Source organism: Micromesistius poutassou, assembly GCF_964030765.1.
Source record: "Micromesistius poutassou genome assembly, chromosome: 6".
In the NCBI taxonomy this organism is placed as follows: Eukaryota; Metazoa; Chordata; class Actinopteri; order Gadiformes; family Gadidae; genus Micromesistius; species Micromesistius poutassou.
The window spans coordinates 18,781,750-18,836,683 of record NC_140276.1 but is presented as its reverse complement, the minus strand read 5'-3'; the positions used below and the strand labels follow the sequence as shown (position 1 = coordinate 18,836,683).

The window sequence follows — 54,934 nt, the reverse complement described above, 5'->3', positions numbered from 1 at the left end:
GAGGGAAAATGAGTGAAAGAGGGAGCGAGAGAGAGTAAATGAGAGAGGGAGAGAGAATGAGAGAGAGAGAGAGAGAAAGAATGAGTGAGAGAGAGACAGAGAAAGAGAGAGAGAGAGAGAGAGAGAGAGAGAGAGAGAGAGAGAGAGAGAGAGAGAGAGAGAGAGAGAGATGAAGGCCACTGCCAATCCTATAGCAGGAAAGCCAGGAAGTCCGCTGGAACAGGATTGAAAAGACGAGGGTTGGGGGGGGGGGGGGGACAAGAGGAGGAAAGGGCCCACAAAGCTTTTGACGGCAGGCATTTTTTGACCGCAGGGGGGGAGGGCAAGGAGAAGTCACTCTGTTGTAAAAAAAACTGACACTGGCTTCGAGTAGGGAGACAAGAGGGTGAAGGGGTGCGTTTGTGAGTGTGTGTTTGTGTGTGTGTGTGTGTGTGTGTGTGTGTGTGTGTGTGTGTCTGTGTGTGTGTCTGTGAGGAAGGAGTGGGTGGGTGGGTTCACTGTAAAGAGCGTCACTCACCTCACACAAAGAGTCTAAAGTGGGTTTACAAATTGAGAACAATGTTGAGGAATTTACAATGGGATCAATGCAAGTGTGCTGCGGAGGACTGGGGCACTTATTAATCAGAGCATTGTCTTGTTGGAGAGCGCTCTCTCTCTCAGTCTCTCTTATATATCTCTGCCAGAGTTGTAAACCAATCAGAAAGTACAGAAAGCTTCTCTCTGTACTTCTCTAATACCCTCAGTGTGAGGTATTAGATACTTGGATATTTTGTGTTGCTGGCCTTGATGAAACTTAGTGAAACGTCATGAAAAACGTTTCCTAAATTAAAATGACAGTAAGGTCACAATCAATTTATCGATCTTTTTATCTGCTCATGGTCCTGCCCCATTTACAGCCACATTCACAGGAAGATTGGTGCACCAGGAGACATGCAGAGGGTTTGAGGCTGTCCACGGCTAAACACTCCGACAGTCTCTTTCCTTCCCCCTGTATATCCCCACAACCGTGCATCTCATTGTGGCCTTCAGAACTATTAGGAGAAACATAGTTGGAGAATGGCAATTTAAACACACTCTAAATGCATGTTTTTTGCAACAAGTATAACCTATTTAACAGTCATTGTTTATCTCACTGAGTGCCAACACAGCAGAATTGAGTTGGCAAATTTGGTAAGCTGGGTTACGATTGATTTGTAGCTATGGCAATTGTTTTATTGCTTTTGAATTACTACAGTAATATTGATAAGGCACATTCCTCGTAAACCCAATGGCAATGGATGGCAAAGAAGAGAGTAGAAAACCAAGTGTAATCAAGAGATTAAATCACCAGATGTCCTTATTTACCAAATGACTGAACCCTCACACCAGAACTTCATTAAGGGCCAGTAAAGTGAGGAACCATTCACAATCTCCTTCATCCTTGTTTGGGGCCACAAGCACTAACAGCAAGTCCCAATAATATCACAGGTGGTAACGAGTTGTTATTGGACATATGTTCTGCCTTTATCTCAACAACTGCGCTGTATTTATTTACGTTTACCAGTTTACCTGTGGGCCTCATCCACCCCCCCCCCCACCCCTCGTCCCCTCATCACCCACTCAGTCTGTCAAGGAGGCGCCGGCCAGTTTGCGGTACTTAGAGGAGCAATTAGAGAGAATTTAAGCTCTTATTTTATCAACAAGTCATTATCCCTCTCTAATCACTGCAGTTCTGCGGGCGACACACCTCTGCCACGGCTCGCACTCAAGCTGTGAGGCTGTCACACCTGAGGCGCGCTCCTTTTATCACCTCCTCCAAGGAGTTCCAGGGAGAACTTTACTGGCTCCAAATCCGGCTACGAAGGAGATTCAGCGGATCGTCAAAGTCGTGTGCCGAGTCCCATATTGAATCTGCGGATTCAAGACCGGAGGGAGATGGTGGCGTCCTTTGCCCATCCCGCTCGCCGGAGTCGGACGGATCAAACGTACCCAGGGAGGTGGTGAGCAGATTGCCGTGCCTTGGAGCTGCAGGTCCAGATGCTGGCTGAAGGGGATTAAGTGACCTTGAGGTGGTTGGAGAGTCTGCTGGGGGATCTGTGGTAATGGGTAAGTGTGCTTGCTGTCCCCCCGGGGTGAAGACCATCCAGCCCTCCTCCTCCGCCCCTCCACCCGGCCACAGGCCCCATGTCCTATCAGAGGACTGCTCCACCACAATCCGGAACTGTGGGGAAATTCATCATTTACAATATTCTTTGTTGACAGAGTAATTTATAGGAACACATCTGAAGTGCTGCTTTGCTGAAGAAAGGCTGACACCCAAATGTCCGGTCAGGGATTAAGAATATGGTATAAAGAAGCTATAAAAAATGTAAAAGTGTGATTAGGTTATGGTTAAGGTTATGTTTAGGTTGCAGTCTGACTCTGGATGGCCAGCTTCTGGGTTCAAACCCTGTTGTATGCAGTAGTTATCCTTGAGCAAGATACACTTAACCTCTACCTGCTCCTCGATAACTTGTTTTTTACAAATATTTATTGTAAAATTTTAGAAAAAAAAAAAATAATAATTTAAATAAATGTATACATTGATGGCATGTCAGGTAAAATCATGAAATAAATACAAGGGAGTTCCAGAGAATGTGTTGCAGAAGTTACATAAAGTTCCAGCCTTCATGCCGTCATGGGTTATCCATGACCGAACTATTCATAAACAGAAAGATGCTATGGTCAACAGTGGAAGAGTGTGGGAGGGGATGTAGAAATTCCTAAAGAACAATGAACATATAAATGCAATGTCATCTGCCAGGGAACTAAATGACAAAATTACTAATTTTCTTTACTTGAGAAGAACTATAAAAAGCTAAATAGCTTGTACTCTGGTATTTAAAAATAATCCAACGGTAGGCTATATACAATTGACCTGGGGACAGTGTGGAGGTTGGCTGAGTTTTTGCCTGTTACAGTTTTTGCCTGTTGCGTCAACACGTTTTGCAAAACTTGGCTCATTGTGTCAAAACTCAACACACAAGCAAATAAGACAAGACAACACTGGGAAATATACAATTCGCATCTATGTCAAATTGAAACTCTACTATCGAAACCTATCAAAACAATCCTTTGTCAAAATGTCACTCTGATGACACTAGTCTACCTTATATAAAACACTGCAGTCTTTCATATTCACTGTTTTTATTCAGTTCCACAGAAGGCACGTTTTCACAACAACCAAAAAATCTAATACTCAATACTGTACATTGCATTATGGTACTTGCCCACATGCCTGCAGAAGAGGCATGTGGGCATGTGGTTGGCGATTATATGCGCGCCATCTCCAAGCCGAAAAAAAACAAGAAGAGTAAGGGGGCAAGTATATGACTTCAAATAGTTTATGGTTGGTGAACCAAAACAACCCGATGGAAACTAGCATTATCCCAGACAACAACAAACCTGGGCTGCTCTGGTCTGTCCTGTTCAGCTGCATCATGAAGTGCATCTATAAATGTGATGATATGTTGGGTATTGTAGGGACCTATTTTTGCATGATGGTGCAGTTACCCTCGAAGGCTTATGGCGTCACACAGTGAGATATTTCCCCCGTTTCAGGTGTGTATCTAAGTATCAATTACCAAATGTGTTTTGTTTTTTTGAATATATGTGTTTTCCCAATGGTACGCTGAGATTTCATTTGAACTAAGTGTCTTATGTATGAAATAGTGTGTAGTGTGCAGGAGCAAGTGTGTTGCAGAAAGGAACAAGTGTATTTCACAATTGCAACTAAAGTGCAAAGCAGCGCTTTTGTTTAAGGTATGGTTACATGTGTTTCAGGTACAGTAACAAAAACTTGAAGTTGTGTTACTTTGGTCTAAGCATGTGTCTATAGTGTTCAAGCAATTTGCAAAAACTGTAATCTGTTTTTGAAGAAGACTTAACCTAATAGTCACACACAGACACCGGGACAACCCAAAACAAGCCATGTGGAAGTGACAAAATATATGTTTTTTCATGGTTTATCTTGGAGTGGTTGGCTAAATGGGGCTAAAGTATTGAAAGATTCAATAATATTAATAATAGTTTTTTTTTTTTTAAGCGATACTGAAAGCAACAGAATTTCTTTGGGATTTCATTCAATTTCTTGAGAATGAATGTCAATCTCAATACCATGGATTTGTTCATTCTAAAATAGGAGAATGTTAAGTTGTACGGTTCCCCCATTTGTTTTACTGGACATTTGTTCAATGCTGTAACATAAAACTTTGGTCACGTGGTAATATAATGTATTATTATGGTTTCTCCTTCCCTCTCTCGCCACGTCTTTCTCGCTCCCCATCACCATCTTCCTGCTTCCCCTCCAACCATCTGCTCTCCATTAGCATGTAGTTATTGTTTAATTAGGCTCTTCTCCGGCTATAAGCGCTACAGAGTTACAATAAGCACCTGCTGAGTCTCTGCTCAGAGCTACCTACCTAGCTAGTCAGGGGGTCATCCTCCACACACAGCTAGACACAGCTGAGTCCCCCAAGCTCGCTCGCTCTCTCGCTCTCTCTCTCGCTCTCTCTCTCTCTCGCTCTCTCTCTCTCTTAATCTATCTATCTTTCTCTAGTTTTCCTATCTGTCTGTATCTCTTGCTTCCATAATCTCTCGCTATCTCTGCACCCTGCTCTCACTCAGCTCTATTACCCTCTTGTTGTCTGTCTTTTGCTCTTTGTCTCTCTCTCTCTTACACACACGCACACACACACACACACACACACACACACACACACACACACACACACACACACACACACACACACACATAAACACACACAGACATGCATACACACATACACACACACACACACACACACACACACACACACACACACACACACACACACACACACACACACACACAGAAACATAAAAAACACAAATTGACATAAAAAGACAAACACACTCTCAATCCTCTCTCTGACAAACACACACACACACACACACACACACACACACACACACACACACACACACACACACACACACACACACACACACAACAGGGGATCAAGTGGGTGGGCAGCAGGCTGCCCTCACCATCTTGTCCTGATCAATAATTAATGGTGGTTATAAAGAGGGGGTCCTGCACCTAATGGCAGAGATCAGATCTACCCATGGATGCAGGCTAGTCTCACTCAGCAACTAAATCAATACAGTCATTTAAATGCACATATATGTCCACATTTTAAAACATACCGTTTTGGTTTAGAAGTCTTTGAATGGAGTTTTACGTAGCCTTTTGGCTGTAATCTACCTCTCTTACTCTTTCTCTTTGATACATATATATTTTGTATACAGTATATATTTTGTTGGTTTTGTGTTGTTTGCCTTGTTAATATGTTTTCTTTGCAATTTTACACAAAGAGCACTCTATTAATAAGGATCATTGCTGTTTGCTGGGAGAGAAATGTGGTTAACATTATTTGATTGTTGTGTTGTGTTTGTAGAAACTTCTAAGAGCGTCTTCTAGAAGCAACAACACAAAGATAAAATGTAACTTGAAGAGAACTATTTCAGGGTTAGTCCAGGTGTGTGTGCCTGTGTGTATGCGTGTGTGCATGCTGTGTGTGTGTGTGTGTGTGTGTGTTTGTGTGTGTGTTTACATGTGTGTGTTTATATGTGTGTGTTTAATACGTACGTTTTTTTCTTTTTAAAGTTGTATAGTTTCCTTTTATATATATATATATATATATATATATATGACAACTAATATATATATATATATAAATGTTGTGTGTGTATATATAATGGGTTTAATGCGGTTTATGTTGTGTTTTTTTAGCTCTGGTTTATATACGCACGTTATGTTTTTATTGAATGTGTGTGTGGGTGGATTTGTGTGTGTGTGTGTGTGTGTGTGTGTGTGTGTGTGTGTGTGTGTGTGTGTGTGTGTGTGTGTGTGTGCGCGCGTGCCTGCAGTTGTGTGTGTGTGTGTGTGTGTGTGTGTGTGTGTGTGTGTGTGTGTGTGTTTTTGCACTGCAAAGAGAATATAAAAATGTCGACAAAAGACACAATAAGAAAAAAATTAACGGTCGACTCTTGGTTTGATGAATATTGAAGCAGGTGCTGCGCAGAGGAGAATTTCTAATCAGCACTGTGTTGGACTTTGTTTTTAACGACAACAATGGAAAACTAATTAAGACTTTTTAGGACGGGGTGGCATGCTGTATGCCAGTAATTAGTCTGCAGGTGCACAGGGAAGCTCCTGGCCTCAGCGTCAGTTAATCCTGGCCGCGTGATTGTGTTATGGCCCCGCGCGTATGAACAATGCACCACATAGATGTAGCGTGTCTGCGATGACGCGTCACCCGCGCACGCCAATTATCTTTATGGAATGACGTGGAAACAGGTGGCAGGACGGGGGCCGTTGCCTCCACCAAATGAACTTTACTATGAAGTAAATTATTTTGCGACTAAAATGCATTTTTTTGATTTTCTTATTTTGAAGATTTGTTAAGGACGATTTCAGTTCCTAGATCAGTGTAGAATCAACCAACTGCCACAACCATTGAAAAGCTTGATGCTGATCCTGATCTTTATTCTTTCTGCCAGAATCTCCTTCGCTTCGTGTCTTTCTCGTTTTTTTGCGTGTAAATTGGCGTGCGTGTGTCTCGTAGCGGATCCTTTATGTGCCCAGATCCCCAACACGTGCACATACAAAGCTCTTGGCCGGACCGCCCGTCTGACTGGAGGAATGGAGGGACAAATAAAGGACTTAACCTAAACCTCTTTGGAGATAAAAAAAAAAAAAAAAAAGACCCACAGAGCATCACAGATTGGTTGTCTGGTCGGTAGAGTCCCCACCAACCCTGCACGTGGCCCGGGAGGAGCCTCGAAATGAACAGAAATGTATTTAACAACAGATGCAGAAAATAAAAGCTTTGACATGTAGTTCGTTAAATGTATAAAATAAAAAAAGTATAAACGGACTTACGCCTATAATATAAAGGATAAACACGTTACAAATAAATCGTATACTTATTTAAATAGAAAATACAATGTTTTGGGTGTGCTATATTATAATTGCCTTTGCATCGTTGTTTTTATGTGCCACGAGAAGGAACGAGAAAGACGTATACGCACGCGCGCACACACGCACACGCACACGCACACACACACACACACACACACACACACACACACACACACACACACACACACACACACACACACAAAGAGAGAGGTCGGAAAGAGAGAGGGAGAGCGAATGAGAGAGAAAGAGCCCGAGAGAAAGAGAGCGAGAGAGAGAGCGAGAGAGAGAAAATGAGAGAGAAAATGAGTGAGAGAGAGGGAGAGAGAGAGAGAGAGAGAGAGAGAGAGAGAGAGAGAGAGAGAGAGAGAGAGAGAGAGAGAAGACCCGATTCAAATGTAAGCATCAAATGTGAGATCCGCCTGCTGTCGCGCGCCCTCAGTCTAAAACCGTTATCTTATTAATGCGTTGCGAGTCCATTGTCCTCTGATGCATGCACGCATGCGCGGAGCATCCTGAGCCTATAAACCCATTAGGCCCCAATTATGACAATAGTTGCGCGTGGACCTGCGCATCCTTTTGTTCTAGCTTTGTTTTGTTGGGGTGTTTGCGTTTTTCTTTGGTTTATATTTCCTGAATGACTGTGGTGAATACACTTTCAGATAAATATCAAGTCAACTAACTATTATATGTTCTATTATTTCTTCAGAATCATATATAGGCCTGAAAGATTAAAGATAAAAGAGCAAAGGAAACAGATGTTTTTTTTTTAGAAACGTTATATTTTTATTTCGTAGAAAAATGGCTGTCAGCACCAAAGTTCCGTTGTAAATAGAATAATAATCTCTCTATATACAAAATACAATTTCATATGTCAAGTGAGCAAAACAAGTCGAATAAATAAAAGAACAACCCTAGCAAAGTATACTGACGATCCACCCACGCCTCTTGACGATGGTATTGAGTCTTTGAATTGAGTGAGTGTGTGTGTGTGTGTGTGTGTGTGTGTGTGTGTGTGTGTGTGTGTGTGTGTGTGTGTGTGTGTGTGTGTGTGTGTGTGTGTGTGTGTCTGTGTGTGTGTGTGTGTGTGTGTGTGTGTGTGTGTGTGTGTGTGTGTGTGTGTGTGTGTGTGTGTGTGTGTGTGTGTGTGTGTGTGTGTGTGTGAGTGTGAATACATAATGCATGAGGGGAGCTCCTTGTTTTCTGATGGCCTTTCAGTTCGTTGTCAAAGCGTTGAAACCGAATTTCCACGCTCGTTTTTCTGCATTATCACTCATTATCACTCTACAAATTGTAAGATTGACTTTTCACCTCGCTCTGCAAAAACAAATCTGTCTCCTTCTCTGTCTTTGATTCATAATACTCATCTAATAGAGGACCGAGGTCACATATTTTGTGGACTAGTTTGCGCTGGGGGAAAAGTGCAAAAGGTTTTGGAGAAAATACAAAACACACAATACAAACTATATATATAAAAAAACAGAAATTAAGTTATTCTCATTAACAATTATTGTGTATAGATACAAGTAAATAGCAAAACAAATAAAATGAAAAAAATGTGGTGTAAAAAAAAAAGCCATCGAGTGGCCTTCCGTAAGGCAAACAGTGATTTGTTTTTTCTGTCCATTATTTTCCCTTCTCTCCCTGGAGTCTTGCCGGCTGCGTTCTGACTCTCTTATCATGATACCTATACGCACACGAAGCGGTCTGCAGACTGTTGATCCAGTCCAGCAGTCTGCAGCCTTCCTTCTAGTAGACAACGGGCACGAAGTGGCTGTGGTAGCCGTAGATCGAGTCGCTCTGCATGAAGCCGTAGTCCTGCGCGCCCTCGGGGCTGCTCGGGTTCGAAGTGCAATACGCCGGGGATGAGGAGGAGGATGCCGGGGATGAGGAAGAAGAGGCTGGGGAGGAGGAGGAGGAGGAGGCGGAGGCGGAGACGGCGGAGCTCCAGGAGCAGGCTTCGCTCGCTGGATTCTTCTCGTCGGTGATGCAGCTGAGGTTGGGCAGCATCAGAAGTGACATGTCCCCGTTGACAGGCGGAGCCCTGCCGGCCGCCTTGTTGCTCGCCTGGAGGTCGGCGATGCGGATAGTCTCGGACAGCGCCCATATGTAGTTATGCGCGAAGCGGAGTGTCTCGATCTTGGTCAGCTTGGTCTCGTCCGGGAAGGCGGGCAGCACACCGCGCAGCGTGTCCAGCGCGTCGTTCAGGTTGTGCATGCGATTGCGTTCGCGGTCGTTCGCTTTTACGCGCCGGTTCTTCTTCACCACAATCACTGTGCCATCGCCGCGTGCGCGACCCCGGCGCCTCTTCTTCTTCTGCTGCTGCTCAACGTCTCCTTGGCCTCCGAGGTGGAGGAGGCCGCCGACGTCGCAGTCGGACAGGGAGCCGGGCTTCCCGGTGCAGGAGGACGCGGGGGACTCGGAGCGCATGCTGCTGGAGCCCGAGTTCTCGTCGTCGCTCTGCGCGCCGTACGAGAAGTCACAACTGTTGCTGTCGATGTCGGAGTACACGCTGTCCATCGTTAGGTTGTGCGTTCTGAAATAAGTTAAAAGAATAAGACATTGTTAAAAAAAACAGGTCTAAGTTAAAAAAAGAAACACTCGCATTTAAATGACAGCAGGGAGATGTGTAGCGGATAAACGCGCAGTGTTTGGTATTCGAACCTACCTCTGGATGATAGTGGTTGAAGTAGGAAGTTTTCTCGCCAGCAGAGACAGAGTTCCCTAAAAGGAAGGTTTTTTTTTCCTTGGTGCGTAAAGAGTAAAGTATAAGGCACGCGTCTTTGCGTCTTTTTTTCCTTTGCTCTTGATTGAGCTCGTGCTATCCAGTGAGCCTGGCACACGACTGGCCTCACTCGTCTTATATACCCTGGACGTACAATAACCCTCCCCCCCCCCCTCCCTCCCTCCCCCGCTGTGTGTGTTTGCGTGTGTGTGTGTGTGTGTGTGTGTGTGTGTGTGTGTGTGTGTGTGTGTGTGTGTGTGTGTGTGTGTGTGTGTGTGTGTGTGTGAGAGGGATGGATGAATGGGGCGCGTCACGTCTGCCCCGTGCCGCCCGCACCGCCTCATTAGCATAATGAAGCGTGCCTGTAATCACCGGCAACCAATCAGAGCGTCGGGCCCGCTGCCCGGCCACGCGATCAGAACTGTTGCTGTAGTGTAGACAGACCACGCCCACTTTTCCAAGTTAGAAAAAACCTGTATACTTAAATGAAAGAAGAGCAAAAGAGGGGGGAGAAAACCCCGGGGTCGCATGTCCGGGGACACGCTCCAAACACTGGGGGGGGGGGGGGTTCTGCAATCTCCTCCATCTCTAAGTTTGCCTCAAATATTTTTTTTTTCTTCTCAACTCTTCTTTGTCAAACAGAACGATCTCCGTGTACTTTTTTTTCATTGTTTTTACACTGGAATATATTTATCTTGTTTTATTATTACACAAACACTAACACGAACATAGAACAAGACAAACGTTCATAATTGCGGATGCAAAGTACGAGAAGAAGACATCAGCCGATTGTTCCCCTAAAAACTCCGACTGCATTTTGCAGTAGAATGCAGTAGAAACTCGATAAATACAAAAATATTTCATACTTTTCGGCTTCTATCTGGTCTTTCTCACGGCCGTGTGTGTGTGTGTGTGTGTGTGTGTGTGTGTGTGTGTGTGTGTGTGTGTGTGTGTGTGTGTGTGTGTGTGTGTGTGTGTGTGTGTGTGTGTGTGTGTGTGCTTGCAGGGCAACAGTTTAACTGCCACACTGGTCTACTGTTTAATTTTGATATGTCTGGATATTTTTAAAGAATGATCTATACTTTTTCTCCACACAGTTTCTCCACCCATCCTTCTTTAATATTCACGCCATTGTCGGATGCGGCCATTAAAATGTCCGACCAATGCATTGACCAATTTTCTCTAAGTGTTTTTAAAGACATCTTTATGAGACAGCCATACCATTTTCTATTAATTATTCAATTTATTCCATTTACAGCATCTCGTCCCTCTTTAGAGAAGGTGACCGGGGCCACTATTTAGAAATAGTTTGTCCAGGGACCTGTGGAGCTTTTCTCCGCGTCCCATTATGGCGAGTCGGGGGAACAGTCATTTATAAATAATTACACAATGTTTAGAGTCTTCAGCCATGTATAATATATCAAAGCGATTATAAGGTGAATTGTTCCATTGTGCGCGTCTACCCCTCACTTCTTTTCACTTCTATACACGTTGTCCCTCGTCCAAATTCGGCTCCTCTGGGCCTTTGTGCTTGGTTTGTTTCTGCCTGAGCCACTCTATTGGCATTATTCTTATTCAAATAGTCTCGGGCTGAACAAAACACGGCCCGTCTCCCTCTCCTCCGCGGAGTCACACACAAATCAGCCCGCACCATCTACCTGCCCATATGCCCACTTATTTTTAACGCGCTTGCGTTCTCTATACAGCAGTTTACTGAAATATATTTTTGTTGTATCGTTCGCGCATGCCGGGGCTATAAATTGCAAACCGAGGCGCTGATTAAACAAATAATGGTTTCTTTAGAGGGAGGAGAGAACAGGACTTAAAGACACTTCACACCCCACGGGACCACCGTCCCGAGTCTGCCCCGCCACGCGGAGGGGGAGGAGATCCATTTTTATTATTACAACCACCAACTTCTCTTGGTTAAATAAAAATCACTTCAAAGACGCGCAACAGCTTGACGGGCTTTTAATTATTTTTCCCCTGCATGTCACGGCCCAGGCCGACGGATTCCGCTCGTTGCTCTATAAAGCGATAAAGGTGTAACTGTTTTACAACTTTGGTTGGCTGGATTTCGACGTGTTTTTTTCCAGCTCGTGTGTGTGTGTGTGTGTGTGTGTGTGTGTGTGTGTTTGAGCCGCTCAGCAGCGACGCAGGCACGTCCTTGTTCTGGGGTGTAGAAGGGAGAGAAAAGGGCCTTTTTTCTGGGGGAGCAGAGGGGGGAGAAAGGCCGTCTTCTGTCCACACTTGAGAGGGGTTACCAGGGCGATGCTCTGACAGGATTAGGCACAAGTGCACGAGATGTGATTGCATTTCAATAGCACGAACACGTGAGAAAATGAAACAGAGGAATTACACCCCCCCCCCCCCCCCCCCACAACCACCACACATCCCCTTACAAAAAAGTCCCTCTCCCAAGAAAGTAAGCATAAAATATATAAATCATCATGGATTCCCATGACGCCTATAGGCCGAAAAAGTAGGACAACAAATCGTATTAGAGCGATTTTATTTAAACAATCTATTGATAGGCCTACCTAATCGAATTTAATCACACATACAACCTGATTTCATGCTTGCTGTTGGAATACGGGAGAAGGGGTTGTCTGCTTTATGAATTTGCATGGCAGGTGCTGAAACGGCTCCTATTTTGCAACATATACAGCAAATGCAAGGTGCAGCCATCGGCTGGTATAGGCCCATACACACTATCCTAATGCCTCCATTCAACTACACTGGACGTGTGGGGAATGGAGTCCGTCCATTCTTCTGCGGCCCATTCTCAATTTATTTCATATCTATTTATGCAAGCTGAATTAAAATTCAATTTTGCATTTTGCCAAAGCATTAATCCCCGGGTATTAACGCGATTACTGTCCGAGAAAGATCTTTGAGTCAGAAAGTCTCGTAGGAGTTTTCAGATGGTAATCCGCGCTCTAATCCTTTCCCTTGGCGTTGAGGCAGGCCCAATGCCAGCCACCCCCACATCCCTCCACCCCCCGATAGAAACTCAAGCAGCGAGGAATAGGCCCATTACTTTTGAATGGTAATTAATTCCTTACTCCAGTGCCTCGGTTGTAAAGGAGATACCACTCTCACGTCTCAAAGCGCTCCTTCATCTTTGTGAAGGCATTAGCGGGAGAAAAAGAAAACAAAATCCGCGCTTACAACTCACCCTGACACAAAAAATATATATCTTCCAGAAGTTGTGTTTCAGCAATCTTGCTGTGTTGCGTTTCTGTCGCAAAAGACCTCAAAAATGTGACGCACGCAGCAAAAGGCCTCCCAAAAAACAGTAGCATAGGCTACCTTATATACTCTAAATGATATGAGAAGTTGTTGATTTTATTCTCTAATTTTATTATTAATGATAATAATAATTCAAAGATAATATTTTAATACGAATTATTTTATTATCTTGTACTAATATAATTAATTAAATAATAATAATGATTATTATTATTAGTAGTATTATTACCTGTTTTTCATGATTCACAAAACCACACATATTTTCTCATATATTGACTATTATGTTCAGTCAGGAAACAAATCATTGTCTTGCATTCATTTTCCCCACCAGCACGTCTTCCCGTGATTCAAATAAAAAGTGGATGTAACTATACAAAATATATAATCACAACCCGTATGGACAACCACAGAGCGTATGTACGCATATCGCCAGTGATACAGGGCTGGCATGAAGCGGACAGTACACAGCAGAGTGCTCCTCCTCCCCCTGGCCTTTGGGTCCACCCCTAAGCCTCTCCAAACAAGGTACAGAAAGCCTGACGGAATACAGTGCTTTGTGATGGCTGTCTGTGGATATGGATATCTTCCCCTGGCCTGGCAGGACCTGTTGTGCGGGGACATATTCATGTGATGGAATCTGAATGCAGATGGCACGGTGGCATTGTGGCCCCGGGGCCCAAACCCCTAGCGAGGGGACGCTGGGTGAACCTGGGGGCCCCATCAATCAGGTGTCTTGTCCCCCCCCCCGCCCTCCCTTCCTCTCCTCTCCCCATTCACTTTGTCTGCACTTATTTGCACAGGGGGCATAATTTACCTCTAGTTTACCCTGCGTTAGCACCCACGATGTGAATGGCCGTGCCAGCGGGGCCTTCGGGTGTCCCCTGTTGTCATGACGACCTTTCAGGAGGATGGGGAGATGGGTTGGAAGGGGGAGGGGGGGGCTGTGTGCAAACGATGGCCCCCGTACAGGTTAAACTGTTGCGGTGCAGACAGCTGATATGTATAGTCATACTTTAACTGGGTCATTAATCCACCGCCACAATTGGACTCATCCGGCGTCTACGACTGAATACACACCACCGTATGGCCCATATGCCCCGGGGAGGGGGGGGGGGGGGCACTACATCACACCGCTGTGTACACAAGTGTGTGTGCAAGTGTGTGTGTGTGAGTGTGTTTTAACGTGAGTTTGGATGTTTATGTCTGTGTGGGCATGCGTTTGTGTGTGTGTGTGTGTGTGTGTGTGTGTGTGTGTTTGAATGTGAATTTGAATGTCTGAGTGTGCACATAAGTGTGTTTGTGTGTGTGCATCTATGTGTGTGATTGTTTGTGTGTATGGGTGTGCGGGCGTGCGTGCATGCGTGTGTATGCGTGTTTGAATATCTGGATGGATGTAAATGCATCCATTCTGAACAGGCTGCAGGTTTTGATGTTACATGTGCTGAAGGCGCTCATGTGATAGGCATTGATAAACTGAATGGGTGAGGACTTCTAGGTGTGTCGCCATGCAGTTTTCTATTCAGAAAAATCTGCATTACCTTGATGACATCATCATTCATAATCAAATTTGAAGTGTGAAAGAGAGTCAGTATTAAATTAAACACTTGTCAGAATGTTGTGTGTGTATTCGTGTGAGTGTGTTTGCTGATGTGTGTTTTTGTGTGTGTGTGTGTGTGTGTGTGTGTGTGTGTGTGTGTGTTAAATGTCTATGCATGTATATTTGAATGTGTATTAGTGTAGTGTGTGCATTTGGGGATTGTTTAGCTTACACTGGTGCGACTGCTTTTTCTCTGACAGGGGCGGTCTAAGCCCCCTGGTTATGTTCTGGGTCCCTGCATGACTGAACCCATCCAGGACAAAGCTCTAATGTAGGCCTGCGCCAGAACTTCCCACTTACCAGAACGTCCCACCTACCAGAGCTCCTCCGCCTGGGTTGTCTCCTGTGCTTCCTTGTTGTGATCTACACCCCACAACAAAGTCCCCCATGCAGCAGTGTATGTATAGAGCGAGGTATAGACGTGTTGACAACAGCCCTGTCTGCGTTCCCCCTGCTCGGGGCTTTGCAGTCCCCTTCCTCCCTTCCTCCTCCATGGGTCTGGGCTGTAGGTGAGAAGGGCACTGCTAGTGCAGCCCAGGACTGGCCATATGGTTTGGAGTGCAATAACTTGAAGCCCATGGCAACAATGGAGTGATTGAGGAAAGGGGAGGATGAAGAACGGGGTGGGGGGTGGGGGGGGAGCTTGACTCGACAAAGCTGCGAAAACTCCCTTCTTTCAGCCTAATGAAGCTGTTGTCTGGGTGGGTTGGGTGGACGAGGGGGGGTAGGAGGGTGGGTCGGCCCTGCACGTGATTTGTCATACAATCTGAATCTTTAGGAGGTCCCAGAGAAAGACCTCCCCTCCATATGTCTGCTTCGTTTGCATCTGAAAGCTGCACACTCGTAGAGTAGGGAGAGAGACAGAGAGAGAGAGAGATAGAGAGAGAGAGAGAGAGAGAGAGAGAGAGAGAGAGAGAGAGAGAGAGAGAGAGAGAGAGAGTGAAAAAGAGGGTGGCAAAAAGAGACACAGAGATAAGTAGAGAGAGAGAGCGAGAGAGAGAGAGAGAAGCAGACAGAGAAAGAGAAAATGACAGGAGTTGGTGATAGTGGAGGAGATGGAGGTGGTCTTGGTGATGGTGTTGTTTAGGTGGAGGTGGTCTCTCTCGTTTAGGTGGAAGAGAGGAGGAGGTGGAGGAGGTGGTGGTGGGTCGTCTGTGTATGTGGTGGAGGGGGAAGCAAGGTAGTGGTGGAGTTGAGTAAGAGGAGGAGATAGAGGGAGGGGTGGAAGTGGAAGAAGTAGTGGGAATGGTGGTGGAAGAGACGTGGCGGTGGGAGGGGTGGTGGTGGAAGAGAGGAGGTGGCGGGGGTGGTGTTGGTGGTGATGGAAGAGAGGAGGTGGTGGACGAGATGGCATAAGCTCCCCTTGCTCGGAGTGGATTACTTGTGTGTTTTGGGGGCATCTGTTCTCCTGTCCGCCGCAGCGGGGCCATCATAGACAGTGTTGAGAGTAGAAACGCTGCACAAATAGCTCCATAGTAGGACACATCAGTCAGCTAATGTTAATGTGGACACTTCCACAATGACAAAAAGGTTTCTCATTTCTTATTTAAGATTCATACAATAATGACTTTACAAATTGAAATCAGGCAAATACTTAAATACTTAAATAAATAAGCAGAATAATACAAATATTCACAATTAAATCCATGGTCTGCTAGCAAGAATTGACAGAACCACCAACCCTTTATCAAAACAGTATAAATAAAGAATATATTTAGATTTGTAGTATGTTATTCTTATTATATAGTTCTCCTGTTTAGTGTATTTTAAAGGGCATTAAGTAAGCCTTCCACTAGCAGATTTAACGACAGAAATGTTGGATTTTAGCTTGTGTATTTCATTGTATAAATTAGCACCTGCATGTGGCTAATGGGCTTTGTGTATTAGCCTTTAGTTAATGTTTTTCTTTTAGATTCATATATATAGATGCTGATTTCCAGCGGCCAAACCAATCATTTCTTCTAAACCTTCTAGCCGCAAATCACAGAAAATGATTTTAACAATGAATGATCATGTTTTTTTGTTTTACGAATAATGCATATTTCTGCATGTCTCCAATCCAAGCCAGCCTGGTGTGCATGAGAATGCGTTGGGTGTAGGGAACAATGTGTTGTTATTCCAGAGGGTCGGAGATGGGGGTGGGGGGTTAACCAGCCTACTCCCTGCATCTGATGCTCCCAGTGATGGAGATGATGAGGAGGATGATGATGATGATGGTGATGATATACAGGCCCACGTCCGACACACACAAGGGGTCGCGAACTTGTGGCATTTCAGGAGACATCTGTAGTGCCCCATCAAGGTTAATGACATCTCTCTCTCTCTCTCTCTCTCTCTCTCTCTCTCTCTCTCTCTCTCTCTCTCTCTAAGAATGTACAGCCCTTTCGTCCAGCCCACCACAGAGCAAGGGGGCTCTAGCTCACTCCCTGAGGACTCTCTGTCTTATAGGGATTGGGACCGTCCCACTTGTTTTGTCTTGTTGTCGTCGAAACAAGGCATCGGGCAGCGCCACGCAGCGACCCCTGGAGAATATGAGCGGACATCTGCCCCATGCGCTCATCAACATGCATGGCCTGCGCGTCTGGGGGGAAGCTGACCAGCACAGCCACAATGGAGACGCGGGCTGATCTATGGTCGCCGCAGCCCTGTGCTGCACTCCTCTTTATTCCCCTGCTCTAAAGGGGAGGGCTGGCACTGACACACCAGCCCCCGCTGAAGAGTGGAAGTTATGGCGTGTGAGGGGGGACCTCCTCTGGTAGATGACATGGGCCCGAACCCCCCTACTACTGCAATCTCTCTCTCTCTCTCTCTCTCTCTCTCTCTCTCTCTCTCTCTCTCTCTCTCTCTCTCGCCCAGTCCAGTTGCACACACACAAGAACACACACTTGCACACCTAAACAAATGCACAAAAAGACACAAACACACACACACACGCAACAACATTCAGCATGCACTCAGTCAAACACACCCACACACACAATACAGCTTGCACACACACACACACAAAACACATGCATGCTAGACACACAACAAAGTTGTTTTTCAAAAGGGAACTTGGAGGGGAGATGGAAGATAGGGATAGAAGTATGTTAGGTTGAACGACGGTGGACAAATATTCTGTAAGGGCATGGTGGGGTCATGCTGATGTTACAAGTTACCAAGATGAGGAGATGCTAGACTAACAAACGATGCTTTATAAAGAGAGAGACAGACTGGAGGTTAAAAACAATTAAATGGAGCATGAGCTCCTCTGCACTAGGAGCAGTCTTCACTGTCCCGTTCTAATATCGCCATCTAGTGGTACACACTGGTCATGTCTAGTGACCCGACCGTGTCTGATGAAATAAACACTGCGCTACTACATCCAGTCGCCTGAATGTCCAGTCTCTTGCGACACTTTTGTTGGACAATACATCCACAGCAACGTATCCTGTCTCAATATTATTTAAATAACATAAGAATACAATGGGACAATCAACTACTTAGTCTAGGCTATAGTAAAGTATGTGACACCTGTTAGGTTGCGTTGTAAGATAGTGAACATGTAGGATGTAGTTTTTTGTGTTATTGTTTTACATTTTCTACTTTACATTATTATCCTTATAGCATGCCGTGTATTACAAACGGTATAACGCTGCCATCTGCTGATCAGGAAACCATACTGATCATGCCGTTAGAATAAATTCCCGTTTTGGCGACGCCGTAAGGTTATTTCAGGTACTTCACACAAAGGTATGTCCTGTGTCACTGATCAACCACTGACTGGTCAGGTAAACCAGACAGAACCAAAGAAAATCGTTTTTTTTGCACATTTGAGTCAGTCAGCTCAGTGAGTGTTATATTATGAAGTAGGTTTTATCATTTGTTCATGCTATGTATAAATTAGTCTAAGCATACAATGTTTAATATCATTTGCATAACTGGTATTACCCATCATACGTATTATTTATTAGGTGTGCAGTGTTTGCTGCATAACTCCTATGATCTGTCACAAATATAAATTGTTTATATTAATATTATTATTCCAAAATGTCCATACTTAACTCCTCCTTTGTACTTGCTTGAACATTTTTTATTTTATGGAATAACTCAAACCTTCATACTATCTATGTACACTTTTTAAGTATTTCAACTTTTAAACTTCATCATACAAACAGATGGGATTTTCTCTGTTCTAGAATTGTGTACAAAATATAATATCGGAATCACAATATTTAGACCCCATAAACAGTCAAAATGTGGCACTCCTTGCGGTGATTACTCATCGAACTTGTCTAGCGAAAGAAAAACTATAAATGTTCTCCACATACACACGAAATCAAGGTGTTTTTTAGAACTTAAAGAAAAAAATATAAAATAAAATATAAAATAAATAAAATAAGACAGTTTTCTTCCTAATATTCTTCCTAAACTCAACTCCTTCATAGTTTATACTACAACAATGATTCAAACTTTACTAACCTCACTATCCAAGCATATATATATGTATATAATGTCTAAAAGCATGCTATTTATAGGCCTACTTTTTATTCAACAATATTTTATTGTTTTTTTTCTTTATTTTGAGACAATACAAGGAACCACAAAAGCGATACACAACATACACAAGAAATAAACAGACAGTCACAAAAAATAAAAAATAAATAAAAGAGTAAAGTAAAATAACACTAGCAGTTGCAGTACAAAATGAAATATTTCCTGTGCTTATTCAGTCACTTTTCAAATTCATACCCCTATACATATTACTCTAGACCATTCTTCTTTCAGGCATATTTCTAATGGGGACCATTCCCTTACAAAAACATCAAGCGTATCTCTTAGAACATGTTATAATCTCTCCAATGGCAAGATGGACATACATTTTTCATACTACATTGTAATATCAGGAGGATCTTTGTCTAACCATTTCTGTAGTATTGGGAAGAAGACTGTCTCCATCCCTCCACTTTGCAATCTATACCCCCTAATGGGTGGAAATTGATTGTATCCCAGGCAGGGCATCCTGCAATAAGCCAGTATGGAAGGCTGGTTAGCCAACGACGGGTAAGATCCCACCTTGAAACCCGGGACAACCTAAGGCAGGCACAGTCACAATTACTTGGCAGAGTCACTGTGAGCATTGACTCACTTGATTGTGAAGTGACGAGCTGCAAACATCATAGGAAGAGCCGGGTGGGGTGAAAGATGGAGGAGGAACAGGAGTCAGATATGTTGGCTCAGGCAGCGGGAGTGGTGAACTTAGAACGAGACATGTTGCGTTTTCGTTTATAAAACAGTATATACTAACTCAAGTTACGTTTTCGGTTTAGTGCATAACTTTGTTAATATCGGGAACAGTGTGGTTTCAAGGCGGCTGATGGTAACCCACCAATATCGATGTAAATGTCTGTGTTGATAGAATAATATTAGAAATAAAACTGTCCTTGTATCGCAATGATCACATTACATTTTGGGGGACTACTTTCTCAGCAGTGGCGGAATTTCACTTTGCTCCGGTGTAGCAACCAATTCACTACAGCAGAAGGTAAACAGAGAAGCACACTCCAGGTAATATCAGTCCGCCGCTTCCAACTACAGGGATTATAAACTAAATGCAATGCAAGTTTATTTCTAACACTATTCTATCAACACAGACATTTACATCGATAGTCTGGCATTATAATTGGTTTGCATCGGGTGTACTTTGGAGTGGGTAAAACAGTTTTTATTGGCAGGCTAGCAGTTCCCCTCGACTTGCGCTAGCCTAGCACCAGCATTTTCTGCAACTAGAAGGACTGAATGAAAAGTGTTGAAAACGGTCTCCAATGATAAATAACACACTGGCTCACTTGGAAATGAGACCCGATGTCCAAAATCCTGAACTACCCCTTTAAGGTTAGGGACTTTAAGTAAGGGAAGTTGGTTGCACCAATGGCGTTTTTAGGTTTGCTTATCATTTAACGATAAGCAAGGAGGGAAATAGTGAGAAATTAAATCAAAGTGTGGATACTGTAATCTAACTTTTGACTCAATTGAATTGTGTAGATGCACTACCACTAGCACTAATGAGTTATCACATGCAAGCTAATAGAATGATGCATCTAACCCCGTATGAAATGCTTATGGGTCGACCCATGCCTTCACCTATTATTCGAGGCCCCCATAAGGGACCTCCATTAGAGCAATAAGAAATAGAATTAAGAAAATATGTTTGACCACTAACTGCTGTACATGAGTTTATATTCCAACAATAGAAACACGAGTTCCAGAGTGTGAGCAGGAGCCAGATGCAGAGACGCCCGGAGCTGACCAGCCAAGCCAGGATTTGATTTTGATTTGATTTGTTTTGTTGTATCGACACACACTTACACACACATGAGAATACAATTGAGGATTGAAACACAAAAGTCCCAGACTTATTTCCATTGTGGTCCCCAACAGGAGCAACAGCCACATGATGAGGCTGAAGCTGGCGAGCCTACTCTGATCCTCTACGGGTTTAGACAAATCCCACTGGCCCAAGGACGGATCCAGAGGAAGGATGAAACCAAAGTGACAGGACAGACCTGGAACAGCCAGGAATCAGGTGGTGGTACTACAGAAAGCATGAAAGAGTTATAGGAAAGGCCAGCCCAGAGATATTCGGACTAGATCAAATGTACAACAATTAGATGCCACCTCCTGAATGACTAGCCTATCAGAATAGGCTAATCATCTAATAAACCAATGCATTTCAATCTGGAGTTTTTCGACCTCAAAAGAGGGGGGGCGGGCTGCACAATGCACGCTCTAGATATGGATTTGTCAAAACAACAATCAGATTTTTGCAGCAGACCACCTCAAAAACTGAAACTAACCACGTCCCTTAAACCCAGTCTCTCACCAGAATGTATGCATTACAATGACGGCTCTAAACATGTGACACGCGTATTCTTTTCAATGGGCCTGCGTCAACGTCACGTGACTGTCATGGTTGCTGTGGAGGCTGCCATCGACCGCCCCCCATATCTTTCTATTTTCCACAGTTTAGACTTGTAATTAATAAGTTACTTTTGCAATCAACGTGACTCTTCTTCTTTTTTTTTTAAATCACTGTCTGGTGGCTAGTTACGTCACTCGGAGAGATGCGCACGGACATATTTGGTAGTGAAACAGCCTATAACCTATTTATGAAAGCAAAACATCAAGCTCATTGATTTAACGTGGCAGGTTTATTTTAAATAATTTATCATGATAAAGTTATCATGTGTGAGAGGTCATTCCTCCTCCTGAGTGTGTACCCCTACTGTCCACAAGCATCCCCATATAAGAACACGTCAGAATTTTGCGGTTTCAACTGGCAACAATGTTGCATCTGTGGCTGCTGGTAATGCAACCACATACGTAAAAGTTTGCTCCATGGGGCTATTTTCATAATTTTTATGTTTTATTTGACGGCACAGCGATCCGGGACTATTCCCAAAAGATCTGAATGCCCAAGTCTAACAACGCGCCTGCCGTCTCACATCCTGTCAGCAGGATTCCACATCCTGTGGAGTTATCGTCTGCACACACACAAAATGGTTTTGTAAAATCTACATCCAGAAAGTGGCATGCATCAATTTTATTCAAATAAATTAAACATAAGTAAGGAGGTCTTCAAAAGTTTTGTACCGCCGTGAAGACAGGGGGCGACATGCTCAATGTTTTTGCTGAGATGGATTTTGCTGTACCTTTAATGTTTTGGAAAACCTTGAAAAAATGTCACTGACTTTGCTTGGGGTGCTCACGAAATGCATTGTTGGTCCGTCCATCCAGTCAGCTCCGTTGCCTCCATTTTCAACTTTTCGGGCAGCGACAGATCCGTCGGCCAATCAGATCACGGTTATGCAAATACACTACTGGGACTGTCCAATGACGAGCGATTTGATTGGCTGCAGGCTGCATCCACAAAGACTACTCCCCCATACATCAGACACGCCCTCGCCCATCCGTCAACGGACGGAGGTAGTGTGCACGTTAGTGGTGGATTTCATGATTCGTTTGAATGAATCAGTTCACGACAGTCAGTTCGCCAAGAAGAGTCGTTCATTTGTTTGTTCGTTCGTTCGCATTTCCAGTAGCGGTGAATCATGATTCTCAGTTCCTGAGTCGGTCAGACTCGGCTCCTCCCTCGTTCTTCTTTAAACGAATCGCGAATGCACGTTCTCATCGTTGTCAACGATCGTGCAATGGTGCAAACGGTCATCAATCAACACAACATTAACTAAGTTCCTTTTAGCTGAGGAGCGCTTCATGTTCGGAATCAGGATGTTGTTGCCCGGCTGACTCTCGTGACTTCTCAGTCCTCGAGTCTTCACAGCTAAACACAGTCAGTGAACGAACGGCGACTCGCGAGTCAGCGCAACTCAGCGACTAGTGGGTGGAGCTGGGAGTCGAGTCTCGACGAGAATGAGACGAACGATGACGAACGAGAGCGGCGAATCAGGTCGGTTCGTTCGTTTTAAAGAGTCGTTCGTTCGAACTGATTCGTTTGCGAACGAGCCACCAGTGCACGTACCGTCAGTGTCCCTGAGCAAGACACCTAACCATAAATGCTTCTCGAAGTGCTTGCTGTCACCAAGGCTGACTGCCATCAGTGTGTGAATGTTTGTAAGTCGCTTTGGACAAAAGCATCTGCTAAATATAATAATATCCAGTTTGATATAAAAAAGAAATAGATAAATTGTGGTAAAATAAAAATAAATAGAAAGGATGGTTAAGGTATCAAAATATGAACCGAATGTCTAGGTTTTGGACCTGGGCCAAAACTTCCAATGCGTTGCACCTTGCTAGCATTAGCATGTAAGCATGGTCAAGGAATATTGCGCAAACAACAAGTTAGATCACGCAAAAAAAAAAAAAACATTTCCTGTGAAAAAAAATTCACACGCAGCAACATGTATAGCTTACAAAATGCAGTTATGTTACTCATCTGTGGCATGAAATGTCAGTCGGTCGTCTGCTGGAGAACGGAGGGTCAGGAACCCTGAACTTCTGGGGTGGGCTGTCATGACTTCAATTGACTTGGAGTTGACAAGGAAAGGAACTACACTTGAGACATTAATAAAAGGTTTCAAGCTTCAGGTCAATGATAGGGTAGTTGTATAAATTGTTCATTGTTGTGCCAATGTATGCTCCATTGTCAGTCTATTGAATCATGCTACCCTATCAAAAAGTGCTGCCTGACGTGGTCGAGCTCCACCTCGAGGTCAAGTCACATCCCGGGCTCAGGTCACGTGCTGCCCCCCCCCCTACAATTTTGTAGTGCATTTCAAGTAGCATCCCGCTGTAGACCTGAGAGCGAGCTCTGTCTGGGAAGCGGTTGATTGTGGCTTCCGAGAGAGATTTAGGTTTCTCGGACACATAGTATAACGCAACGGTGTGTGGAGCTTGTTTTGGGCAGCCGTTGATTTTGATGATCGCTACCAAGAGAGGGTTGGGCATCCCGGACACATATAGTTTATGGATATGTCGAGCTCTGTAGCCACTGTATCGAATATGCCCAAAATGCACCCTAATGGGCTTATTTTTCCTTTACTCCTATCACAATCAAACCTCACAAAGTTAAAGTATACATGAAAAGTAACATTTTTGTTTTACAAGTTTCTTGGAAAAATCAAATTTAAATATGCAAATTAGCTCAACACTAGGCTTAATTGACTTATAGCCAAAAAGCCATACAGTCACAAGTAGAAAAAACAGGGGCCAAAATAAATAACTAACACATTTATGTCCATTCAGTAAGTGCAACCTATGCATAAACACAATAAATTTGAAGTCACTTGCCACTTACCACAAAAATACTTATATTGATCTTAGGAATTGATTGCATAATCTTGCCTCCAGTTGCTTTCTAAATTATTTTTTATTTGCAAACAAGCCTTTCCTAATGACATTCCCCCACAGATAACATCAGAAGAAAGCCAGAATAGCCATCTTAGTCATTAGTAACGTGGTGAGATTACATTTTGGGCTGGTAGATTTACTAATGATTGGTATTGTTGGTAAGATTACGAGATTACAGGCAGAAGTCATTCTTACCAACTAAACGATTCACTTACACAGAAGACAGATGGGAAAACCAGATAGACACACTCCAGACATTCCAGGTCTTTCAAATAATTTTGCCAGACACCAAAACTGCTTCTCTTTTGTAGTTAGCAAGTATTTCAGACCAGGCGGGCCACACATCAGTCTTCCACCGTTTGTAAAGTAGCTTTGCAGTGTTATGAGAAGCTAGCAACAGCAAAACCGCGTATTGTTGCCTGGCCTTATTGGCACACATCTCGGATTGATGAGAATTAAACATATTTCCTCAACTAGGATTTCTTAGGACTTTTAGTATGTTGTTCTGGACACCTCGTAGAAATGTCTAAATCTAGGCTGCAAATTTTTTTTTACAATTAGTCTTGTAAAACGCTACTTTGCCTGGACTAGTTGGCTTGGGTCGTAACCACCCATCCCATCAAATTTTGTGCTCAACCTGGTAGTAAATAATGACACTTCCCTATGTAGTCAGAAAAACAGACACTTCCCGCTGTGGTCAATAGTCATCTGGTTAAATAGCTTTAATGGCAGACAATTAATATAAAAATAATTGTGTGGAAGTGGACTGTATGTGTACATTTAAAGCAATTGACGCATTTAATACAGGTTACGAAATCAAAAAAAGAAAAAGAAAAGTTATTCCAGAATGAGAAATGGGTGACACGCAGTTGATAAATTGACATCAAATGCTGGTAGAAATGTTAAAATTAAGATACTTATCGATAGAATGGAACATTTCACAAAGCACATCAATCACTATAAATAAAAAAAATATCCTTGTGTCCATATTGTTTCTGTATTATTCCAAATGAAATATAACACACAACCAAAACATAAGCACTATTTAACCAGATATTAAAAAAACAAAAAACAACCTCAGAAAAAATATTTACAGGATTTTTTTCTAAATAACTCTCTCAACCCAGAAAACCAAAATTAGCAAATAAAATAACTGGTAACCCACCACAAACATCATCCCCCACCAGCTACAGTCCAATTCGACTTGCAGTGAACTGCCAAAAACGTCAAATGGTTGTTTCCGATTGGCAATCGATCCATCAAAATGAATGTTACCCAATCAAGAAAAAAATAAACAAGTGTAATAACCCGTCTTAATCAGAGAGGAAGCTGTAGCTGCAGTTTGACTTTTAGCATGTGGCTCCTCTTTAAAGACATTGAAGCTAGCTGGAAGAAGAGGATGATGAGAAGGGTGAGGTGGAGGAGAGGAGGTGGGTTGGGATGGAGTCCAGACGTGGTGGAGGACCAGACTCATGGCTTCCAGAGCTTCAGGAGACCATCTTCGCTGTAGGTGCTGATCAGGTTCTGGTGCGGGTGGTGGGCGATGCCGATCACATCTTTCTCATGCACCTGGCGGGGGGAAAGGAGACTAGTCAGTATTGAATGAAGAAGTATAATCCCTAATATGACAGTAGTAGTTCCAGAATGAAGTGCCCCATAGAAGGGGACAGGTTACTTTTAAACAGCTAAATAAAATGCAAATCTAGAAATTGGGGCTGAATTATATAGAAAATGGTGCGGATGTGAAGAGATGCCGTTTTTCATGCCCCCCCTCAATTGAGTGTTTTTGAATCTTACACACATCATTTAAAAAGGTGCCATGACATGCCACCAGGTGTGGTGTGATTAGCCGTTACAAGCCGTTTAGGAAATCAGCCCCTTAAGACATCACAGGTGTGCGTGTCCACCTAGATGTGTGACGGATAGATGAGCACCGTTTGCTACAGTCCACTGGGTAGGCTGGTGGACTGATCTATCCAGCACACATCTAGGTGGACACGCCCACTTTCTGCTCCTTATGATGTCATAAGGGGCAGATTTCCAAAACGGCTTGTAACGGCTAATCACACCACACCTGGTGGCACGTCATGGCACCTTTAAAAAGTCTGGGTGTCATATTATCCATGGATCACCCAGCGCAGTGAGGGAGGGGCGTTCTTACCGTCAGAGTCCTCTCGAGTTTGCCCGTCACGGTACTGAAGCAGTACAGCACAAAGTCCTCTCCCACGCAGTAGATCCACTCCCCTCGCGGCGACAGAGTACAGCACACAAAGTCACCGCCCTCTCTCTTACCAGAGCTGAAACTCCTCACGATCTGAACAACACCCACGATAAATACACACACAAACAAACATATAGATGAATACATACAGTCCATTACATACAACACATTTAAGAAACACATCCATGCATAGTCTTAAAATTCTTCAAAATAGATAGTATGATATTGCATGATGAGAGTCTACATGTAAAGTCATTTACTGACTGATTAACCAGAACAGGCAAACATCTGAGCTGTAGGTGATCAATAGCCCTTATTTTATGACCAGTCTTGATATGTGGTTTATTTGCAGTTACAAGACCATCCATAATCGACCCTTTAGTGACATCAAAAGTGAGAGTGTCCGCTCTGATCAATCAGCCTTTAGGGACTGTACCAGCTGGCAGGCGGAGCCATCAGGGACATGGATTGTAACTCTTAATAAAAATCACAGTGGTAATATAGGGACTCTACCACTAGCCAGACCAGCTCCCGGTTCCTCCAGCACAACGTACCTGTCCCTGCATGTTCATAATGACCACGGTGTTGGAGCGGTTGCACACGACAAAGTGCTCTGGGTTCTTGGGCAGCAGGGCCACGTTGTTCACCGTGATATCGCTGCCGGCAGACGTACCCAGGGACTTGAATGTACTGGTGCACTCTGAGGTCTTCACGTTCCACACCTGAGAATCAGAGAGAACCAGGGCGACTTAAGGTGCATTCACACCAACACCAAAGCGATTGTTGTACTCGCATTACATTGGCGAGGTTCCTCGTATGAACCGCAAACTTTTCTTTTTTTTTCTCCGCGAGTGATTCAGTATCAAGCTAAATTTGCGTGTGTGTGTGTGTGGCGAGTGTATGACAAGAGTCACCTTAGCCACTACACTAGTTTATTTCAACATAGTAATTAGAATTATTGCTGATTTTAGGCAAGGGTTTTTCATGAAGCATCCTTCAAACAAAAAGGCCACCCAGTCATTTAAAAAGGCAAGAGAACAATCAAATTCCAGATAAAGACATCTCAATGCTACCAACTGTTACATTATTGTAGGAACCCACTGCCATGCTTACCTTGACGGTGCCGTCCGATGAGGCACTGATTATGTGGTGTCCGTCTGGCGTGAAGGTGGCCTCATTGACAAACGATGAGTGACCTCTGAACTCCTTTAGAGACTTGCCAGACTTCAGGCCGTGGATTCTAATGGCAACAAACACACAGACCAGGGCTTACCACTGTGGGTCTAACACAGAGTCTGGGGTCACAGAATCTTGGCACGTCTGCCGCTAGCGACATGGAACATAGAATCTGGGTTCTGGTACAGAATCTGGGGTCTTAAAGTCTGTGTCCTAGAACAGACTAGATTAGCTTTTACAACGGACTGGGTTATAGAACACTAGGGTCTTAAAGACTGGTTCTGGAGTTGGAAACGGAGGTGCTCTGAGATTCTGATTACAAACTACGGCATTATTTTAGCTTTCCATAATGTTTGTATCTACTTCCCTAGAACTATTCATAACAGTTTGACAGATATGCTTTAATTATATTTTCATTTTACAATTTTTTTTGTAGGATTCGATATGGGCCTGTGGAGCTTTCTGCGACTGTATTGTCATAAAAATTTCTATGAAAATGTGATTTAAGTGCATCTTCCTCCATATTCATGCCACTATTGTGACCATTATCCATCAAACTATCCATATACTCATCAATCATCCATCCAGTCAACCATCTGAACTGGACAGATGGATGTTTGGACCTATCAACTTTCTTTCCATCCGTCCCTCGATCCATCCATCATTCAATAATCAGATTGGCTGGGGCGGTAGAGGTCATGGTTACCTGATGGTCTGGTCGAAGGACGCACTGAGCAGCTGGCTGCTGTCCTTACAGAAGCTCACACACGTCACGCCTTTACTGTGGGCACGCTCGAACCGCCGCAGGCACTGACCACTCTGGATCTTCCACACCTGTACACACAAGTAATATTGCATCAGAATGTTCAGTTTAGGAACAAAAGCGGAATTCCAGGTTCAGAAGTAAAAGACTGGCCAAAGTATGCAAAATGACAATGTGGCGGTAATGCCGGCTGGAGACTTAAGTAGCAGGACTGAATTTCCTCCACTGTTTAAGAGTTGAACAAGTAGATGAATAAACTAGGGCTGCACGCTAACTTTTTTTTTAAACCGATAACTTTCAGCTCCTAAAGGCCGATACCGATAACACACAAGGGGCGGGATATGACGTAGGGTCGAGGTTCGCAAGAGGCGGATAAGGACGGCCCCCGTCACTCAGGTGTGTTTTGGTCTGACCGCAGACAGCAACGGAGGCATAATGGGCAGAACTCATCGCGGTCATCTTAAAAGTTGCTGCAGAGATGAATCATATATTCAGTTGCATCCACAACATCTGCATCGATCGATAAAAGATTGGAGCATGAGTTACAGACAAATAACGAAGAACAAACAACGAAGAAGAAAGGCGTTGTGAACAACTGCGTTACCGGAGAAAGAGAGCGTCTTTTTTTTGCTTCATATCACATCCAACACTGGGACAAATGTAGTTGACATCTGTGTTTAATTGAGAAAACAGGGAGTGGAAGGCCAGGACCCTATAATGTTCAGCTAACCGTTGTCAATAATAAGTGTTATTGACAACAGCGAGAATGGCGCTGTGTGTGTGTGAGTGGATGAACAAGGTGAGCGAGCAGTAGCGTGTGTCAGTTTAGTGAAGTAATAAACGAGTCTGGTTGTGTGCAAACGTGTATTGTAACGTTAGTGAAACTAAGAATAAAGTACCCAGCCTGTCTATAATCAGCGGCCGCTTCATTCTGACCATATTCCGACCTATAAGGAGACCCCACTGTCAAAGGGAAGGGTGGTACCCCCGAGAGAACATCGACGTCTCCACAGAGAACGTCAGAGAAGCTCCTCGACTACGGTCTGGGAGCCGACAACAGGAAAGGTGTAACATAATAATAAAAAAAAACATTTTCTATATCCGCGTACAGTTGTGAACTCATGTATTGTAAATTATTGTATGATGTGTACTTTTAAGGAATAAACCATAAATGCAATGATTCTAGAGGTAAACAGGAAGAGACAGTTCAATTTAACCTTCTCTTAACTGGCAAACGAGTAAGTAGTTATACTTAAGCAATAAGTTCACAATAAACTCTGCTGACAGTCAGGCTCTGGCACAGTCCAAGTTGCAACCCTGCAACTAAGGGAGAAAGAAAAGGAATGCCAGAGATGGCGATAAAGAGGAAGCGAGGCGAAGCGAGAGAGAGAGAAAGAGTAACATAGCCGTTGTCTGGGCTGCTAACCTTGATCTTCCCGTCCTGGGCTCCTGTTGCCAGCATCTCTGTGTCTCGGCTGAAGCAGATACACAGCACGGCGTCGTCCATCATCATGAAGTTATCCTGCGCTTGGTACTTAAGATCCTACACACACACACACACACACACACACACACACACACACACACACACACACACACACACACACACACACACACACACACACACACACACACACACACACACACACACACACACACACACAATTTATCCCTACATTTGACACCTTCAAAAGAAACACAAAATTGTGGCCAATTCAGCAACAATCATGCTTGCATACTTAATACTTTAATTTGCCATTTTATTTCATTTCTATTTTCTTACTTTTAATAATGTTAATCTGTATTATATTTTTTTATCCAAAAGCCCTACTAGGGACAAGTGTCATAAATTAGCTTTGGCTAGAAACACTATGATGCATCATCATCGGAACACTGTATCTGTCCCTATTCAAATAAACCTTAAATAAATAAATTAAATTGTATTAAATCAGATCACCGACTACCACCTCTAAATTCAGCCCCACGTAAAGGCCACGTACCCTGTATGTGCACATGCGTGTGGTACCTTTCTGATCTTGCCGGTGGTGAAGTTCCACACCTCGATGAAGCCGTCCACTGATCCCGTTACCAGGTACTGGCCGTCAGGAGAGAAGCGAGAACACTCCACATGGGACTTCTGTCCAAACTGAACACAGACAAAAAGTTGGTTAGGCCCTGAAAGAAATTCACGAAAAACGATGCATACATTTACATGCATGCACAATAGGGATGGGAAAAATAAATCGATTCATCGATGCATCACGATTCCCTCTAGAATGATTCAGTCTCGATGCTGATAAGTTAATAATCAGAATTTAAAACATTTTATTTGTTCGCCTGCTGCAACATTGTGTTTGCCTGCTGCAGAGCGCTACGGAAAACTCTCCTTTCTGCCTGCGGGTTCTCTGCGCAGACAACACGCAGGCGCAGATGCGCAGGAAGATTTTTTTAGCAGGGGTTGCGGGGGGGGGGTTACGGTCCACGTTAGGAATGGGCCGATGGTCGGTTCTATCGACGGTCGATGGATTCTATCAACGATAGTCTCAAAATGCCGATGACATGGCGATTTTTTTTTTATTGCCGGAAAAACAGCGTGGTGTGCTGTGTGGTGGCTACTTTTACTTAGCTTTCAAAGCCCCGCAAATTGTAATTGAAGTTAACTGACACATGTGGAAACGCACTCAGTAGCACTGCTCGCACGGCGAAATGACATCACACCCCGCTGCATGTCACTTTGAAAAACTTTCAATAGAAAAAATAAATAGAAAAAAAATCGACTTGAACGGGGGCAAATTGATCAAAAATCATCCCATAAATCCTATGTATGGGAAACACTGATATGTGTATCTACACTCAAACCATGCGTTTTCTTTCACCATATTTTATAGTCAAGGCTGTGCACAGCTTACGGGGCAGTATAGATATTTTAAAATTATTTAGGAGTTGATATCAGGCTATATGATCAAACTAATGAAATATTAGAAAAGACAATTTCAGATAATTATGTCAGTAGCCGCGTTTACTTGGACACTTCTGATTCGATTCGATTTCTAATCGGAATAGATCTATTCCTATCATGCGATCCGAATCTACTGTATACGTGGCATTTACAAAAGTGTTTAGCGTACGTCCGTATGTCTCTCGCACACACCTGACACATCTGGACCGGCGGCAACATTTTTATGTATTTGATTTTAATGAAAGCCCAGGAGGAGAGAGCTTTTTTCTGCCTGCTCCTTCAATTAAGGAGGAGGACAGCACAGCGACGAAAGAGAAATATTCCGCCAAAGGCGTTGATGTCGCTTAGCAAGCAGACACGCTGGGGTTGATAAGTTACCGGACTACTTGCGGAGTGATAAGAAAGACGTGAATCAGGCAAAAAATCCACTTTCCTTGACAGCGGTCAAGTTCGGTGTGCATAAAAGTACCAACGGACCAATTGCGAACTACTGCAGCTGCTGATGCCATCTCTTTAAGTTCAAAAGTAGCCGCACCCACCCCAAACCAATCAGAATAAGTGCCAGTAGGGTTCACTATTGAGTCGACTATTACAAAGTAATACACACACCGACTGTGTCATCATGACAGCACCACTGGCAGTGACGTACAGAAACTAAAATCAGTGGAGGCTCAGGCTGGTCCAATGGGAAGACCATCCTTATAGTTAAGAAAAGATTAAAATGAAACGGCAATTTTATAATGTAATAAATCAGCTTCAAAAATAATGAATGAGCGGAGCGGAGTAGTTGCATCCGGCGTTACATGAAACCGGCCGATCATATCGACTATCGCTGGGGGGCGCAATCGGATGATGGAAGCATATATTTTTGAAAATCACGCATTGAAATTTTTGCATCAATAAAAGTTTTAGAATCTAATTGTTGAACTCTGAATCGAATCATGAGGTGCTAAGAGATTCCCACCCCTAATACAATGTATGACTATGTTTTTGTATATTTGTTAAGACTTGAAAAGTCACCTCATGTTATTCACAGAAAAAAACCTTGATATGTAAAAACACATGCCATGGCTTGGTGTGGTGCAAACAGAGGGCAAAAGGGTGAGGGGCCTGTACCTTGATGTGTCTGCTGAGCTGCGTGGGAAAGCGTTCCTCCTCCACATCTTTCACGGCTGCCTTTCCCCTGAACAAATCGATGGTCATCCCTGGAGGGAGGAGCCCCTGGTGTTGCTGCCACTTAAGAGACTGGGGAGAGAGCAGAGACACACCTTAACCGGAAGGTAGTGGCTCGATACATTGCTCAAGGATGAGTATAGCTGGGCTGCAGACATTGAAGATTGAACACAGGATGAGACACCAAAACCACTAAACTATCCTGCCTTTAATTATGTTGCTTTAACTTGCTGTAACTAATGCCATCTTTTATTCTGCACTGAATGACTATTGTTAGTAGGGCTGAACGATTAATCTAATTCAAACTGACATCGCAATGTAATAGAACGTGATTTTCAAATAGCAAAGGCTGCGATAAAAAAATAAATAAAGTGTTTGTTTTAATCTTACACAATCTAACCAATCTAACCATCAGAGGGTCGCAATCTTAAACAGCTGGTTCATAGCTACGCTCATGTGACATGTGAGTGACAGCAGCAGATGAGGAAAACAACTTGCCACGCTACACTTCAATTTGTTGACGTTGACATGAAAAAAAAAAAAAAACTTGAGCGTGTCAAATAGGCAGGGATTACTGACCAAAATTATCCAGAGTATCATCCATATAAACGAGTATAACTCCATATGAACGAGATTCAAAACCGCAAAATGACTCATGAGTACATAGGGAAGGATCTTATAACTCAGTGACAGGTTTACAGCTTTGATAAAGACACTGGAGAAACGGACTGGACTCTAGACGTTTTTGTATTGTCTCAAACTTGTCTTGGATTCGTTGGTATTTGCACTCGGCCTGACAAAAAACCAGACCACCAGTGTGTCAAGTAGACCACCCGGCAGGGATCACTAACCGAATTGATTCAGATATGACCACCATTTAAAACGGCATAGCGAAATGACTAAGGCGATAGCGGAGTTCATTGGGAGAGATACTACGCCTCTCAAAAAGGGGACCATGGCCAGGTTTACGGCTTTGTTAAAGATGCTGGATTAAACGGTACAGCACGCCCCCTTGTCAAGTCGCACATTTTACATATTACATGTTTATTACGACTTTGAGATATCTACATATTTTTAGAGTGGTAGAGCCACATATTTATTTCTGCACTTTAGTTTGTGTGATTTGTTACTGTTACTGACTGGAGATAGAAACATTTGTATTCATTTTTTCTTGTACAATTTAATAGTTAAATAAAGATGTTATAATATCGAATCATCTCAACACATAGGCCTGGCCTCAAGGAAAGATCAGTTTATATGTTGACTGCTTCCAATGTTGTGCTGGTCATACTGTAGAATGATTTACTGCTTGTGTTTAGTGAATAACATAAGAACATGGAACATAAGGAACTTTAAAAAGAAAAATGACATTCTAAAACGCAATCGCAATATTGGTCTAAATAGTCACAATTAGATTATTTCAACAAATCGTTCAGCTCTAATTGTTAGTGTATATGTCTGGAACACAGTCCAACCGCAAAGCAGCATTAATCAATATCATCACTAATTATGTCTCCTTCAAAATATAGTTATAATTTTTACCCTCTTACTGCTGTGACATCTACATTTCCAGACATTTGAGGCGGGCCAATAAACTCCAACGAGAAATCCAATCCAGTGATAGATAATCATGAGGTAGTGGCCAATGAACCTTAAAAGCTTGACCTTTATTTTGAAAGGACGGTGGTGTGTGTGTGTGGGGGGGGGGGGGGGTCACCCACCTGTCCAAGCAGGGCCATGAGGCGGGAGGGTGGCACCACGCTGACCTCCCCAGCCAGGGCCTGAGCGATGGCCGCTCGCCTCTTCTCCTTACTACTGCCGTCTGGGTAGGCCTGGACACACACACACACACACACACACACACACACACACACACACACACACACACACACACACACACACACACACACACACACACACACACACACACACACACACACACACACACACAGGAGATAAATAGATAGATAGATGGATAACACTTTATTAATCCCCCCGGAGGGGGGGGGGGGGGGGGGGTTGTTAGAGCACAGCAGCAGTAGAAGAAACAGAATATAATACAATACAATAAAAATACAAAGTAGTGCTAAGGCAAAAAAAAAATTGTGCTAAAGTAAATGCTACAGTAAGGACAAACCGATAATCCCACTTTTAAATCTATAACATTTTCCCACCCATCTATTTTATATGAATATACATAATGTTATGGAAGCAGGGTGTGCTCAGTTCCATTCTACAAATTATGTATTATATCATATTATTATTCTCGTCTATTCTTTAGAAGAAGGACATTGTTTCCTATTTCACTTGGAAATACGTCATGTATTTTCCCCCCCACTCTACAGGGTGTAGGAATAGAGTCTTTAACACCTACAAATAAACCTTTTTTTCTTTTTATAATGCAGCACTGGATCTGAAAGTGAAGCACAGCAGCCAATCAGCCCGTAACTCAGTGGCTATTTTGTATGGGTCTCACCTCTCGGGGGTCGAAGTAGGACCTGGCCAGCAGATTCTCCAGGTGTATGTAGCGCTCTGGCTGGGTCTGCTTCAGCATAATCATGGGATCTGTCTGCCTGAGGAGGGAGCGGGCTGCGCCCAGCTCTCTCAGCTCAATCAGCTCCAACACCACCTGGAATACAACAGAGCAGAGTAGGTCATGAAAAGATAAGACGGGACCGTCCTGATCGAGTACAGTGATATGTCATGTTTATCGTACTTACATATTCCGTCTATGAATAATAAAGTACAGAAAACCACAACCCTATTTTATAACAGAAGAGGCTGGTATCAAGTGGGCAGGATAGTGTAGTGGTTAGGGTACCAGCAGGAAAGGCCCCGGGTTTGGTACCTAATATCTGCATCGAACCTGTGCCCATCCTTGAGCAAGATGCACCAAACGACCTGCTCCTTAAAGACACCTCATCTCTTTTGGACAAAGGCGTCTGCTAAATTACCAAATACAATTACAACAGTACCGCCAAACCTAGACTACAGCTCAAACACACCTGTTCGTAGAGGTCCACAAGTGTCTTATCGGGAAGTTTGAGCGACTGAATGGCCTGCAGTACGGTGTCCCAGTGGCCGCTGTTGATGTCCGCAACGAAGCTTTCTATGCTGTCCACCGTGTTGAGCGACACCGTGGACTCCTCCTGCAGCGTCACCAGCGTCCGGTGGAGGTTGTTTTCCTTCAGGTACTGCATTATCAGACGGATGACGCTGAAAACACACACACACACACACACACACACACACACACACACACACACACACACACACACACACACACACACACACACACACACACACACACACACGTTAGCATGTCCAATCAAGGATACGTGATATACTTGTTTGTACAATACCGTCAATGGATTTTGTAAAGGATAGATCGTATGTTTTCATGCTGTTCATAATATTCATCACCAGTATATTCAAAGGTATTGCACGCTGCTAAAGAAACACTTAGCAGCGTTATTATTATTCTGGTTGGCAACCATGCAGGGACAATTATGTGGCCCGTTACACAAGTTGGCATGGTTGATTATCTACGTTCTTCGATTAGCATGACTGCATTCATCTCTCCAAATTAAAACCTTGTTCAGCGATGTTACACCAATGCGTCCCAGCGCATTAGCTTAGCGTGTAGCAATGTAGGCCCCAGTATGCGAATATGTGAAAACAAGATGCATAATAAGCAATAACACATCGGCCTTGTGGACTGCTAATAAGGGTTCTAAACGGTGGGGACTTACTCTGCGGATTCCACTTCCAAAGACATGTTTATTTAACTTGATATAATGGAAATATCCTTAAAACTTTCAGAAGCACACGCAAGACGAACGGAAACACCGCTTGTAGTCTGGTCTGGTCCGGCTTCCGTAGAAAAGCGATCAGTAAATGTGTCCATGACTTGTTTTAATTAAATTCTGGTTTTCGTTTGTGGGTCCACGATAGTTATCAGTTCCCCTATTATTATTTCGCACCTACCGAAAAAGTAACATAATATTCTTAGAGGATTAACTGTTGTACTATTGTAGAGTTGTTGTTGTTACAAATTTGGTATTATTTTTACGAATACAATACCAGTGACCTTGTAGAGTTGTCGTGGGTGGCTGTTATCCTGATAACTCAAATAATAATACATCCTAACCAATTCCCATGGTACCTAAAGGCATCTTGAATACAAATGTAATGTTTATGACTGCACATAAGACAATCAATGATATCAATGATTGCCAAATGAAAGCAGCATGATGATGTTGAGTGTGTTGAGTTAGGAAATCCATTGCAAGTAAATGGAATAAAATAGATATTTCTGGTTACATTTGTTCACGTATAAATGCTATACTATAATAAAATTCTAAATAAATGTATTTACCACTTTTGGCTTGCAAAAGGCAGAAATATCTATTCGACTTGTATGTGGAGGAATCTACTACTCGGAGCGGAGTGGATGGAAGTTTGCTGGAGTGTGGAGCGTTTTTTATTCAGAGGCCGGAGCGGCCGCTCTGTTCCGCTCTAATTCCGCTCCGATACCGCTCACACCACGAGTCTGAGGCATGCCCAAGCAAATCCACCCAGAATTCATTTCTTCCTAATACACGACCGGTAAATTTCAAATATTGGCCATTGTAAGCTCGTTGGAGATGGAGTTCACTAAATATTTTAGAAAGGAGACTGAGAAGTCATACAAGTGTACCATTACTACAAAAAAACTAGATACTCACAATGTAGAGCAAGATCAACCACGTGGTGACACTGTTTCAGTGAGTAAAGATTCACTTTGGAATAAGAAGACACATTTCGCGGAAACATGAGTGTGCTACGCGAACACAGTTTTTTGAATATGCTTCATATCAATTTATAAATCCACTGATCCCTTTATTTTTAGGCAAATGTGTGTATTGAAGTTGCACTTTATCTTTTAAAATAAATGTTCTATGATTGTTCTTTAGTATTTAAGTTTTCTGTTTAAGGTGGCAATTCGTAGTAGATTATTTCTCCCTCTTTTAAAGTGGAGCGAGCGTGGAGCGATTTTTCTGGAGCGGGAGGATTTTTAAGCGGAGCGGGGAGCGAAATTGAGCGGAGCGACCTGACGCGACCTTGAGCGGAGGGCTGAGTGAACGGCTACGTGAGCGAGGAGCGGAATATTCGCACCGCTCCGCTCACTAGCTCTGATACATACATATATATATATACATACATATATATTTATATAATACGTACACGTTTCTTGTATTTTTACTCTGCACTTATTTACCGCAATTAATTATATAAATCGTGAATAAACTCAAAACATATCTGTGCCCTATCCTCCATGTTGTCCTTGCATATAGGTTTTAACAGTGCCATGCCTGCTTCTTGCATCAGCTTTAAAGATTGGGGAAAGAAGGGATGAGGGGACTAAGAGAAGGGAAAGCGAGAGTAAAGAAAGAGGGGACACTGCTAGTGAGGAAAGGCATGGAGAACTCTCTGAATGTCTCTTCATAGTCCAACCATAGTGCTAACAGTTCATGTCGATCAATCGGTATGTAAACGCAAATTTGTATGCTTTTTTTATATACTACACAGACACATTGTCTGTGGTAATATGTAATTAGAAAGAACGAGGGGGTATGCTCAGCATTACTGCAGACGATAGTTTGACACAGACTATAACAACCAGTAACTTGGCTAGCTAGCTTTATCAGACAAATATCCTGATATTTTTAGAAATGCTAGGTAAACGATAGGTAAACCAGACTCCTAATTGGCACAGGTAAGAACTGGGGTGCAGGAAATGGAGGGCTGTCATGCAGAGCATTGAATACCATGCAGAGCATTGGGGCCTCTATGGATTCTCTTTTTTTGCATAGGAAATGTCCTTTCCTAAGGAGATGACCCGGAAGTACTTGGAGAAAAGGTGGTTTGAATTCTAAAAATGCTTAGGAAAGGAGCCTGGATGCATCCTTTAAGCTTCCTTCAGCATAGGTTACTCCTGACCAACCTTTACGAAAGGAAAGGAGATATTGGTATCCCATAATCCTTTACGGCAGCAATATTAAAAAAAAACAGGCTACCGACGAAGTTTACCGACTCTACGTGAAGACGCATGAGAGATGCGGTAAAGCAGAAGAAGAGAAGAAAATTGATAATAATGGATACCAATTCCAGAAACATAATTATTTGAATCAGAATTAATACATTTATTGCTGGTTAGTATGCACATAATATACACCATAAGAAAATTGGAAAATTGTACTTTCACGCTAGAGACGCTAGAGGTCAGCCATACCCGCCGTCGCACAATGACGTCTGTATTAAGGAAAGGAGGCATAAAGGTTAAGAGATTTGACTATTAGTAGAGGCCTCTGTATTCATCCAACTACCCCGTACATATGACATCTTTGGAAAAATAATCCCCTGCATGAGGCTATCATAACATAATAAATTATTATATTTAGCAAATTCAACCTGTGCTGGTGACAGTTGCCATAACACTGTTGTCTATTAGCCTTTGCAATAGGCAATTTAAATATCTAAGCAGATTATTTTCACCCCATTAGTTGTGCCTGGATTGATCCAAAAAAACTTTCTTCACAGTCAGCTGAGTGGACAGATTCACCTGGCAGGCTGCAAACCGAGCCAGGGAGCAGTTCATGGTCAGGCAGGCAGCGGACAGACAAGGCCACACAGAAGCTTGGGTGCAGGCAGGCAGCCGACAGATGAGACAACACAGAGCAGCCAGAGTGCAAGCAGGCAGCGACCAGACCCGGCCACACAGAGCAACTCAATTGCAGGCAGGCATCCAGTTCAGAGCACTTCCTGTTAGATGACAGGGGCAGATAAAGTGCTCTCTTTGTAGCAAGCGAATTCAAACAGTTCTCTGAACATTTGTTAGAATTTCATGTAGAGGCATGTTGTGAGCAGTGTGGAAAAAAGATCTGTGGTGCATTTGGGCTGCTAGACCATATTGAAGAATGCCATCTTTCAGCCACCAGCAGAAGGAGTCTTCCTCCTCCCACATCCGAATATGTTGTCAACCTGACTTGACTACCTGAGTTGTGAATTGGGTGAGTTTCCTCCCCAGAAAAATCCACGCGGGTTATCAAGGCAGCTGACTAGGAGTGGATTGGCCAGTGTCTTCACAGTGAAGAGTGGGCCAGGCGCACGATCAATTGATAGATAGATATAGATATATAGATATAGGTATAGATATACAGTAGATATCGAATACCTGTTTAACTGTGAGCCTCACAAAAGAGTGCCTTCACCCAATGTGAGGAAGCTGTCTCTCGGACGCCAACGCCTTTCTGTCCCCTACCTTTTGCACAGTGGTTTTAGGTGGTCCATGCCAGCGAGATCCTGGGTCATCTGGATGAGATGAAGGGTGCCATCACTTCAACATATGGAAGGATCTTGAAGCTTGACCCCACAAAAAAGGTTCAGGCCAATCTTGCTACACCTTTGATAAATCTCTGTTTACATTGGTCACTGAGGAAAATGTTTACGTTGTTATACTGTTGATTTGTGTCAAGGCATCGTCAAGTGCTACCAGGGCACTGCAAAGCCAGAGCCAGATCCAGATGTAATTGATGTTGACCGAGACTGCTGCAGTGAGACAGGTGTTCGACCATCAGAATGTTTGTATAGCAGGCTAATGTATTATTTTTTACAGGCACAAAATATACATATTTTACAAACCTGTTCAACTTAATGTACTTTAAATGAACACCCACCTGGATGTATTGAGATGTGGCGCAAAAGACGGCACTTGAAGACCAGGAGCGGGTGGCTAGAAGGGAGCCACCAAAAAAAGGATAAATCATGCGGACAGTCCAAAAGCAAAAGCATCAGGTGTGTCAGGTATAGCTTGTATAGTTTTACAGAAAAAATTAAAATAATTTCATCATAAATGTACCTGTCCATTTGTTATTTATATGAATTAAAAGAACAAAAAAATCTTAAAATCCCCCCCCCCCCCCCCCATTTTCTTTTCAAAGGACAGACTACACATTAATACATGTTTCAAATTGCCACGTCCATGTTTAGACACACATTTTGCTTAAAAAATGTTCTGATAATTCCCATTAGAATTATATTCTATATTATATTCCATATTTATATTCTTCTGTAAGTCTTGTTGTTGCCATAGTTAAGAGTGACAGTACCTAGTCACAGATCATAGCATTCTCATTATAGCTGAGTGGTTAAGGCGATGAACTGGAAATCCATTGGGGTCTATACGCACAGATTCAAATCCTGCTGATGTGTGTGATGTGATTATGTTACGATATATTACGGAACTTTACTATACTTTGTTAGCGCACAAATATATATAAATGGTTAATGTGCCCCTAGATGCCTTCTACAATAGTATGTTTACTGTGATTTATACAGTACTATAATGGTCACTGTGAATGTATACAGTAGTTATTTTATTACTACGATTTTCTACAGTAGTGTGTTTATTACTGTGCAGTGGCGGATCTAGAAAATTGTACATGGGTTGGCAAGAGGTCTTGGCAGGGGGGCATGAGACAACAGTTCGTAGGAAGAATCCCAATATGTAAATGCATTTTTACAAAACAAGAACATGAAAACACATACATGATGAAGAGAAACGCATTTTTAGGACATGTTGTCCAGCGAAATATTTGATTTAATATTAGAGCATGATCATGGGAAAGTACAGGTAGAAAAGTTACCAAGGATACATTCAGTGAGACAATGGGTGAACAAGATTCTTATAGGGAAACGTTTGCATTGTGGGTAGGGAATACACAGTTAACAAAGGTGAGTGGGAGTGACCATCGTGGAGAGTTTAGGATTGGCGGGAGAAGCCAAGTTAAACTGCAATACACTATGGGGGAAGTGGACATGTCTGCTAGCAAGGCTGTAACACAGTTAAAGAAAATCTACACTACAAAGAAGTCAGTCGACTGGCCTGAGTATCAGGCCCCGTCTACACAAAACTATTTTTTTGTGAAAACGCAGAAGTCTCGTGCGTTTGGGCCACATAGAGGCCTTGAATGTGTACTACAGCGTTACTATAGCTAGATGCGTTTTTGCAATGAAACGCTGTAGTACATATTCAAGGCCGCTAATCAAATAAAAGTACTCCTAGCTAGAATTGTATAGTGTTGTAACTTCGCCCACAAAACGGGGACCCCTTGTTAAACATTATGAAGTGTGTTCAAATGTCAGTTTTTAATATTTGTATCGAAAATGAAAAAATAAAAATAAAATAAAAAATAATGTGGCAAAAACCTTCTACACACCATGAGCGAGTGTTTCGAAATGAATGAACGAAGTTGAATTGGAACTTTACCAGGGCATACTGACATTACCTTCAAACGCTCAGGACAGGCGAGGCATTCCACTGCAGTGCACTCAGACCGCTGTGTGTGCCAGAGAACTCCGCTATGCACGTTCGATGCCAGGATTGGTTAAGAATTTAAGGGGCAGGGGCCTAGGATTACGTTTTCAATTATACATACTTTAGTTCATTTATTGTTTGTTTTAATGCTTTGAGAGGCTTGTGGACATAGTGGCAGGTTATTTTTTACAAGTGAAGTTTGAATGACACAAAAGTTAGGGGTCCAGCTGGGGGCGCAAGGCTCTAAAGTGGGGGGGGGGGTGGGGGGCGGTTGCCCTGCCCTTGCCCCCCTGTAGATCCACCCGTTACTGTGCACTGTGCAGCAACACAGTAAATAATGCTGCGATCCATTTGTATGGTACACCGGTACGCCCGACCTGCTCTAGCGAGAACGTGATGTAATTTCCTGGCTTACAGCACTTAGTTTTCCTGTTTCTCATTGGCTAGTCATCGTTATTGTTAGCTACATTAGCCTCTTTAGCAAACCAGATCGAAAACAAACAACACAACTTTACATTGTATTGCACGCACAGCAAGACCGTGCAATGCATACATTTGTGACCGGAATAAAGTAGCAATGTCATCAAGTGTGTAAGAGCATTTAAAAATCAACATTAAAATGACCAACGTGGTACAAATACAAAGAAAATATATATCTTTATGGGCGCAGCCATTTTTGTTGTCGAGTCGTACAGTCAGCTTCACTGAACTCGGTCTACTCTCAGAACTACGAGTGGGAAGGTTTATACTACGACCAAAAGGGGGTGTGCCTCCGTGAAATGCCGCAAGAAAGCAGATTTACACCCTACGACTCGTACGGGCGGCGTACCATACTAATGGATAGCACCATTACTGTGGATTTCAAAGGGTGTGGCCAGCAAAGTGCTATGATTGCATTTATATTTGGGACTGTTTGGTAGACTGACTCGAAGCTCTCATAGGGTCAACTCTCCCAGAGGGGCCTACAGCATTAGTGCAAATTCAGATACTTCCATCTGTAACAACAACTCACCCTAGCCAACACAGGAGTCAACTAATTAAAGAAACTAAAACTACACTTTTAACACACTATTCTGTCTAAAAATGTACAATGAAAAATAAATAAATCAAAATTATATATATATATATATATATATATATATATATATATATATATATATATATATATATATATATATATATATATATATATATAACACAGGCCTATATTAGTTCATTTATATGATTTATTATATTACAAAATAAATATATATAATAGGCTACGTATAAATAGAATAAACATACATACATACATATGTAAATACATACATAAAACTGTTACCCTAAACATAAGTTATTAAGCAATATAACACAATTATTTCTTTATATTTCTTTAAATGTTTTAATGATCAATTCACTGGATGGCCACCAGGGGGAGCGGTCGGACCGGTTGGATCTGTAACGATGAGTCCTAAACGGTTCTTCACAACCTGCCGTTGAAGGTCCTTCAAGGTTAGCAAGAAAACGATGTCCAGTGAGGCTGATAGCCTACACATGCAAACAGACGCAGCATTTTGGCTCTGAAGATAAACCTTGCAATCGATTTTACTAGAGAGAGAGAGAGAGAGAGAGAGAGAGAGAGAGAGAGAGAGAGAGAGAGAGATAGAGAGATAGATAGATAGATAGATAGATAGGAAAATAATGGGGACATCAAGTTGCAGGGTTAAGTAGGCCTACATTTGTATAAGAAAGCGAGAGAGGCATGGGTGGGATTTCATCAACAAAATGGATTGCTATCGGTTACAAAACACACAGGGCAGCGCTTGATGGAGATGATAAATGTATCAAGCTGTCCTGATTGCGCCTTTGAAAAGAAGAAGAAGCCATTTATCATAGAATAAAAACACTAGATGTCACTGAGGTGTGAGTTTGTTGGAGTTTCTGACAAGGTGCTGGTATAAGAATCTTGATTGGGAATATCGCTTATTATTGATCTGATTTTAGTTTCAGACAAAACAAAAATATCTCAAATTGGCATTATTACTTTTGGCATAAGTGATCATAACATCAAGAAAAACTGGTAAAAAAAAAAAACGTTCACTCTCACATGTCTGTACTATCCACATAATTTAAACATTATTCCCAGGAAACTTTCATGATGCTGGTTGATGAGGTGGACTGTTAACCTGTATTAAATTGTTCATGTGTTAACATAGCATGGTCACAGTTTTTGAAAAGCATCGACAAGGTAGCCCCTCTTAGACAGATCAGAGTGAAACAGTGTTCCAGCGCATGGTTTGACAAAATTATACATGATGCTATTAAAACCAGGGAAAAGGCACTTAAAACGTTCCATAGAACTGAAAACCATGATGATTTTATTTTATATAAACAGAGCTAGAAATAAGACTCAACTTATCAGAGGCGCAAAGTCAACTCACTATAATAATGATATTTCAAATAATAAAGATAATCCAAGGAAGCTATGGAAGACCTTAAAGGAACTGGGGGCCGCGAAGACAAATACCAAAACACCAAGAAGCACAGGACAAAAAATGTATGGTGTCCTGAATTTCAATAAAAAAGTGGTTGCTAACCATTTTAACGACTACTTCACATTATAGCAGAACAACTGGTCTCAAATCTGCATCCTTCTTCAGGGTTATTTAGCATTGATAGGGTGAAATCATTCTATAAAAAAATTGGAGCCCTACCCAACTAATTTTCCTTACAGAAGGTAGAGGAGGTAGGGGAGATATAAAAAAAAAAAAAAGCTCTTAAAGCTAGACTGCTCTAAGGGCCCTGGGTTAGATGGGGTATCCCCTTGGTTCTTGCAAGATGCTGCTGCACAGAAAGCTCCTTACATCTCCCTTATTTTTAACATGTTGAATTTGGTGTTTTCCCCATTGACCTCAATAGGGCCAAGGTAGTTCCCCTTTTTAAAAAGGGAAACAGCCATGACCCTGGTAACTACAGACCCGTCTCTATTTTGTGCACAGTCTCAACATTTTTTGAAAAGGTGGTCAACAACTTCATGTTTAAATTCCAAACCGGATTCAGGATGTCACAGTCTACTCTATTTATCTGACATGATACGCAGGGATATAGATAATGGTAATCTCTGCGGAATGGTATTACTTGATCTTCAAAAGGCATTCGATACGGTGAATCATAACAGATTAATTGCCAAACTTGAGGCCCTGGGGGCAGACAGCTCCACCTGTAGGTGGTTTAGGTCTTACCTGTCAAGGAGGGAACAATTGGTGGCCCTAGGGGGAGTGCTGTCTGACCCTAGCGAAGTTGAATGTGGCGTCCCACAAGGAAGCATTCTTATTTTTGACATATATTAATATATATGGAGGACTCTTGCTCATGTGACTTATTTCTGTATGCTGATGACTCAGCACTTTTAATGTCTCATAAACACCAATCCACCCTAGAGAGTACCCTGAGTGCAGAGCTTCTGTAAACAACTGGCTGATTGACAATACGCTGTCCCTACATTTTGGTAAGACAGAGGCCATCTTGTTCGGCTCAAAATACAGATTGAAGAGATGCTCTGAATTTAGGGTCACTTTGAATAAAGTTGTGGTGAGTGCAAAAGCATCAGTAAAATACCTGGGATGCATCCTAGAAAACAACTTGGATGGCAGTCACCGGGCTCACAGGTCAACAATAATAATTTGAGCTAATTCCCTAATTTTAAATAATTTTGACTTCCTGGTTTGAAGGCCTAACAAGCCGACTTAAAGGGAGGCTGCAAACAGCACCGAATAAATTAATGAGTCATTCTGAACTCGGGCCATAGGTCTCATATAGGTAGGTCTCAATTTGCTGAGCTCAACTGGCTACCTGTTGAATCTCGTGTTGTTATGTCACGGCTGACCATGATCCATAAAATATTGTTTGGTAGTGCCCAACTTTTTTTGTCGTGTCTTATTACTAGTGCTGTCAAACGATTAAAATATTTAATTATGATTAATCGCATTAATGTCATGGTTAACTCGCGATTAATCGCAATTAATCTCATATTTTTATCTATTCTAAATGTCCCTTGATTTCTTTTAGTCCAATTATTTTTCTCCTTTTAATGCTCTTACCAACATGGAAAAGTGGATCGGCTTGCTTTGTGCAAATGTTTTTTAATTGAAAACAACATTGCCATATAGGCTACTGTAGTGTTCAATTTCACAACATTCTCACTTGGAGCAAATTATCTCTCAGACAATGTAACACGTTTACATGCAGAATCATAATCAGGTAACTTAACGAATAAGACCTCAACAGGACTTGTAAAATGCATGTAAACACCTTTATCCGATATGCTTTGCACAAAAATCGGCATGTGAACGGACAAGCTAAATCGGATAAGAACACCTAGATAAGTCGTTCATAGTCTGGTCTCTACCTGCATTAACACTAGCTAGCGAGGACACTAAGCTAACACGTGTGTGTGTGTGTGTGTGTGTGTGTGTGTGTGTGTGTGTGTGTGTGTGTGTGTGTGTGTGTGTGTGTGTGTGTGTGTGTGTGTGTGTGTTGTGGCAACCCGCCTCGGGGAGTGAACCCGCCTTGCTCGAATCAGCACACAAATCTCAGACTTTAAAGCCACAACGGCACGTTTAATCAAACTTAAAGTCTTTCTTGTAAAAATAACTAAAAGATGATCGGGTGGCACAGCCACGACGACTGGACTCTCCTTCCACTCCAGCCAAGAGAGAGCCCCGAATGGGTGTGGAAGCCTGCTTTTAAGCAGGCTCCTCAGGTGCTCTGCATCACGTTGATTGTGACGAGGCCGGGTTGCCACAGTGCGTCACAGGTTGTCCCCACCGTCACCTGTTTTGATCTCTCTCTCTCTCAGGGCGTATTCACACCTGCCTTGTTTGATTCGAACCAAACAATAAAAATCGTTGGTGCAGACCTTTTGGGCTTGTGTTAATACAAACTGGACCGAGACCCAGCCGGAGAGGTGGTCTCGGTTTGTTTCCAAACAAACCCTGGTGCGGTTCGCTTGAGATATGAAAGCGACCACACCTCAGTCCGATCCAGTTCTAAAAATCGTACGCCTCTTTGGACGTAAAAGACGTAACAGGCACCGCAAAGAGGAGATGGAATGTGTTTTGGTCTGATATGCAAAAGACATTCCGTCTCGTCTTTGCTCCATGTTGAGCCACGACTCATTTTCACCCGACGGTCCGGCAAAAGCATGCAAAAACTATGCTGGAAAACACACATAAAAATGCCGATGCATTTAACACATTCAGCACCAGGATGAGGGAGAAGGAGTTCGACCGGTCCGAACTGTATGAAACAAATCAATATCAGCACAACGAGTGCAGCCCGCTGTAAAGCCATTGTTTACTTTCACCGGCGCTTCCCCACCCCCTTTTTTTATTTAACGCTTTACCCCGCCCCAGACCTTCTTGTACAATGATTGAACGATCTTTCCACACATGTGGGTTTGTTGTCAAATTCAGTGAATGTTGCGAAAATTGCAATGTGAAAAGGAACCGGACCAAAACAAAAAATTAACATTGTATTTTGGTCCAGACCAAAGACAGCGAACTAAAGGACTTTCCTGGTGTGAATACGCCCTCACACACACTCCTGGGAGTTATCGACCATGCTCATTGGGATGCAGAGTCAAGATAATGGGTAAACCCTCTCTCTGTCTCTCTCAGTGTCTCTGTGTGTGTGTATTTTTACAAATAGTTCTTTATGCAATTCTGAAATAAAGTACTTATTTGTAGTTCAGATAATTTTTGAATTTAATTATTTAAATTGTATATGCCGACAATGTCAGAGACAGAGCGATAGTCTTTCATGAAGCCAGGACAGTGATGGTATATTTTTCATACAAACCAACAGTACAATGCTGCATCCATGAGTGAATTCCCCCAGCCCGACAGAGACCCAGCCGCAGAGGTCTCATTAATGTCCTGGCTGTTCAAAGAAAAGGTAGAGATGTTGACACAATGTGCTAATCATTCTCTTCAGAGCTGGAATTATGTTTGTTCATTCGATTGCTCAGTTGGAGCTATGACCCTGTTTGAATAAACACAGCCAGCAAATTCATTGTTTGAGTATCTTTGTTGGAATAGGACAGAGGAAGGAGGGGAAATCATCCAACTAGGAAGCCAAAGCAAGGTATAAGTCAATGTTACGGCCTATATGTTGTTTTAAGAGCAACGGTAGTGCATGGATCACACTTTCTGGGAAAGATTATATAACTGACTATCTTGTTTAAATTTGACCCTGGTGATTCAAACATTATGCATATTCATTAAAACCTAAATAATCCTTCACTGACGATTGCTACATATTCTGCGAAGAACGTCGGTCTGGGCCTGGAATGCCAACACCGAACCTGAAGCATAATTGACAGGTGGCAGAGGAGGAACAAGTCCAATTTTCTGGACTTGTTCACCAATCTGGAGCTGACCTTACCTTCACCAAACACTTGAGGAAGAGATATCATGCATGGCAACATGGAACATTGTCATGCAGCATCATTTTCTGCAGCCTTACAATGAACCGTATTGTAAAACACCACCCTGCGTCCTCGTCTGGAGGAGCCCAGTTAAAGTAACCTAGGTGGCGTGTACCATGCACATGCAAGTAGTTTTTTCCTCCTATGTCTCTGTCTCTTCCCAGATTCCACAGCTTCCACTTTCATGTCCTGTGTCTTTCCTCGTTTATTTTTAAAAATGAAACACATTTGGTTACCATGGAAATGAGCCTGGCTGTCAGAAATGAACGAGCACGGGTAGAAATCCCATTTCTAAAAGGTCAGAGCCAGCCAGATGGCATCAAACTCTATCGCAGTGTATTAAATCAATAATCCATTAAATATGTTAAATTAACTGTTTTTGTTAAGTGATGTTTTCTCTACACGCTTTGAAATCTACTTTGAGCCAAATCCTTTAACACTGAACTGGGAAACACAGACATAATTTGGCCTGAAACTGAAAGGCACTCATTAGCGAAATTAAAACCTGTCCAGCGAGACCACTCCAAAGCCTTGTAGTATAGCTCACATGTCAGTTTAGAATAGAATGCTCTCTCAGTTTGAACTGTATTAAACAGTTGCAAATTGCTTTGATGTGTTTTAGTGCTTCTGCACAGATAGTGGCCATCTGTGTCGGCTGAGATGAAACACTTGTAGCGGTATAGATTAGGGTTAGGGTTAGGGTTAGACACACACACACACACAAGAAGGGGATAAAGAACCTTACAAGAGGGGTATTCCATCAACCAATCTAAGCACAAAGCCGGGCTTATTTAGCTTAGCCTGGCTTCTTTCAGCTAGAGTTGCGTTCCATTAACGTGACTTAAGGGAATCCCCGCTAAGTAACCATGGCAACTTATCCAACCAAACTAACCTGGTCGGTAGCAGGTTGACTGTCAGGCTGACTTGAGCGGAGTTTCAGAGAAATCCACCTGTCAGCAACAATTGTACCATCAGAAGGTTTCGCCAAGCCTAGTCCTCACAATTTTGTCATAAATGTACATATATGAAGTACAAACAGGATATATTTTCACTAAGGGTCTAAGATTAAATTATGCAAATAAAATAATTAAATGAATTTCTATCTATTGTTATCGTGGATATTTTCTCAACACATTTTTATACAAATCTATGTATTTGTATAAAAATATATTGTATATATCAAAATGATTATATTATTCAAAAATCAGGAACCAGCAGTTGGGTAAATGGTCTAGCACTTGCACTGTGATGCACGCGACCCGAGTTCGCATCCAGAGTGTGTCATAGAATTATTGGCGTTGCCTTAATTTTGTACTTCCCTTTATGTCAGAGAAAGTAGGCCGTAGCTGAGAAATATGTCTTACAATTTCCCTAGAACCCAAATATAACTTGCAAAAACCCATGGTAAAGTTAATGTTAATATTAATGTTACTGATAGTGAAGCCATTGTCACAATGACAAAGACTCTGCTGCATGGGAAATTATCAGCCACATCAATTCCATTCAGTTGAGTTTCTCGGCAGGCAGCCAAGACCACTTCTGCTGAGATAAATACTATAGTTAGTCAATTTTGAATATTCAAAGAAATGGAAAATAAATGGCATGAGATTTCTCCAGTAATACTTCCTATAATTGCATGGGGATTGAACCCCGGACGACCTGGTGCAAGTCTGACACGTTAACTCGAGACTATCTCCCTGATTTAATATCTATGGTCAATATTAAATGAAAATATGTTACGCTTAATGCATTCAACAGATTGGCGATTTTTTTGCCAGGCGGCCTCCCTGTTTTTATTAATGGTTACGGTGTTCCCTTTTTGAGTTATTATATGCTTGTACTCCTCATAGACCTCCACAAGCAGCTTCTGTTCGGTCCTTTTTCGGACATTTGATCCATGATTCGACCTTCACGGTTCTGGGCTGGTTACATATCTCGTGAACGCGCGTAATCCACGATAACGTAAGCCTGGTTTGAACTAACCTGAGCAAGGCGCGGCTGAATTGCGTTGATGGAACGGCTTTAGCCTCAAGTGGAAGTTGGCGCTCGTTCTAACTGGGCTTAATCAACTAAGTACCGCTTTCGTTAGTGACTTTGATGGAATACCCCTAAGGTTTCTTTCTAATCGGGTACAACAACAATAAAGATAAAACGAATGTTTGCCAGACTAAAATAAGTAAAATGAGTCCACATGATTCTACCCCAAACTGGTGTCCTCTCTGACGTGCGCTTTCTCCGCCCTTCTACAACTGTTTCGCGTTGTCGCGCTATTGCTTGCCTACGCGCTGGTCGGGATCTGGTCCAAGAATCAACCCAACAGCTACTCCCGTTCAGGTGGTGCGGCGCAGCTCGCGATTGGCTCCAGTGTTTCGCCCCGCCGTCCTCTCTGCACTGCCGGCAAATCTTTTTTTCGTAGGATGGTAGGGGCAAGTACCGCCTTTTTCGCCTCTGATTGGTTAGAAGGGCTCTCCTCCGATTGGTTATGGCACAGGGCAGGCTGTCGGCTGGTCCACCACCAACAGAGGTAAACTGTGGTGTGTTTTCTACCATTGACTGACTGCGGCTTCATTCATCTGTGGTAGCCTACTAAAAATGACCGGGAGCGTACCTATGTTCCCCGGGTCCTATGTTCCCCGTTTTTCCCAAAAAGGGTCCTATGTTTCCCGGTCGCAATACATACTGGGGAACATAGGACCCTTTTTCTCAAAATCTACATCTATCAAGGCCACTTCAACAACACAGTCATCTTCATGGTACCGACTTATAGATAGGCTGTAAGGAGGAGGGTTGCAAACACGTAGAGGGACTCTACGTGTTTGCAACCCTCAGGTTTTTTTATAAATACATTTGTGTGTGTGTGCTTATGTGTGTGTGTTTTGTATTCTAATATGAAAATGTATTTGTGGTTTTGGTGTGGTTTCCATATAAGCCTGTACAGGTTTCTGCCGCACCCTCACATGTACTACGTGTTTTGGTTTTATACTTGTATATGTGAAATAAACTAAACTAAACTCTGCCATTTTTGACCACCGCTCCTGGCCACGCCCACGTCATTCATGTCGGGAAAGGCTTCTATCAGGGCACAGTTGTCAGCTCCACCCGCCCATCCGAGCACGACCCCACACCAGCATCTCACTCTCTGGGGGGCTGGCCACACATAAAACCCGTCCCCTTCCATGATGGCCTGGACACCTCTGCAGGTTGCAAAGGCATCCATCCAAACTCACTGTTTTTGTAACTGCTTTAAGGGGGAGCAGGCTGCCCGGGCCCTTTAAATAGGACAACCCCACAGGCAGTCACAACGTTCATGCCTATAATGAGCGGGTGCGAACAGTGTTCATCCTTCACTATAACTACTCCCCGCCCCCCCCCGGCTCTTAACACCCTCCACTTCCAAATCCAACACAGCATAGCTGGTGTAGGGAATGTCAAGGCTATTGACCACCCTTAAATGGCCTTTCCAAGCATAGCTTGGGTGAAGTTCTTCTCAAACAGACTGCTGCATTGATGTAACCTGAGACCCCGTATCCAATAGTCCTTGCAGTTTAACCCCCTCAATGGTTATGCCTACTCTTGTACATTGCCCGATAAACGCTTCAGTGGCCCTTGACTTCTCTAGTAGATTTGCTATCCCTTCCCTTTGGACCTCAGCAACAGGGATGTCCAGTTTAAAGCTGGCTGGGGGGCAGTTGGCCTCCTGCAAAACCTGGCAATACGCCCTGCTTGGCTACATTGACGACGGATAGGCCTACCATGCTTGTCCCAGTTGTTGGCATATGAGACTGACTGTTGACGCTCCCTCCTAGGCTGCATTGGGGGCCGTGGGGCAGCTGTGGCTGGCTGCAGGAGCGGTTTAATAATCAGCTCCTGTGTGAGTCCCTTCATTTGCAAGCTCACATCCTCCATGATCTCTCGCTTCAGGGTCTCCTTCCAATCGGCTTCCTGCAACAGTCTAGGGGGAACACGGGAGTTGTTCACAGAAGAGCATGTTACCTCTTTTCGGGAGTCATAATGTTCAATCAAAACCGTCATCTGGGTTACGCCGTGCATACACTTTCAGGGCTTGTGCCAAGGGGCCTTCACACAGCCCAAGGAGCAGTTGGACTCGGAGGGGGCATCATCTGGGTCATGCCTCCACAGCTTGCCATATGGTTCTTGCAGCCTCAGAATAAATGAGGATGCAGTCTTGTTCCTTCCATTCATAATATTTTAAGTTGTCACCTGGCCCTTTAAATTTCGGCAGCCAAGGGACACCGGGGTATACAGGCATCATCAGGGCTTCAGTTCTCATTGGTTATCACAGTTGCTCTAAAAACCCAATCCTGCCGTCAACGGCAATTTATGTAAGGAGGATGGGGGGAAAGGGGATAAAGAACCTTACAAGGGTTATTTCTAATCAGGTAGAGAGCAATGTGTAACCAAGGAGAAGCCACAACAACAGGGACGCTTAAACAGTTTATTAACAACAATAAAGATAAAACAAATGTTTGCAAGACAATAAGGCTCTCCTATTTCCGGATCCCTGATCGTTCTATGGATTTTCCCCCCCCTTGTTCTCCTGCCATTGGTTAAATACTGTCTAAGGGCTCAACAGATGTAAACGTTTAATAATTAGGTCCCTTGCCCAACGACTGGAAGTTTAGGATAAAACAGGTAAACACTGCAAAACACAACATGCACGTAAAACAAAACACAATAAAACACTCCAAGTAACTCCATAGACAATAAAAGCTCAAACACAATACATGCAAAATATGAAATGTAAAAGCACAAAAAATATGGCATAAATAAAACCAGAACAACCTATATTTCTGCTGTGTGACATCCACACACCAAGACAGACCAAGTCAGACCAACCTGATTGAAATCAATACGACAAGAACGCATGGATCAAAGAGCGCTTGTTGTAGTCGATCTCGTAAAATTGTAGTTTCACGCTAGAGACAATGACGTCGGTTAGGAAAAGCGGAGTCAAATTCATTTTAAACAGTGCTGTCTTTTCCTATGTTCAAAAGGAAGCACCTTTTCATCTCTCCTTGACCCGATGACGTTTTCCACAAAGGTTAAGGAAAGGAGGCATAAAGGTTAGGAGATTTGACTATCCGTAGAGGCCCCAAGTCTACCTGTAGGCATCCTTGAGCAAGATGCCCTCACCCCTATCACCTGTATCTGCAGGGCTTAAATTTCAGCGTGGGATTGCGGGTATTGCTCTCTCCCTGTCAAAAGTTGTACACAACCCATGTGCTGTTCTTGGCAATTATTTGCTATGAGCTTTCAGTAGGCTAATGCAAAAATGGACCGCTGGCTTAAATGTACCTACGATTTCAGTGCGGGATTGCGGGTATTGTACATCCGTACACATTGATGGTACATCAGGATACTGATGTACCATGAAGATGTGATTAGGAGAGGAGAGGGAGAAACTAATAGGACTGTATATAGTTAAGAAAATAAGTCATGTAAAAGGATTAAAAGTTAATGAATTAATTGAAAACATAGTGTTTGATTTCTTATTTTCTTCATTTTTCAACTGAGCAAAGATAAAGCAGAAGACAGAGTACAGTACACGACAGTTAAAATAATAGCACATGAGGACATTTGTATAAGGAATTAAATTAAGAGAATCCCTTAAATTAGTGTTGTGGGTCAAATGTAATTAAGCTTGCAAGTAGTATCCCCCCCAAACTTTAAAAATCCCCCCTATGTGGAGCTCTTAAGGGGGGAATTCCCCCCCATTTTGAAAAATGAAATTTAAGCCATGATCTGTATTTCCTGTTTCACGTCCACAGACTACTGCTACAGCAGTCATTATTTCCTGTTGCTTCTCTTCCACAGACTACTGCTACAGCAGTAATCTTTAGAGTATCCTTGCTTGCCTCGATTCATCAACCTCCTCAAGGTAGCTGAATGCTCGGCATTCAGATCCGTTTTACAAGATTGACACACCCACTAGTGATGTCACTTGGGCACAGGGAAAGGCAGATTTTCAAACGGCTTGTAATGGCTAATCACACTCTCACCTGGTGGCATGATATCACCCCTTTAAAATGGTGTTGGGGGGAATGTTATTCAAGCATAATAACTATACAACAAAGAAGATCGAACGCATTCTGCCTTGATGTCTGAGAGCACCGTTGCTCGGCTCCCTAATTAGCTTCTTAGCTCTGAACGCCCTCATTACTCTTGTGTTCACAGATGAATGTGTAAGTGGGAGAATATCAATGATCCACTCCTAACCCTTTAGGATAATGTCACACAATCCATCTTCCCAGGCAGCAACAAAAGTAACAACGATGTTTTGATCAGACAAGCAACCCAGATGGCCCCGGGATCTTACCAGCACTCCCTTGCGGCGTCTCAGGGATGATTAGAGATTGAGAGGGATAGACATCCGTTCCCTTAATTTTGATTGGGTAAAG

At 42.9% G+C, this 54,934-nt stretch overlaps 2 protein-coding genes across 2 annotated transcripts; both read right to left on the bottom strand.

The window, feature by feature from the left end:
• Positions 1-8,728: 8,728 nt before the first annotated feature.
• neurog1 (neurogenin 1) lies at positions 8,729-9,499 on the bottom strand (the record flags this gene model as incomplete). Its single annotated transcript, XM_084469642.1, has 1 exon — positions 8,729-9,499. The coding sequence occupies one exon, from the start codon at positions 9,497-9,499 to the stop codon at positions 8,729-8,731; it is 771 nt and encodes a 256-aa protein (XP_084325768.1).
• Positions 9,500-25,106: 15,607 nt separating this feature from the next.
• On the bottom strand, positions 25,107-36,564 carry smu1a (SMU1 DNA replication regulator and spliceosomal factor a). The gene is made up of 12 exons (XM_084469030.1): positions 36,444-36,564; positions 35,697-35,907; positions 35,168-35,320; positions 34,413-34,523; positions 32,635-32,763; positions 30,586-30,705; positions 29,986-30,102; positions 28,503-28,630; positions 27,734-27,860; positions 27,175-27,342; positions 26,561-26,713; positions 25,107-25,968 (listed from the first exon to the last, which is right to left on the bottom strand). The coding sequence occupies exons 1-12, from the start codon at positions 36,467-36,469 to the stop codon at positions 25,870-25,872; spliced, it is 1,542 nt and encodes a 513-aa protein (XP_084325156.1). The 5' UTR covers positions 36,470-36,564; the 3' UTR covers positions 25,107-25,869.
• Positions 36,565-54,934: the final 18,370 nt, after the last annotated feature.

What these genes read in the sequence shown, in the direction of transcription:
- smu1a (XM_084469030.1), bottom strand. Translation starts at nt 36,469, where the DNA reads ATGTCTTTGGAAGTGGAATCCGCAGA. An exon ending in CCACCGGCAAGATCAGAAAG is followed by an intron (nt 30,103 to 30,585) that starts GTACCACACGCA and finishes GTGTGTGTGTAG; the next exon opens with GATCTTAAGTACCAAGCGCA. An exon ending in TTATGAACATGCAGGGACAG is followed by an intron (nt 26,714 to 27,174) that starts GTACGTTGTGCT and finishes GGTGTTGTTCAG; the next exon opens with ATCGTGAGGAGTTTCAGCTC.